This window comes from Hyperoodon ampullatus, assembly GCF_949752795.1.
Source record: "Hyperoodon ampullatus genome assembly, chromosome: 1".
Taxonomy (NCBI): domain Eukaryota; kingdom Metazoa; phylum Chordata; class Mammalia; order Artiodactyla; family Ziphiidae; genus Hyperoodon; species Hyperoodon ampullatus.
The window spans coordinates 33659472-33731560 of record NC_136914.1 but is presented as its reverse complement, the minus strand read 5'-3'; the positions used below and the strand labels follow the sequence as shown (position 1 = coordinate 33731560).

The 72089-nt window shown below is 41.6% G+C and overlaps 1 protein-coding gene across 1 annotated transcript; it reads left to right on the top strand.

The window, feature by feature from the left end:
- Positions 1–12247: 12247 nt before the first annotated feature.
- GUCY1B1 (guanylate cyclase 1 soluble subunit beta 1) lies at positions 12248–57460 on the top strand (the record flags this gene model as incomplete). Its single annotated transcript, XM_079698825.1, has 13 exons — positions 12248–12315; positions 25077–25177; positions 26700–26818; positions 39453–39650; positions 42566–42796; positions 44068–44184; positions 45151–45284; positions 49655–49852; positions 52988–53225; positions 54204–54344; positions 55741–55895; positions 56194–56320; positions 57437–57460. The coding sequence occupies exons 3-13, from the start codon at positions 26726–26728 to the stop codon at positions 57458–57460; spliced, it is 1656 nt and encodes a 551-aa protein (XP_079554951.1). The 5' UTR covers positions 12248–12315; positions 25077–25177; positions 26700–26725.
- Between the last annotated feature and the right edge of the window lie 14629 nt (positions 57461–72089).

The window sequence follows — 72089 nt, the reverse complement described above, 5'->3', positions numbered from 1 at the left end:
CCCTGCAGGGTGGCCTAATAGCTGCTTGGAGTCCTGTTGACAGTACCTGGAATTAAATGCTGTATGAGGCAAATTGAACACATTTGGGTGCAGATCTTTCAATCAGATTAATCCAAGTGCTGTACTGGTAAACTTCCCCAGATGCCACGACGATGTAGAATTAGGGGTAGATGTCATTGCGAGACAGCTCTCCACGGGCCCCTCATACGTGTGCACATCTTATGACCAGAGGCTCTGACTGCCTTTGGTCCACACTGTCTTTCCAAGGGTGTGTGTATAGCCAAGTGCCTTGGAAATGGAGACAGTATCTCCCTCTAGAGCGGAGGGAGGGATGCTTACCATCCAGTACACAGGATTCAACTCCCTAAGCCCAGGGCTGCTATCCTGGAAGAAAGCCCACTGCACGCACAGCTGTCCTCTGGCCCTCTTTGTGTCTCCCTGTGGGAACTGGGACTTGGGAAACTGACCTCTCTGGCTACTGCCGGGGCTGTGAGGGATACAGTGCTCACCACCATTCTAGGACTGTCGTGTCTTCTGCCAGCATCCTTGAAACAGCATTAGGCTAACGTGCTGGCTTGCAAGTGGGATGTGGTTAGGACATGGTGCCAACATTTTAAAATGAGACCATTTTGCACAGAAGCCTAGATCACAGATCTCACTCGGGAATCTCAGTACATTTGGCATCACCGTCCTATCAAGGAATATCTGTCCCTGAATCGCAGCAGCCGCATTTGGGCTGGTAAGGTTTCAGCAGCCTGCTGCAGTCTCCAACACTCCCTGCTATCTGAAACTTGTGCTAGGGAAGAACAAACTCCACCTTGGAGCAGCTTCTTTTACTCTAACCGTTGTATCCCTTTGCTCTTGCTACAAGTTAAGAATGTTGCCTACATCCTGAAATATACAAGGTAGGCTCTTCTCAAGGCTCTAGCCTAGGTGTAACACTTTACATTCAAATAGAGATAAAAAGTTGCAGAACAGAGCATAACAGCTGCAAGAACAAAGGATTCCGACACCAGCAAGTTTGCAACAACTAGCCACACCCCCTCCCCTTTTAGTGTAAAAGCAGCCTGAATGCTAACTTGGGGAAGATGGTGCTTTGGGACAGTCCACCATCTGCTCAGCCTGCTGGCCCGCCCAGTAACAGCGTTATTCCTCGTGCCAACAGTTCGGCTCTCGATTTGTTGGCCTGTCCAGCGGTGTGTCCAGCGGTGAACCGTAGGAGCTTGGACTGGGGAACAGACCTGCCCACACTGCCCCATCAGCTTCCATTCCCTGCAGCCCCGTGGGCTTCAGAGCCATGGTCCGTGTATACCTCCTTAGTAGAGCAAAACCTGCTCTGTGAGAATTATGATAAAAAGGACTGTTCACCACGTCAACAGCCCTCCTCTGTCGACTCCCATAGTTCATATTAGGGTTGCCTTAAACTTCTCCCCTTGGCGTGACTAAACGTGACCTGATTCATGGTCTTGAGAACTGTGTGTGTTGTCAAGAATACAGGTTCTGTACAGTGAGGTTTGCTCTAACACACGTTCTGCCGTAGTACTGGCAGGAGACAGCCGTGTGTGTCTCTTTTGTAGATGCCACAGTGGTGGTCGGTTTGCATCCCGGAACTGGCCATAGAACAGGATTTAACAGCCCTGGGTTCCGTCCTCAGAGGGTCCACTGATCGCTTGCTGTGACACATCCCAAGCCCTCTGCCTGAGGACTCTGACTGAGATCAAAGTCCCAGCTCACACCTGTGCTTCCTGCTTACGGAAAGAGTAGCCGTCTTGACTGCAATCTGGATCCCTAATGTGAGGGCACGTCACAGGCCCACCCGAGTCTGGACGGACAAAGCCTGGGGGAAACAATTTCTTCAGCTTCCTGCCCCCGGGGAGGCTGTGTGTGGTACAGAAAACAGCAGCATCCCTAGGGTAAGCAATCTTCCCTTTGCAAGGCTGCCAGCCGGTACCGTGTTCATTAAGACAGGCGGATCCTCAAACAGACCCCCGTGGTCTGGCGCCCACAGGAGCCATTTATTTCTCACATAACCAGACATTCAGGGCTTGACCGATGAAGCACTCTCCTCGGCAGTGTCCCCCGGGCACAGACACCCACCCCGTCGGGCAGATGGGAAAGAAAATGGGCAAGTCCCTGTGGAGGGTTATGTCCAGGGCTGGAGGCGAACATGCCCCTCCGTTGGCTAGAACCCTAGGGCGTGGCCAGCCTCCCTGGAAGGGGCGCCAGGAAGTAGGCTCCCTTGGCTGGTCAGCCTGACCTCTGGCACAGACGTTTACCCGGGTCCCACTCGGTGCCACACGATACTGGAAGTTTCCAGAGAACAAGGAGATGAGTGATGTGGGCCAGACCGGGCCCGTCGTCAGTGCTGCCAGAAGCAGTGTAACCCGCAAAGTAGGTGACAGAGAGAGAGAATCGCAACGTGGCAAAATCCACCCGCTCCTCCACGGAGGGACTTGGATGCCCCCGCTCTTCTCCCGTGTCAGGAGGCCGTGGACGCTGCACGCTGAGGGAAGCGTCTTCCCAGGATGAGTGTCACACAAAGAGCAGCGTCCCTGCCAAGCGACTGCTATGCTAACAGAAGCTCATTGCTGCCAGGGCTGGACGCTGTTTGCACAGAACTTTCTGGTCACCGATACGCCCTGCTTGAGAACCTCTTGTAGTTTTCCAGGGGGAGTTTCTGCCGTTCGTTTTCCAACCTTGGCATCAAGGGAGAGAAGCCAGGAGAACTGAGCATGAGACGTACCCTGGGGACCGGACAGGGGACCTCTAAATGTGGACCATCTGCTTTAGAATCACTGGAGGAACGGGGTGCTTGGTAAAGTTGCAGATTTGCACAAACAACCACAGACCCGTCAATTAGAATGGCAGGGTCGGGGCCCCAGAATCTGCATTTTAACCAAACGCCTCAAGAGATCTTTTTAATCAGAGTTTTCAATTCCAGGAGCCCCCTGCAGACCTCCTCAAAGGGCTGGGTAACTCTGCCAGTGTTTACCCACCGATGGCAGGGTCTGCTAACCACAAATACCTCTCCAGCCATGTGGATTTTGCTATGTAAGCACTGTAACCCGCAGTTCCCTGCTTCCTGGGTCATAGCCACAGTCACGGAGGTGGAGGGACCTCAAGCTTTCTGGGCTTCTCTCCCCGGCTCAGTAGGTTACAGGGATGATCCGCCTGGTCCATTACCCCGAGTCTAGAGCAGAAGAGATAGACCATCCATGCTGGACCACACACCATCAGGAAGACAAAATGACAGTCAGTAAGAACCTGTGCCACGGGGTGGTCACTAAGCCACAGATCAAAGATGAAACAGTAGAACTAGGATCTAGAAATGCCAACCACTGGGTCCACAGGGGTTTTTTTCCTGCATTTTTTTGTTCTCCATTGTACAATCAGTATCTTCAACACAATCCGTGATAAATCAGTTTTTGGTTTGTATTCCCAAGCTCATCCCTGAAACGTGACTCATTTCCTCTGGGTTTTTTCTCTGCCCCCAAGATGAAGAGTTTCATCTGCTGCTCCCCCACTCTTTTCCCAGCCTTCGAGCTTCACTGCTGGCTCTTTCTCAAATCACATTCTCAACTCTCCGGATGAGCCATCTCCCATTACATATTCCTGATGTTCAAATGTGATTAAAAAAAAAAAAGTGTTTGGAAACAGACCAAGGATTTTGATGGTGAAAAGACAGGCAGGAAAATACTTTAGACCCTGTAATGCACCTACCAGCACAAAGAACTCCCCAAACCAAAAACTATTAAATAACGCTATATCCTTGTAAAAAAGTCACACACCCCCGCAATCCACATACTTATGTAATACATGCAACACAACTGACTCTTTGGGGTCACCTTTCAAGGAGAAAATGAGTAGAATTACACATAATTTACGTTTTCCCCACTATTTTCGTAATCTTCCTCATGATTCTCATTATTCCTAAGTTTCTTTTACATTTAAGTCAGCCAAAGATTCTGTTGCTTGCAATACAGAACTCTGACTGATGGAGAGACCAAATTCCATGACAATTAATCCTGGGGAAACATCCTTCTTTCAGAGAAGGCTGTGGCTATCCATTCCAGGGTGGGTGTCCTACACCATATATAAGGTACATCACTGAGATGTACGTCTGAATCACAGCACAGCCAACAGGGGAAAAGAGACAGATGCACATAGTGACAGGACATGTGCAACAAGTGGGAGACCTTCCACTGCCATCCACACCTCTGACCTCGGCTTCTACCATCACATCCTCCCTGGCTTTGACACCCCTTACTCTCTATTATACGGACTTTTGTGATGACACTGGACCTGCTCAGAAAATCCTGGGTACTCTCTCCATATCAATACTCCTTTTTTTTTTTTTTTAACATCTTTATTGGAGTATAATTGCTTTACAATGGTGTGTTAGTTTCTGCTGTATAACAAAGTGAATCAGCTATATGTATACATATATACCCATATCTCCTCCCTCTTGCGTCTCCCTCCCACCCTCCCTATCCCACCCCTCTAGGTGGTCACAAAGCACCGAGCTGATCTCCCTGTGCTACGCGGCTGCTTCCCACTAGCTATCTATTTTACATTTGGGAGTGTATATATGTCCATGACACTCTCTCACTTCGCCCCAGCTTACCCTTCCCCCTCCCCGTGTCCTCAAGTCCATTCCTTATGTCTACGTCTTTATTCCTGTCCTGCCCTTAGGTTCTTCAGAACCATTTTCCTTTTTTTATTAGATTCCATGTATATGGGTTAGCATACGGTATTTGTTTTTCTCTTTCTGACTTACTTCACTCTGTATGACAGACTCGAGGTCCATCCACCTCACTATAAATAACTCAATTTAGTTTCTTTTTATGGATGAGTAATATTCCATTGTATATATGTGCCACATCTTCTTCATCCATTCATCTGTCGATGGATACTTAGGTTGCTTCCATGTCCTGGCTATTGTAAATAGAGCTGCAATGAACATTTTGGTACATGACTCTTTTTGAATTATGGTTTTCTCAGGGTATATGCCCAGGAGTCGGATTGCTGGGTCGTATGGTAGTTCTATTTTTAGTTTTTTAAGGAACCTCCATACTGTTCTCCATAGTGGCTGTATCAATTTACATTCCAACCAACTGTGCAAGAGGGTTCCCTTTTCTCCACACTCTCTCCAGCATTTATTGTTTGTAGGTTTTTTGATGATGGCCATTCTGACTGGTGTGAGATGATACCTCATTGTAGTTTTGATTTGCATTTCTCTAATGATTAGTGATGTTGAGCATCCTTTCATGTGTTTGTTGGCAACCTGTATATCTTCTTTGGAGAAATGTCTATTTAGGTCTCTGCCCATTTTTAGGTTTGATGTTCTTTGTCATGTGAAGGAAGATCTGGCAAAATACATTCTAAATGCCATTATAATAAATACATATGTTTGATAAACATACTAATGGGTACATTCAACGCAGTTATTTTGCTTCAAATGTCATTGAAATTGAGGAAGATTTTTATCACGTCAGCAGAGGATAAGTTTCAATTTTTTACATTGCTAATAAAGCACCCATTCCGGAAAAAAAGCTCGTGCTCTATATGAATGGATTAATGGATAATTTGCTTCCTCTTCACTATTTTTAACTGATGTTTGTTAGAAAATTCATAATATTATTGTATCTTTTAGTTAGCTTTGGATTTAATTTTTAACACAAGAGAAAAGGACAATTCAGGAGATGACAGGTAGACGCAGCCGAGAGATCGTCAGATTGTCCCTTGTCACCCACCACTTCCGACATGAGTCCTTGGCTCACTCACTTATGAACTCCAGTCAGTAAGGGACAGAGTGGGCAGCTCTTTACAGTTTGTGAGACACTTTCACACAGGTCTCCTTTGATCCCCCTGGCACCTTAGCTGAGGAAAGTGGGCCAGGCACTTTGGTCATGGTTATAAAACGGGGGATTGCAGACCCCGCTAACTCACCAAGCAGGAAACCAGCAGGGCTGATCCAGATCCTCAAACCGCCAGGTGTCAGCTCTTTTCACTGCGCATCTGGTGCCAGTGGACACATGACATTTCTATAAGGTGGACACTTTGAGTTTCGCCACAGTAGCGGTTGATTCTAGAAAGAGCAATATCAGCAACAGCCAATGTCAAAAGCACTTCCAGCAAACAGCTTCTGAGTACTTCAGACCTGCCTTTCACTGCTCAGGAATCACACTTGCATTAAGCCATTTGCTGTTCACAATAAACCTGTGAGGCGGGTAATATTTTTAATCTTCTCAACACTGGAGTGTATTGATCTGTTACTTTCCCCATTTGATAAGAGAGAAAACGGTGGTTCAAAAAATAAAGTGACTTGTTCAGTGTCAGTCCTCTACTAAATGGTGAAAAACAAGCAGTCTGACTAAAGAATCTGTGCAATTAACTACTACACTATATTTTGTCCCCATAGCTGACTGTTCTTTTCTTTTTCAATTAAGAAAAGATAAAAAGTAAGGTATTCAAACAGTTGAATTTGTGGCTCTCATTCTCCCCTATTTCCTTTTGTATCAGTAATGCTCAGTTGTAACTGAACACAGACTAGAAAGTTTAATGCAGTATCTAGAGGCTTCTTAATGCTGTGGACTCTTTTGAAAAAGACACACAGAACTTAAGTGCTAGATTCCAACCACTAGTGGATGAGAAAAGAGGAAAGTATATTTAGCTCTGGCTTCATGGGAATCTTAAAATCCTCCAGGGCTTCTGAGGACAATAATTCATTACTTTACTAATTATTACTTCTTAAATAAATGGCTGACATTTAAAATTTTCATTGTTCCCTGACAAAGTGAAGTGCATAGAGCTTTCCCGATATAGAGAAAGAAGGTTTTTACTAAATGGCCTTTAAAATAACTTTCCGAGCTCAAAGTAGATGAATCTTTGACATGTTCGTGGTAGATCTATTTTTATTTAAAAAAGTCTGTAAGTATGGACTGTGGCCAAGGTAAGCTCAGTGAGTTTTATTTTAATCAATTTGACTGCAGAAGCATATGAGAGCTGAATCTGGTTTTCATAAGCTTTTCTCAGAAATAAAATATATTTTATTTAATTACATATATTTCAGTATAAATATAGGTGACGAGTTGACTTACCTTTACGCTTCTAATTATTACAACATCAATACGAAGCATCATTTTAAATTCTCTTTAAATCTCTTTCCATTTATTTACAGAGTTTGAGCATTTTATGTGTATATATATATTCATGTATATATATACATATACTTGTATATATGTATATGTGTGTGACTGCATTTTTTGTTTGTTTATAAATTCTGATAGCACGATAAACATTGAAAGGAATTTGGTACAGAAGAGTAACTTCAGAAAGTGCTTCTTTTAATATTCAATAATACCATTTTCATGTGACTAAACTTACAGTTAATTTGCAAATTAAAAGGCAATCTGAACATCACCTCTTTAGGAATCTGAATTATTGAATCTCCTTTTTTCCGTTGGTCCAGAACCCCATCACATAACATGTCATCCAGAACTTAATTTTCTCTTTGCTCATAAGCATTCTGAATTCTCTGCTGTAAGTACTGAAGTGGCTTTATTAGTGAAAATCACAGGAGGGGTGATTACTCTGTGCTTACCCAGCACTAAGCAGCAGAAGCTTCACGGAGGAAAAAAAAATAATCGGGCTCTGAGCCATACAGATGAAAGAAGCATATGAATATCAAGCAAAACATTGTATAAGGAATTGTTGAAATTAAAGCACACGATGCTCTACGACATGATCCAAAAATAGAAGCCCTAATACCCTGGTAGGAAAAAATCTGGCAAAACACCAAACCATTGAAAAACAACGCACAGACCCAAAAACAGCCCCGGAAGTTTTCCTCTTTATCCCCAACCTAAGGTTTGTTATCTTCCCATCACTGGAAAAGCCTTGAGAACAATGCTTACAATACTCTTAATGTTTAACTTACCCAACACATTTATTTTTATTAGCTGAAAATGTGAGTCATTTCAGCTGACATTTTGGAAAGCCACATATTGCCTTTTTACTTATTTATTTTTCATGCATTAGACTGATCTTCAAGTAGTTTGCGTTGACTCCGGGGGAGGGGGTGGGCAGGCTAAGCTGTTCCCCAAGCACCTCCTTTTCCTCTGTAGCTGGTTCTCCTCAGTTTGGCCATCCAGAAGGGAGCCCAGTAACAGATTGTTTCCGAGAACACAGCACAATCTACTTGTGACCTGGTTGCTCCGCTCCTATGGCAGCCGTGGCGACAGGGGGTAGGGCGCTGGCAGAAGCCTAGCGACCCGCTTTGGGGCTCTCATGGCTGTCAGGGTCCCTTCTCTCCCTAAATGTCACATCCTCTGTAGTATCCGTGGGCCAAAGGAACATCGGCAAAGTTTCCTTTACACTCAGGTGACTGTGAGATAATTAGAAATGCAAACAGTATAATATACTGACAAATGCAAATGGTTGTTGGACAAAAAGGGCCATGTGGGCGGAAGTGTGAACTTCAGAGAGGGAAAACAGTTGGCAGGGATGCTCATCCCTCACTTCCTCTCCCATCTTTCTCCAGGTGGACTTTCCTCATTTTCCACCACGACAGAGCAATGTTCTCTCCCTTTTACTTGCAGAGTCTAAGGTGCAGGACACTGCAGCACACTCTGGACTGAGACACAACACAACTGTTGTTCAGAGGAAGACAGGTTGAGATATAACAACAGGTCTTTTTAACACGTTACAAAAATATTGCATCTGCATACTTTGATGATGGCTATTCTGACTGGTGTAAGGTGATACCTCATTGTAGTTTTGATTTGCATTTCTCTAATAATTAGTGATGTTGAGCATCTTTTCATGGGCCTGTTGTCCATCTGTATGTTTTCTTTGGAGAAATGTCTATTTAGATCTTCCACCCGTTTTTTGATGGGGCTGTTTGTTTTTCTGATATTGAGCTGCATGAGCTGTTTGTATATTTTGGAGATTAATTCCTTGTCGGTTGCTATGTTTGCAAATATTTTCTCCAATTCTGAGGGTTGTCTTTTCATTTTGTTTATGGTTTCTTTTCTCTGCAAAAGCTTTTTAAGTTTAATTGGGTCTCATTTGTTTATTTTTGTTTTAATTTTCATTACTCTAGGAGGTGGATCAAAAAAGATGTTGCTGCAATTTATGTCAGAGAGTGTTCTGCCTATGTTTTCCTCAAGAGTTTTACAGTATCTAGCCTTACATTTAGGTCGTTAATCCATTTTGGGTTTATTTTTGTGTATGGTGTTAGGGAGTGTTCTAATTTCATTCTTTTACATTAGCTGTCCAGTTTTCCAAGCACCACTATTGAAGAGACTGTCTTTTCTCATAATTCAAAAAGACACATGCACCCCAATGTTCACTGCAGCACTATTGCCCATAGCCAGGACATGGAAGCAACCTAAATGTCCATCAGCAGAGGAATGGATAAAGAAGATGTGGTACATATATACAATGGAATATTACCCAGCCATAAAAAAGAACGAAATAATGCCATTTGCAGCAACATGGATGGACCTAGAGATTGTCATACTGAGTGAAGTAAGTCAGACAGAGAAAGACAAATACCATATGATATCGCTTATATGTGGAATATAAAAAAAGGGTACTAATGAACTTATCTACGAAACATAAAGAGAGTTACAGATGTAGAAAATAAACTTATGGGTACCGGGGGTAAGGGAAGGGGAGGGATAAATTGGGAGATTGGGATTGACATATACACACTACTATATATAAAACAGATAACTAATAAGAACCTACTGTATAACACAGGGAGCTCTACTCAATACCCTGTAATGGCCTGTATGGGAAAATAATCTAAAAAAGAGTGGATATATGTATATGTATAACTGATTCCCTTTGCTGTACACCTGAAACTAACAAAACACTGTAAATCAACTATACTCCAAACATTTTTTTTAAATAAAATATTATATCTGCATAGAAAAAAATAAAAAGGTACAGAAGGTCATGATACAAAAAGTAAAAATCTTGGTTCCTCCAGCCACTGGTTCTAATTACAGACAATAGTCACCTCAAAGCTTTCCTAGGCATCTTCCCAGAAGGTTATGTTTATAGCAATGTGTGTGTTCTTATTATCCAAATAGCACCTTTCTCTATACAATGATTTTATATATAAAAAAATTGAAGGTGATTACATACATGTGCCATGTGTTTATTCAACAATGCATCTTTCTGTATCATTATGTATCTAGCTTTTTTATGATTGCATAGAGTAATGGGCTATTTTAATGGTTAAAAATTTGTAGTTAACATTAAATAACAGTTTAATATTTTAATAATTATATAAGGTATGAAAGCCTCTAACTTATTAAAAAATCCACCATTAGTGATAGAAATTAGTACTTTTATAGGTTGTTGTCTTATTTGTCTGCTATATAGCATTTCTGTACCAATTACGTTTCAACATCCGTCTCTGGGTACAGAAGCCAGTACAATTTTTATTGCTTTGACATTTTTCTCTATTCTCATCATAGAATCTCATCCTGGCTTCTTGGCTCCACTGAGGCTGGTGCCTGGAAGCACGGCTTGTATTTCCTTCCTCACTCTTGACCTAACACAAGTCAACCGTGTCCATGCACCTCGGGCACAGAGTGTTAACCAGCAGACAGTTCCTGCTCGGTCATCTTCTCCCCGCGGTGGAGCTCGGGGCAGTAACTAACCTAAGTGCCTGGTAGAACGGAGACCGGAAGTAGATTAATTAAAAGTCTTCTTGTTTGGTACCCGGCCTTTTCCAGTTCAGCAGTTCCCTCGGAGAAAGAGCAACAGAGGCCAAATTGTGGCCAGCTGCGGACTCCCTGGAGTCGTGGCTCCTGGCTGTGGTGCGGGGTCAGGTGTCCCACCCGGATGGAGTCCAGCGCCCCCTGGACTTGGCAGGGCAGTTGAGTAACGGGCAGATCTGGTTGACACGATGCTCATCCAAACTATGTTACTGAAAATTTTAGCTCTCTCAACTAGTCTCATTGACGAAAAGTGGAACGTGATGAGCGCAGTCTTATGAGCTTTCAGTTTGCCATAAACGATGTTGAGGGAACAAGCCACAGAGGAAATGTTTATCTGCAGCACTACACTATACAGGAGGATGCTGACCACGAGGGCGTATTCCTTTCAAGGCGTGTGCGTTACAAGATAGACACACACACACACACACACACACACCCTCCTTGGTCTGCACACACACACACCCTTAGTCTGCACACGCACACCCTCCTTAGTCTGCCCACACACACGCACGCACACACACACCCCTCAGTCTGCACACGCACACGCACTCGCACACCCTCCTTAGTCTGCACACACACGCACACCCACACACCCACACCCACACACACCCCTCCTTATTAGTCGGTGCTCCCCCCCGGGGCAGACCTCTGCATAAGAATACGTTTGATGGGAGGACGCAGCAGCTGCATCTCCCCGCCCCAGAATTGGTGCGCGGAGCCGCTGCGGCTGCTCCGCCGTCCCTGCCGCGGCCTCAAACGAAAGCTCGTCAGCGGGCGGGGCAGCACCGCAGCCACCGAATTCCCTGCGCTGCGCGGCCGCGGATTGGTCGGGAGGCGGGGGGCGGCGGCAGCCGGGGGCTCGGCGCGCGGGCGCTGCGCGGGGGGGCATCGGGGCGCGCCGGGCCGGGCGCCGCCGCCTGGGTCGCTCGGCCGAGCGGGCGCGGACATCATGGTGAGTGCTCTCGGCGCCGGGCTGCGCGTCCCGCCGGCCGGTGGGGCCTGGCCGCCGAGGGGACCGGCCGAGCGCCGCGGACGCGCGGGGGCCCGGGGCAGCCTGGCGGCTCGCTGGCGTCCGGAGCCGGCAGACCGGAACGGCCGGGGTCGCGGCGGGGGCGGCCGGTGCCCGGCTTCCCGGAGTCCGCACCGCGCGCGGCCTCCGGAGCTCGGGCAGGGGGCGCTCGGCCGAGGCGGGGGGCGCCCGTCTCAGGCGGGGGGCGCCCGTCTCAGGCGGCCGGCGGCCGGGGAGGGGGCGGGCTCGCGTCCCCTCCGGAGGCCCAGCCCGTCTCGGCGGCCTGGGGGTGGGGAGCACGGTGACCGAAGGGCTCTGCGCGCGGCCGGCGCCAGGGCCGCCTCTCCCCCGCTGCCGCGCCCCCCGGCCGAGCGGCCGCGTAGGAGGCAGAAGCTGGGGGCGGGGTAGCGGGCGCGGGTGCGGCGGCGGCCGCCGGGCCCCCAGGCGCCTTGCCCCGCAGCCGGTCCCTGACGCTCGGCTCTCCCTGGCCCCGCAGTACGGGTTCGTGAATCACGCGCTGGAGCTGCTGGTGATCCGCAACTACGGCCCGGAGGTGTGGGAGGACATCAAGTAAGTGCGCGCCCGCCGCCCCGCTTCCTGCCCGGGGCCGCCGCGCTCCCACGCTCGGAGCCGGCCGTGAGGGGCGGGCGGGAAGGAGCCCGGGGTCGCGCGGCCTCCGCCCCGGCGGGCGTGGGAACGCGCTGCCCCCGCCCCGGCGGCTCCCACGCGGAGGGGCCCCGGGGACGGCGGGGCCTCGCAAGCGGACCGAGACCGTCTCGCGGGCCCTTTGCACACATTGCAGGCACGCGCGGCAGGGACGCCTTTCCGGGCTGCGGACACTCCCTTCTGAGCAGCTGTGAGCGGAGCGCGTTTTTCCCCCTGAAACGAAGGGACACCTCTCCCGCCCCCCGCCCCTCCCGTTCCCCCCGTCTTTTACGTCTGGTTTCTGCTGTGGTGAAGGCTGTCCGCGGTAGGAGGGCACCCTAGTTTCTGTCCAGAGCTGTGAGCCCAGTGCTCTGCACGTGCGCGGAAATACCGCAGCCACTGGGAGTTTAGACCTGCTGCAGCGACCGGGGCATCGTCCCTGTGGACCCCTGAGCGTTGCAGTCCAGCAGCGCTCTCTCCTTTTCTTCCTCTCACTCTGGTGAAATTTGCGTGTAACGTGTATGGATGACCGCAGCCAAGTCGCCACACCGACACCCAGTACTATCTGGATTTGCAGCCTGGGACAGCAGTGCGACTGCCACAGGCAACCAGAGGGAGAGAGGGTGTTTTCCTCGGTGGGCAGAGAACACCTTGCTGTTATTCACTCTCATTGCCTGTGCTCACGGATTTCCTTCTGTTACGTTAAGCAGGTGATGCTTTATGCTGTTTGCTCCTAAATGTATTACAGTTAGTGGCAGTGAATGCCAACAGGCTCTATCATGCAGTTCCGCGATAGTGATTTCTTCTACAGATCTGTTCCCGTGGAAATGCCCAGGGTTAAATATTAAGCAGTAGAATGCAACTTTTCCTCCCCTCGGGTCTGTACCCTTGAGCATTGTTTCAGGTTCCATAAGCCACTTACGTTGCCCACGGAGCACATCTACTTACTATAAAGAGAAGTGGGGATTTGAGAGTTACGTGGTTCAATCAAATGAGAATCTAGGCACTAAAGCTTACTTTGGGATTTGAACTTTCTATCCACCTTATTAATACCTTCATAATTTTTATGTTTCTTGGTAGACAGAGTTATAGAGAAGGCAGGCATCAAGAGTAAGATGTTAAACAGTGTAACCTCATTGTAGGATTGTTTTTAAGCCGCTTTCTCTGTGAATGTATGAAAACACCATATGTATCTCCCACGTGGTAATGTCTCATCCGTAAGCTAGAAATCCCCAAATTTCCTGGTGGATGTGCGATGGCAATGAATATGTTTAGAATTTTGAGAGCACAGGATGGCTGTTGTGGTGAAACAGTCTTACGTATGTTTATTGGCTTAGAACGTGTGTCTTACCCATTATCAGTTTCAATCACTGTCAAATACAGAAATGAAAAATAATACCTCATAGGGAAATGTGTCGGAAATTTAAACATTAAAGTATCGAATGATTTGTTTATGTTGGCCGTATTTTCCACAGAGAAGGTCAAAAATATCTAAAAATTTACAAGTCCCCTCGATGTGAGAACTTAACTCTACCAAATCACGTTAAGAATGTTGTTTCATTTTCCTTTAAAAAAAGTATTAATTTTTAATTAAACATCAATATCGTCTAACTCATGAATTTATTTTTAAGTAGCATCAAGCAGTATCCTTCATCTGTTTTAAGTGCTAATAATTTAAATCATACAAAACATTTTTTTTTCTGGTAAAGTGAAGCAAATCATATGTATCTTTTTCCTACAGAATGACCTCAAGGATTGTGTGCCCCTGCAAGAGAAATGCTATTAGTTATACTAGTGTTGGCAATCCAGGTGTTAAGTTTGATTCTCTCTTGTCTCAGCATCCCTCTTGGTGGAGCCCATCTTGTCTTGGATATGGTTTAGTATCTGGACGAGAGAACCTTGCTGAGCATTCTGCATGGAGGACCTTAGAACAGCTCACTGTCAGGACCCCTGAGGGATCCCTGTGTGCTCCCTGGAAGAGTATTTACTTAGATCCACAGAGATTCTCACTGCCTGGGGGCAGGACAGGAGAGGTTGGCAGGGTTTAAGTTTAAAATGCTCCCTGGGAGATTCTGAGTCCTCCTCTGACCTCACCGTCTGCTCCAGGGAGGGTTGCTGCAGTCACTGGTCCAAGATACTTTCAGGTTTACCTTTTTATGGAAATTGAATATATGAAAAAAAACTTTTTTGTCTCAGTAAATTCCAGACTCCTCTAGCTTCCTTTTTGCTCTGTGAGAAACTGTCTAAATTGATGTTTATAAAATTTCATATAATACTTTTTTGGTTTAGGAGGAAGTGGCCATCCATCCTTCTTCAGAAAGTATGCCAGATATTTAAGGACAAGTAAAATCCTAAGTAACAGATTCCAGACAGAAAATTCTAAGTGGGTTAGAGCCAGAAATGCTTCATTGTAAACTCTGTATCCACTTACACTATTACCAACAATATAACCATTTCACAACAGTTTTAAATTCCTCTTTGTAAGAAAATGAAAAATTGTCAGGACTGAGGGTCAGCAAACTTTCCCTTAAAGGGCAGAATAGTAAATATTTTAGGTGCTGCAGGCCACGAGTCAATAGTGATGATATTATGCGTACCTGTATAACCATTGAAGTGTAACCACTTAAAAAATGTAAAAGCCATTCTTAGATCCCCAAAGAGCAGAAATCAGTGTTGGCTGAGATTTGACCCAGAGACTGTAGTTTGCCCCTCTGATCTAGATCATAAATATATGTAAAAAAAGTCAAAGAGACCTCTGAATCTACCTCATATCTTGTTTTGTTGGCGTCCTTTCAGTTTTGAGATGGCCCTTTCTGGAAGCCGTGGGTCCTAAGGGATGAGAAATATCAATCGCCATTTCAGGAAAAACATCAAGTCAGGATATACATATTAGAAAAGCACCTAAATACTTGATTTAATGACCATGTCTGTCACCCTGCCATCGGCCCTGGCTGCGCTAACATTGCATCAAATTACTGGGTCCAAAATCTTGGTATGTGATTTGGAAGTGAAGTAATGACACTGTTAGTTGATAAATATTGGAGTATGTTCCTTTAGAAGGCCGCCAGGAAGATGATTATTTCCCTGTGTAAAGAACTCAGACATGTTTGGTATGTGTTGTGAGATTTATCTATAGCAGGGCAGCGTACTTCTTCATTCAGTGACTCAGACCTGCTTTCATTCTCTAGTTAAGCTTATTTTTAAGGAGCACAGTCTAGTGTTCGGGCATTGAGGATGGAAAAATGTTTGACATAATCCTTGCTTTCAAATAGAGTCTAGAGATATCAGGATATTTCTAATCTTATTATATCTTGATTTTTCTGCCTGTAACTCAAACATGGAAGCATTTGGCTGTTGGATAGCATATTCTGATCTTCCAGTTTTGAAATTAATGCATCTACTTGAATTTGCTAATCACGAATTAATCATTATAGTTCATATAAGCAAATGCGTGGCTGTAAGCTAGTTATGCGACTTTCCCAGTTGCCTAAACTTTCCAAGACTCAACGCTATAAGGAAACAGATAATAACTACTTCATAGGGTTGTCATATGTTGAATGATGCCTGTAAAGTGCTCAACACAGTTCTCGATAAATAACTGTTTAATAAATGGTAGCTGTTAACGATTTTCACTCTAGAGCCAGAGTTTTTCAGCTCGTCCCTTCCCCAGCTCCGCCTACATAAGAGTAATCCGTTGAATCCACATGCCACATCCCTCTAAGCGTGCTGTTATTTGAAGATGCAGCATATGCTCTTTTTAAAAATCATTAATTAGTTTGTTTCATTTTTTAGATCCCATATATAAGTGATAACATACAGTATTTGTCTTTCATTTTCTGTAGTGAATTATTTCACTAAGCATAATACCCGCCAGGTCCATCCATGTTGTTGCAAATGGCATTATTCCGTTCTTTTTCATGGCTGAGTAATATTCCATTGTGTATATCTACCATATCTTCTTTATCCGTTCCTCTGTTAATGGACACTTAGGTTGCTTCCATATGCTCTTAATATTCATTTTGTCAAAACAAATTAAAACCAAATAGTGGGCCACATTTTGCCACGTTTTCATCAGATTTTCCTATTCCTGAGGCAATATAATTAAATTTCTATACCTTCCTATGTTCTTGCTCAAGTAGGTTTAAAAATATTAACAGTACTTTTTATTATAAAGCTGTTTAAAATTTCCAAAGTCCTTTCCTGTCTAATTTCACGAGTGCCACAATACCCATTTGAAATAAGAAAGGCCTTTTCTACCTCAGTTTTTTTCCAGCTTTATTGAGATGTAATTGGCCCATAACATTGTGTAAGTTTAAGGTGTATGATGTATGGATTAGATATGCTTGTAAATTGCAGAATGATTTGTTCCTCTATTGAAAGTCTTTGTGGTCAGTCTTCAGATCACCCAAACGTGGGACCTTTCAGTCCACACGGCCCACTTACTCTCAGCACCCTCATGGGCCGGGGGTCAGTTCCTCAGCCAGGCTGGCCTTTCCCGTCCAAGAGGGAGGACACCTGTGCTCAGTAGGGTTTCTCTCCGCACGCCCTACTCCGTCCTGCAAATGGAAATACTTTCCAGCTTTGAGATGGCAAGACAAATCTTACTTCTTAAGGGAAGACTTCTTTCACCTCCACAGCTGTACTTTTCTTTTCCTTCATAGCACATGCACAAGTTTATAATTACTTATTTGTAGTATTATTTGATGAACAGCTGTCTTATCTCACTAAAGTCTAGCATCTATAACTAGCAGAAGCCTTCTTTCTCTCTGTATCTATCTATCTATAATATGTATATGAATTATCTTTCATTTTTTAATTTCCAGAGAATAGAGCACGTGTATATTCATCACACTTAATTTTTTTTTCTGTAACCGGGATTTATTATGTCAGAACGGTGACATCTTCAACTACTATTTAATAAAATATAAGCTCCGTTGAAATGGGCATTTCTGATATTAACAAAGGCAGAAGATGTATCAGTAAATTATAACGTCTCTTTTTGGGAGGGTCAGCGTTCACACGTGGATATAATAAAAGGATTAAGAACACTGCTGTTGGATTACCAATTTCATAAACCCCAAGACACTTACTGGGTTGGATTCAGGGCAAGATTGAGTCCTTTAGCAAGTGTCTCAAAGGTGCTGTTTAAGGTCAGTATCATAGACTGTAAGTAGACGTTTGTGATGCTGAAATTAAATTTAAAAACCAGATGAGAATGCTCACCAGGACCTTCAGTGCTGAATGTAACAGCTCGTACATGTTGGACACTTACCATAGGTTCCGCAGTAGTGGTCCTGAAAGCTTTGTACTTGTTAACTCACCTAATCCTCACATCCACCATAGAAGATAGATGTGTTCATTATTCTTCTTTCATAAATAAGGGAACTGAGTCTTCAGGACTTTAAACGCCTGCCTCAAGCCACTCATTTGTTAATCATCAGAGCAGAGATTTGGACCCAGATAGGCTTGTAATGATCATATTATGTTCTTTTCCCCAAACAAGGACTTCACGAGCTTCTCCTTTCCGATTTTCCAAAGACCATTTAGCATGGAAATGGGCAACATATATGTGTGTTACTACTACCATCTTTGTTTTTGTTTTCCTGTACTTTTCACGTGCTTGCCAGGTGCTTGTGGCTGTTATATTTTTACAGGTGGTTTTATTCAGGAACAGGACCTCTACTAAAGAAAATCAGAGCCTCAGAAATTCTGAGCAGTTTATGTCGTTTTGGAAGCACTCTGGGCCGCTGTGCTCGTGAGCCGAGTTCAGGGTAAAGGACACACAGGGCTGAGGGACTCATTTGTTTGATGAAGCTGCTGCCGAGTGCTCCTTTGAAATGTTTGTGATTGTGTTTCCAGAACTGGGGCCGTTTACTTATGAGGCTGTCTCATGGCAAGCTGGACACAGTCAGAAAAAAAATACCATTATGTATCCAGAGTGGTACTTTGCCTAAATCCTTGTCACTTGTGAGAACGTGACTGTCATCATTTATAGGGCTTGGATGAGTGAAGACACTGGCTTGAGAGGACTGACCTTCACCAACTGGAAGGGGGTCCGAGCAGGAGGCCTCTCTCCTCCAAACCCCCTAAACTAGCCTCTCCTTTGGGGATTCAGACTTTTTGGGAATCGTCAGATTGTGCTGTTGAAAATTGAGAGGTAGTTAATACTTCACAGCCACTCCAAATAAAGGAATGTAAAATTTTAATTTTTAGGTGTCATACATCGTAATTGCCTTGTTTTATGGTGGGAGGTTTTAATTTTAATACCAGGTGGAAACAACCCAGCCTTGAACGTCCTTACCTCTCACTAAAATGGACCATCCTAGGATTTATCGTCACGACGATATCTGCGTACTGTCTTTAATACAGCATGTGCTGGGATAATGGTTTTTACAGGATCAGCATCCCTGGGAGCTGTCGTTGGTCAGGTTGATCGTTTGACGTGTGTTGATCTTTTCTGCCTGAGACCAGACCTTATTTTGAGACTCCTGTATTCAGCCCATCCCATCTAAGAATTCCCGTTTTCATACCTCGCTGGGAAGCTTCTTTACCTACTAGCCAGCAGTCTCTGTAGTATCCTAAACTTCCTTGAAAGGTGTATAATAGCAGGAGCTCAGTGTCAGAATATGAATTCAGTTTTGTACATTCACATTTTGAAGATAAGGAATATCTCCTTAGGTATGGAGTTATGAGAAATGCTGCTTGGATATTTCTGACAACTTTAAATAATAAAAAAATTCCCAAGTTTGAAAACAAGCTCTGAACTTCTGCCGGTAACGTGTGATTGTTTGATTTTTGGTAGGGAGTTTGGAAACACGTGGAGGGAAATGTATTTCATTCATTCATTCACTTCTTTTCAAACATGCACACATTCACAGAGTGCGTGCTCTAATCCAGGCATCTGGGTTAGGCACCAGTGATTAAAAAAACAAAACCATCAAACCCCACCATAATAAAAATAGCTGCGACCCTTTTGGAGAAAGGTAATTTGTGTAAATAAATGATCAGTTTAAATTCCGACGAATAGCCATCTCTAAAAGTAAGTAGGAAATGAACTGCTACTGGGAACCTTTTTTTCACGTATACAGACTCAATTTTCAAATACTTCTTATGGCTACAAATATATAGAATATAGTTATTTCTTGTTTTATTTCCAGGTGAAAGTTAGAACTTTATTTTTAAAGCTCTTGGGAGAGGTGGAATTTGTTTGGGTTTGGCTCTCCAAAGTAATAAATTCTATCAGCTAATCAACACACAGTGCAACTTTAGTTTAATTGTTTGGATGCTGAGTGGAAACCTCTCCCCGCGCCGTCCCCGCTTCTTCCGCTCTCGCCGTTTCCCCGCCTTTGTCGTCTTCAGCTACTGACTACTGTCAGTTAGATGTTCGGGACATTGAATGTGGGAGGCCTTCCCCCTAGATTCTTATGCCACCAGCACGGACCCAGGTGGCGCGGTTCTGCCTGTGATAGGTGAGCGCGCGCATCCTGAGGGCGGTGTGTGTGGGGTCCTTCCTCTCCGGCATGTGCAAGGGATGACTGTGACCTGGGATGAAACCACTTGAGCTTCTTTCCATCTGGGTTTACGTGGTGGTCAAACAAAGTGCCTTTTCATCTCACCCCACCTCACCAAGGCAAACTTAAAACTGAACCTTCTCTAAATATTTATTACTGTCTGCTGATCTCTTTCAGGGAGTAATGCACCAAGTAGAAAGATCTAATGCTTAACCCCCAAACACAGTTATTAAGTGTACAGGGAAAGATAATACAAAGTACGGTCAGTCACACTATTTGGAAACAGTGGGAGACTGTAGTTGTCTGGGTTTATCCGGGGGATTGTTACAGTCATAGTGGGAAACAACAGAGTGTAATCACACACACCAGGATATTTGGTGGTAGTGTCTCATCAGTTGCCATTTGATAGATGAACAGCGTGGAATTCATCTTAATCCAGTTCGCCTATGGCTTTATATGGTCTTTTTTGTCAGCTAAAAATTATTGGGGAAAAAAAAAAAAACATGTCCAAAGTGTTTCATTTTGGGGAAAATTTTCAATCATGTTTCTCAGAGAAGCCTGTGTTTTCCTCACATGTAAACCACATATCATTTAAATAACGGGGAATTATATATTGTGTAATGCAACATTCTAAACAAAATTGCTGCCCCAAAATATATTCTGAATAATGAATGAGTCTAGAAAATTTGGTCAAGGTGCATGGCTGAATTTGGATAATTTAAGCACAAAAGGAATTCTACATATCAAGAAAATAAATCAAATATTGTTAGAAATGCTGTACGTGTATATTTGAGTCACCCTTTACTTTGCTTTTAAGGAGGAAAAAAAACCTTGAAAGTTATGGGATGACAAAGTGAGGGGTAGAGAGGTATAAGGTGATGTTACCTGAATTATGTACGGTGTTTATGTAATCTGAATAGTAGCTTACTTCCCAAGCTTTCTTTCATTTGTGGGTCACCCTCTGTGATTTCAGGTAGCTGGTGAAAAGACATTTTCTTCCCTCAAAGAACAGGTACAACTGAGAGATTATTGTTATCACGTCTGTGCTCTCTGGAGGCCAAAACATTCGACAGCAAAGAGTCTGAACGAACCTAAGTTTACCTCAAAGTTAGAAGAAGAGCAGTGTTGACAGTTGAGAGACATTCACTCAAAAGTCGACTGACTTCAATGGCCATATTGCCAGAAATTAATTTTTTGGGTATGGCTGCTTTGGCTCTGTAAATTCTCCTGTTTAGTGTAACGGAGCAGACCAGTTGTCAGTAAAGTGTTTGCAATATCTCCAATTAGCTTTTACCCCGAAAAGGGAAGAATCTGAAGAATGGGCTGCAGAAAGACATGCGTTGGGTCCAGAGAGACGAGGTCCCAGACGAAAGTGTGGCCTCTGGACCCTTTGCTGAGAGGTAGCGTCAGGAAGCCTCTTGTGGTCACTGCTTGACCTTGCATCCTGCCCCTCCTCCTCTGCCCTCCCCTCACCCGTTTATCCTGCTCTCCTTTCTTTTGTAGCATTTATCACCTCGTAATAAATTATAAAATGTGCATATATATTATGTAAACATAATAATATATAACTATGGTAATACATGAATATAATGATACATGCTTGTTGTTTGTTTCCATCTGCTAAAATGTAAAGCTCTTTGAAGGCAGGAATCTTCATCCGTTTTGTTCATTCATATATTAAAAGTGCTCAAAAAGGGCTTGGAGCATAATAGGTGTTCAGTTATTTGTGGCAAGACTCGTTCCCCAGGGGGAAAAGGACCCAAAGGGCGACCCAGAGTTCCCAAAGATTTCTAAGACAAATGTAAATAAGGAATTCTAAGCACTTTGAATAATTTATTGGAATTCAGTGTGAGATTTTTGAGAAGACGATTATTTCCTTTCATGTACTGCTGTTTAATTTATATCTCAGCCTCCCTCCTGGGAGCATGTTGGGCTTGATTATTCCAGGAAGTAAAGCTTAAAAGATACGGGCACTTATTTTATTAAAGCAAAAGAAAGAAAAGAGGGAATGCATTGACTCATGGTTAGGGGATTTCTAGGGAAATGGCCATTTCTCTATTTTGTGCAGAAGAACTTTGTATTCTGTTTAACGGTTTTGAATTGGTGACTGTTTCTGAGAAACTGAGTTCATTACAAAAACTTACGTCATTCGATTTATCTCAGTTGGAAGAAAAAGAATAGGGCATAGTGAGAGCATGAGTTAATTTATCCTTTATTATATATTTAATTAAAATTTATTTATATTTTATTAGAATGCCCTAAATCAGAGGCTTCAAAATTCCAATCTGTAGACCAATGCTGTTTCATAATAAAATGTTAGTGACAAAATGAGAAAAATTAGACTCTCCATATCCTGCAAATCAGCAATTTCTTTTCTAGGAATTTATTCTAGAATAAATTAGAATTTAATTTAATTCTAAATCTAGAATTTTTACGTAGAAGTATAAATAATGCTACAAAGATATTCATCACAACATTTTGTTTGGACTTATGAAAAAATAAAAGGACTTTAATATCTACTAAAACTTCAGTGTGCCTAACCAATGCAATTTTATGTAGTCAAGGTATAGAAAGGTATATTTATTGACATGAAAAGATGTCCATCAAACAGTTAAGTCACTAAAGGAGGTTTTAAAGCATTATGATCTGGTGTGTGTTATATACGCAATTATTTTCAAGCATAAGGAACCTGAATATAATACCAGCGGTGGTTGTCCCAGGATAGTGGAGGATTGTTTTAAGTTTTTCATTTCATATACTTTATATTTTTATACAGTTAGAAATTAGAATGTGTAAGTTACACAATAGCATTTATCAAAAGGTAAGTAAGTGTTTTTACATTCTATTTTCATAATTTGGGGATATTTCACTGACTTTTGGTATTAAAAAGACTTGAAGTTTTGAAGATGTGTTCCTTTCATTTAACAGCAGCGTATGTTCAGCCAAAGGGAGAGTTTCACAGCTTGTATGTAGCTCTTTGATTTTTTTGAATATATAGACATGGCAAGCACTGCGGTCATCAGTTATATATATCAGTTATATACATAAAATTCTTCAGCAGCTTAGAATACACTTTTGCACTCTTCATCTCACTACAGCTGTGGAAGGTGGGTTATACTATTGCTCCCATTTTAGAAGAGAGGGTTTTAAAAAAAAATTTTATTGAAGTATAGTTGATTTACAATGTTAATTTCTGCTGTACAGCAAAGATATTCAGTTATACACATATATACATTCTTTTTCATATTCTTTTCCATGACGGTTTATCACAGGGTACTGAATATAGTTCCCTGCGCTCTACAGTAGGACCTTGTTGTTTATTCATTCCGTATATAATAGTTTGCATCTGCTAATCCCAAACTCCCAATCCTTCTGTCCCCCAAGAGAGAGGGGTTTTAATGCTCACATGCTTTATGTGACTTGTCCAAGTTCATTCGACTAGGAAATCCTGGGCTCTGAAATTCATGTCCTCGTGCCCACTAAAATCATGCCTTTCCCCCCATGTGCACTGTTACATGTAACTGCAGGCAAATAAATGGACTGCTTTGAAGAGCACAGCGGTGTTTGAAGAAATGTCCATCCTCCCCGGGCCCAAGCTGTGCTACCATTTGGAGCAGACACTGGTGTCACAGGCACGGGCAGCCACTGTGACAGCCCCACTTCTGAGGGAGAGAAGGCAGGAGGCTGCCAGGCCATGAGGCGCTCTCCCCACCCCTGTGGTGAAACTTCACCCAGTTATGTTCTCCCCGAGCTGCCTGTTTTTGTGCATCTCACGTGGACAAGGTGTCTGGGACCTCGGCTGTGCTCTTCCAGGGCAGGCAGTGTTTTGAACAGTGGATTTCTCCTCCCGTTTAGACACTAGTTTGAGAAAAACAAGCTAAATCCCATCAGAATGAATATATAACCATGACAACTATTTAACTGATAACTATGATTTCCTGTCACTAATCCTGCGTGTATTTTGAGTTACTGCACTTAATATGCTGAGGATGTGTTGGAAGATGTTACCTGTCCACCGGGCACCTCAAACTTCACGTGTTTAATACAGAGCTCTGGGCCTTACCCCTTGGTCCACGGCCAACCGGCTGTCCCAGTTCAGCCTCTGGTGACAGCATCCTTCCAGCTGCTCCAGCCAAAACCTCAGTGTCATCCTTGTGTCCTTCCCTTCTCTCAACGTCCTGCGTCCATTTCATCAGTGAGCCATGTGGAACCTTCATGTACACCGGGATCTGGGCCACTTCCCTCCCTCCCCTGCTTTCACCCTGACTCAGGTCACGGGCCTTTCTCGCCTGAATGTCCTGGTGGCCTCTAACCTGGTCTCCTTGCTGTGGCCTTGCTTTGTCCTTGCTATGACCTTTTTGTCTTTGCTCTGACCTTGCTATGACTTTGCTGTGACCTCTCTTTGTCCTTGCTCTGATGTTGCTTTATTCTTGCTATGACCTTGCTCCGTCCTATGTGCCTTCCATCCACGCTCAGTGCAGCCCCAGGATCCGTCCCCTCACTGAAGCTCCTGCTGCTCCTCCAAGGCCCTGGGCTGCCCCCGCCAGTGCTTTCACCTACTCTTCCCCGGGCCGGGGCTCCCAGGCTGCTCAGGGCTCCCTGCAGAGATGCTTCGCGCTTGACTGCATGGCCAGCTTCTCAGTGATGCTTCCGGCTGTCGTACTTGAGCCCCTTACCCCCTTGCCCAGCTTTATTTTTCTCCAGACTACTTGCCATTATTATGTGTGTGTGTGTGTGTGTGTGTGTGTGTATCTTAGTTACATCTTAGTTCTATGCCTAGAGTACATTTGTTCCAAGAGGTTGGTACTCTCTCCTACTAAAGGCTGTATCCCTAGTGCCTCTAACTGTGCCTGGCACATAGAGGGACTCAACACATATTTGCTGCCCATTAATTTAACCAAAAGTTATTTCATGATTATATTTAATATCAGGTATAGTATTGAGCATTAGAGTGCTATACAAATGTTAATCTTGTTAAAACATACTTAAATGTATCATTTTTAATCTGGGGAGGGGGGATGTGAAATAAGATCTTTGTAATCACTAGACTTTGAGGTACCTGTCACTGATTTAACCAAATTTGCCAAAAGTAAATTCTGTTCCAGATACGCAGCCATTTCTTATATGATCATTGTAGCTGTTCTTTTATCTGTCTGTCTTGTTTTTGTTTTCTAGAAGAGAGGCACAGTTAGATGAAGAAGGGCAGTTTCTTGTCCGAATAATATACGAAGATTCTAAAACATATGATCTGGTTGCTGCCGCAAGCAAAGTCCTCAGTAAGTTAAATGTGACTCTCCTTCTTTGGCTAAAGCCACCATAGACATCCAAAGGCATGCGTGGCCCAAGGTCGCGGTGTGAGCTGCATAGGACATGTGCCGCCCAGCCCCGGCCTGGGGCACAGTCACGTGTAATGTTAGCCTCAGGCCACACTGAGTCCCACTGCTCTTTTTACAGACTCTTTAGAGCAGAGAGGAGCTCTCTGCCCCTCCCCACAAAAAGCCATGTGTTGAGGAAGGAAAAAAAGTATTGATACTTAATGTAATAAGTTAATAACGCAATAATAATTTAATGTTGCCATGTCAACAGCACAGTCATTACAAAAGTGTAGAATGCAGAAAATATGATCTCCACATCTCTTTTGTAATCACAGGTTTTGTTAGGTATTGGTAAAAGAAACAAGAAACTGAGGTCTGCATCAGACAAAACTCATGCAAGGAGGGCAAAGTCCAAAAAAAAAAAACTTCATGGGAAAAATGTTGTTCTCAAAGTAGTATCTCACATCCTAATAGCACTTAATTTACAGCTAGGCTACAGGTTGGATAGACTAGATGGATGCTTTTTGGCTTTGTCAAATATAGCTAGAAGAGCAAGTGCTACCTTTTGCAGGATACAAGAATTACCAAAAAAAGGTATGGTAAATTGTTAATAATAATAAGAAAAATATCTTGCCTCATTGGTAATCAAAACTGACACAAATGTGAAATATTTTTTATACAAATTTGGCAATTAAAAAAAAGTAGTGTAGTCAAGGGTAGAGTTAAAGAGGAAATTGTGCACATTTAAAATCTGTTGGTAAGATAAGGGATTTTTTAGAGAATAATTTTGCGTCATCAGTCAAAATCTTTTAAAAAATGTTCAAATCCTTTAGAAATTTTTCTTAAAGAAGTGATTAGATTTATTAACATTAAAAGTTATGGGTGTTTTCATTTCAGAGTTACTTATGAAAAATTGGAAAAGCCTACATTTCGAGCAAGCGGGCATTGGTGAAATAAATTGTTGCATATGTGTTGGATAAAATAGTGATTAAAATTGGTATTAAGAAAAAATTTTAAATTTTAGGCAATATTAATAATTGAATATTAAGAAAAACACAGGGTCTTAGGGTACATACTATATGCAACCGAGTTATTAAATATGCATATTTATATAAAGAAAAATAATTTTGCACCACAATATTATCATGTGCATTCTTGATGATTTTCAAGATCCTTCTGTATTTTTTGGAAAAAGTAGGTTATACCTTAAGTATAAGTTTTAAAAAGCTCAAAATTTTGTCATGCAAACTGAGAAACTGCTTTGCTTTAAGTACAAACTTACCCTGTTAACACGTCAATATGCTGTCTTCTCAGATTTCATTGTATTTTCCTGGCCAGATGTTTTTCCTGTGATCTGTTCACTCTGCACAGAAATTCAGGATATCTAACATTTTTTATTATGCACTTGTCTTCATTCCTCCCACTAACAATTTTCCATCTCTAATATATTTTCTTTCTGTTGCCTCTCAAATCCATAAACTAGATCTCAATGCTGGAGAAATCCTCCAAATGTTTGGGAAGATGTTTTTCGTCTTTTGTCAAGAATCTGGTTATGACACAATCCTGCGTGTGCTGGGATCTAATGTCAGAGAATTTCTGCAGGTGAGCAGTTTGAGGTTCTGGAGCTAAAAGTTCTGACTTTTTGATTTTCCAATGTAGTCTCTAGAATCCTGTTGTTCAGCCAGCTGGATGAGTGTCTAGCTGCTGAAATGGAATCATAGTGACATTTTTCCTAATTCACGTAAAATAATAATTATTGGATGGTCTTGAATACATTTTAGCATTTTTCCTTTATATTTTTTCTTTAATTTTTGGTACTGATGCTGAATACTCAAGTTGTAAAGTAGTGGTCTCTGAAAGACTCAACATGTGATCTGTGCAGCTCCCTTTTAAAAAATTATTCTTTGTGCTAGTAGCTGTGGTTTTATGTATATAACATGGGTTTATTTTCTACTTGTAAGTCACTCCAAGTTTGCATAGCATAATTAAATAGTGTATCAGTATCTGTGATGTTCTACCTGAAGCTCGCTGTTTCGGAGAAAGCGCCTGCCACCAAAACAAATTTGAGAATCATTGCTCCCGGTTACATATTAGTTAATCTACTCTGGAGAGGAAAATAGGAAATCTTCCAAAGTCAGTCTCAGGTGAATTCAAAGATAAATAATGTCGTCAAAGGCCTTTGTCTTCTTGTTAAGATTACCTTATTTATTTATTTATTTTATTATACTAGCAAATGACACAGTAGGTGGGAGACTATTTTGGGATTGACTGTCCTATTTTCAGCACAGGCATTTGTGAGACCCTCTTCTTGAAATGTGTTAACATTGAATGTTATGTGGTTGTTTGTAAAGGATATTTCTAAACTGGCTGCTGAAAGCAGCCAGATCTTGCTGGAAAATGATGTCAGTGCAATAATACTAGCTGAACCGGAGCCCAGTTTGGGGGGAATGTAAACTACTTGCAATCCAGCTGCATTATTGATTTAACAGCCAAAATAAGAACTGTAGTGTTTAATCAAAATGTTGGTGGTTTACATAGTGACATTTTTCTTATAAACTAAAAACAGCATTAAATCAAGATGGAAACTGGTTTGTGGTCCCTGCCATGGATTTACGGAAACTACTGGTGTCCAGAAAAGCTGCCACTTCCAAATGAAGTAGCTGCCAGGAGATATTTAAATTAACCTTTAACAGGTTGTATTTAAATGGATTACTTTACATGGATTAAAGTTTGAGATGTAAAAGTATTTTGGGATCTGGGGGTTTTGAATACATTTCCATTTTTAATACTTCTGTTGACTGCTGTCACCTCAGCTAAGTTTCAGTTGCAGTTCCTCTCGCTTAATTTTAACATTGTCAGTGGCCACATCTGTGTCAACAAACCGTTTACTTTTTTTTTTTACCCTTTACTCATTGTGACCGACTGCTAGGTGTGTAGTGGGACAGCAGAGGATGGCCAGCTCCGGAGGTTTCTCCTGTTCTGTAGAGCTGCCCTGCCCGGCAGGATGGTCTCCACGTGAATGCTCAGCCTGTGAAACGTGCTCTGGGTAAAACACACACCAGGCTTCAAAAAGAACGCAAATAGCTTATACCTAGTTTATGTTGATTACATGGTGAAATGATAAAATTTTGGAAATACTGAGTTATATAAAAATGTATCATTTACATTAATTTCACTTGGCTCTTTTTCCTTTTTTAAACATGGCTACTAGAAAATTTAACATTACATGAAGACTAATATTTGTGACTCGCCTTAATGGCTGTTAATGCCTTTTATTTTCCCTGGGCAGCGTTATTTTAAATAGTCCTGAGTCTGTTTTCCTCAAAGTCAATAGGCAGTTTTTAGTTAATATACCTTTAAATTACATACGATTTTATTTTATTTTTTTCTTTCGGTGCAAGTGTGAACAATGAGGAAACTGGAAAGTTAGAATACTGTAAAGTTTTCATCAGTATTGTCTATTTTTGATTGAATTGGTTTTTTTCCTGGTTTTGAAATTAATATCTTAATGGCAAATTGGCTACATTAACATACTGCTTTTCTTAAAAGTAGATATTTGTGTTATGAGTAGGCTAATTACAAACAAATTAAATGGACCGTTTTTCTGTAAAACTGACTATGAAATAAAGCAACTAATTTTCTTAAATTGTTTTAAGATCCTAGCTTGCATTTAAAAATTGACATTCTTCATTATATAAAATAATAAAACATTCTTCATGGTAGACTTTAAAGAGTTAGATAAACTGGGCCTTATTCTAAGGATAGTTAAAAGATTTTTTTTGTCTTTCACCACCTGACTTTAACCAATCACTAAATCCTTAGACTCTATGTCATAAGTACTGAATTTTCAGAATCCTACCACTTTTCTTCATTTCCCTACCCTTCCGTGGGACAGTCTACCATTATATACAGGACGGATCGGTTTCCCCATCTCTCTGCATGACCCCTCCATCTCCTCTCCATTCTATAACTAGTGACTTTTCTGAAATGCAGATATATCTCCTCCCATTAGTTACTTGCTTAAACCCTTCAGTGATTCCCAGTTGCTCATTGGAAATGTAAAAAGCAATTAAAATAATTGAAACTACTCACATCCCCGTCTATCTCTCCTCTTACGCTCCCCTAGCCCAGCCAAACAGGACTTCTTCCAGAACTGTTTCGTTTTTTTTCTTTTAAACTTGCTCTCTCCATCCTCTGAGCTTTTGCACCTACTCTTCCCTTTGTCTGGAACACTGTTCCTGCTCCTTTTCAGCTGGACCTGTCCTCTTCATCCTGCTGGTCAAATTACTTCTTCCAGGAAGGCTCCACTCCCCTCTCCTGGCTCTACCCTATTTGAATCAGGGAACTGACATTTCTTATGTTTTGACAGTACATCTATTTCCTCACCCATAGGAGGTCTCACACCATAGATCATTTCCTGTTTGGGGCTGGAATGTAAATGCCATGAGGCCGGAGGTCATGTATAGTCTCTTTTTTCTTTTTTGCGGTACGCGGGCCTCTCACTGTTGTGGCCTCTCCCGTTGCGGAGCACAGGCTCCAGACGCGCAGGCTCAGCGGCCATGGCTTACGGGCCCAGCCGCTCCGCGGCGTGTGGGATCTTCCCGGACTGTGGCATGAACCCGTGTCCCATGCATCGGCAGGCGGACTCTCAACCACTGTGCTACCAGGGAAGCCCTATGTGTATACTTTTTATTTGACCCAGGCTGTATTATCCAGATAATACCTCTGTTCCTTTATACACATTTTATACTCAAGGAGATGCTGTATAGATAGTATCTGTAATTTAGTTCCAGAAAAAATGTTTGTTTCTCTCATGGATTTTGTCATTTCGTTTGATTAGTGAACTTAAACAATTTAACAATTTACCAGCTTGAATAATGGACAGTTCTCCTTTGAAAGGCTTTGCTGCCAATAGCAAATTCCCGGCTCTGCTTATACACTCTCCCTTGCATTTTCAAAGTCATTTTAAGAATTTTTACATCATGCCTATTTTTAGTCTACCTCAAGACTTTCACGAAAAGAGCTACACATCTTAAATGGATAATGTAATAAAATGTAGGTTTTAGAGGAAACTTTTTAGAAACATTATTCTTCCAAAGACATCACACAATTTGGAATTGATTTTTGCTAAATGTCCTATGAAACCATCAGTTTGTGGACTATTGATAAAAGTAGATAGTCCTTGCAATTAATTATTATCCTTTTGCTGATTTAGTAACCAAAAACATGATTTATCAAAAAGAGTTAAACAAGGGACTTCCCTGGCAGTCCAGTGGTTAAGACTGTATGCTCCCAATGCTGGGGGTATGGGTTCGATCCCTGGTCAGGGAACTAAGACCCCATATGTGGTGTGGCCAATAAAATAAAATAAAATAAAATAAAATAATAAGTAGAGAAGAAAAAAAGATAAACAAGAATAGGAAGACATTTTGATTTAGATTTTTGGATTTTACACATTTTATCTGGATTTATTAAAGGTAAGACTATATTTCAGCAAGAATTTTTTCTCTATTCTGCCACTTTCTTATTCTTAACTTAGGAATAAAGTGTGGTTTCATGCTGCTGCTGTAGTAAATTTCTATCTGAAGCTTCTAGTGTATTGATGAAAAGAATGCACAGAACAGATAGGATTTGAAAGCTCCATAAAACGTACAGCTGGTAAGGAATGTCCAATCTGATGGTATTCCCAGCCTAATCCACGCTCCCCTTTACCTTCTGATGCCCTATTGCATTACTGCAGATTGTGTTTTCCTCAAATAGCCACACTAATGTCTCCCATCTCACACACTCTGCTGCAGTGTGATTGTGCCTCTCCCCCATGAAAGGGTGGAGTCCCCTTCCCATGGATCTGGGTTGGCTTTAGTGATTATTTGGCCAGTAGAATACGGCAGAAGTAACATTCTGATACTTCCTAGGCTAGTTCATAAGAACTCTTGAAGTTCCCATCTGAGTATCTGGGAGCATTTGCTCTTGGGAAGTTCCCTGTAGGAACCCAGCCCGTGACACGAGACGCCCAAGCCACAGGAGGGGCCTGTGCAGGCCCTCGGACAGCGCTGCTGGCTGCGCTCTCAGCTGTTACGATGAGTCCGCCCTAGCCTCTGTCTCACTCCAACCCGAGGACTTCCCACCTGAGTCCAGACAGCCCACAAAACCATGAGAAATAATATTAGCGTGTTAAGCCAATAAGTTTGGGGTGCTTTGATATGCAGTGGTGGATAATTGGAACAGCACTCTGTGTCAACTTGTTTTTCCTTTTATGTTTTGTGTCTGTGTTTGTGTGTGTGTACATGTGTACATATATTTACGGATGGATGAGTAGAGCTTTGAGTTGTCCATGTTTGAAGAGATAAGATGGTATACGACCTCTGGGTTTGGAACCCAAGTCAGTCAACAGCAGGGCTACTGATTCATTTCCAGTGGTGTCTTGTTATTTATTATGCTATATATTTTTTACTTCCCCAATAATTTTACAGAGGTAAAATGAAACCTAAATGAGCGTGGAAAGCTGACTATTGAAAAATAAAGGAACAATTTGCAATCTTAGAGACCAGTCAGGATTTAAACTATGAGCCTGCTTAAATATGCATAGGAATCTCAGTGGAATAAGCAAACAGATATTCCGTCATCCTTCACTGGAAACACTGGCTTCTTCCACTACTTTGGGTTTGGTGACATTTTCACTTACTTTCCCAGTTCATAGACCTAAGAGTCTTCTGCCAGGGCCTTTGTTCAGCCTGCAATGGGATTTTCTTCAATCCGTGTCGGCTCCAGGGTTTGGCTTCTAAAAGACTACCCTGTAATTTGGCCAGCCCGCTAGGAGCAATCTGGGGTTGATGGCTGATCTGAAAGTCTTAAATGTTTGTGCAAAGTGTTATTTCGGGAAATAGGATTTTTCCTGAACAGCTGTGAAATTCTAGTATTTCCCTAAATTATTTATAATGTTTCTTAGAAAAAAATGCACCATTCATTTTATTTTTAACTTTTGAATTTCAAAAAGAGCTTTTCTCAAAATCCCAAACACCAGTTTCTATAACCTGTGTCTACCTGAAAAAAAACCACACAATGTAAGAGCCATGAGTTGAGTTGATTCAGTGTCTTGCTGAGGACCGTAGGCAGGGACACAGCCTCTCAGGTGACTCTGAGAAACCGTGGCACAGATGGAAGGGGCAGGTCAGTGTGTATGTGGTGTTGGTGAAGGGCTATGTGCAGTCAGGCGCACGTCTCGGTACCAGACGTCTGCTGGCCACCAGGAGCAGGGATCTTAGTTAATGGCTTTAGTGCTTTTCTGAGTGGCGGAAGATGCAAGAATCCAGGCTCATCAGAATTTCCTAACTACCTGAGGGCCTGTTCTAACATGTTTTTCATCCCTGATTTTCACCCTGAATTCTTCCCTGGGTGTATTGAAGGTCAGTAACTGCAGGGGCTCAATGACTAAATTCTTGTAGAACCAGGTGAGGAGTGGCATCCCTTATTTGGCATCTGCAATTTTAAAGTTGACATGCTAGAACTCTTGAAGGAAGATAATATTTTAGAATTGTAAGAACTTTTTCTTTGAATAACTCATATGTATTTTCACAGTTTTACAAAATATTGTCAGAAGTTGTATATGAACGAGATTTTTTTAAACATGAATTTAAAGGCAGTATTATAATAAGTGAAATAGCTTACACAGGTACTTCTATGACTCTTTGCCTTTTTTTTTTTAATTAAATTTTCTCTTGAGAGGATGGTAATGATAACTATAAGTAGTTTTTAAAATATCACCATTTAAATATTTTTAGTGACTCTGGTACAATTTCTTTTTAAATAAGGCCTTACATTTCTTTTAAAAAAGAGTCCCTGTAGCTTTTCGGTTGGAAGGCTATTTCTCAAGGAACAGCTTTAAGTAGAAAAGGCACAAAAGTATCATTAAACATTGACCCTTACTTGCTGTGAGCTCATGCTACTCATGCCCGGACTTGGTGCTTCCCATTATGTAGGGGTGACTTTTCCACTTTATCAGCGTCTTGCTTGTTTCAGTTTTTCACATTCAAATACTAACGTAACATCTTTCTTAGAAAACTTAAAATGCTTTTCAAATTGCATGACTCTCACAAGTAAATATTGATGTTGGTCTTGCTTTTCAGAAGTGTGAGGGATAAAAAGAAAGGAAATGCTGTCCCTCATCCTCTTTCCTTAAAAAAAGGGAGGTTTGCAGTGACTGATTTTTAAGATTCTTTCCAGCTCTAGACTGCAATAATACTCTCAAGTAACACACTCAACTCCCTTCTCCCCATCCCCTAGAATAAGGATTCTTTTTTTCTTTTAATTAGTTAATTGATTTTTTTGGCCGTGCTATTCTGGCTCTGTTTGCGGGGTCTCAGCTCCCCGACCACGGATTGAACCCAGGCCACGGCAGTGAAAGCCCGGAATCCTAACCACCAGGCCGCCAGGGACCTCCCTAGAATAAGGATTCTTGAACGCTGAAAAATCTCTCTCTCTCTCTCTCAACACTTTCAAGGCAGGGTCTTACGACACCCATTTATGTGCATCATTTAGGAATTTTTAATTAGATGCCCTGGAAACAGGGGAATGAGGTAGTTAACTCCCGGAAACTTTGCCTCTGTAAGTATGTATAAGCTTATTTGTGCCATGCATATTACAAAGAGAAATTTTGCATTTATTTTGAAGCATTCCAAGATGTTTAAAAATATGGAACTTCAAAGTAATATTTCTCAAAGGATTAATAAATTCTCTTTTGGTCCTAAATCTGTGGGGTGTACTAAATCCCAGGACACCAGCACTAGTTTTTTCTTCTGTAAATGATAAAGGCTGGAGGACTTACAAGTAGCAGAATTCCTGAGAAGCAGTACATTCATCTTGCTTGTAGGAAAAAGCAGTAAAATGATACCAGGACATTCAGAGAAATGAAATGAAAACCTCAGACCAACCTTTTGGCATCTTGAGGCAAAATAGATGAATGAACCTGCTCTCTGTTCCTTTGCTGTTTCCTAGTGTCATAAAGCTAAGGAGAATGACGTGAAAGCATATTTGAGGTTTGCTTTACTGTTTCCTGGGAATCTACTTGTGCTGAAATACATGCGTTGACATTTTTTTCTTTCTCTTATTTGTGTACTTCTTTGTAACTAGCCATTCAGCTCTTTTCTTTGTATAGCCACCTCCACGGGTATATTTAGAAATAAAACAAAACCAGTTTTAATTGAAACTCTTGTTTTCCAAAATATATTGCTACAACCATGTGGACGAATAATCAGCTTTGTATAGATGGTGTTATAAAATGTAGACAGACAAGGTTTTTCTCTTGGCTATTTTGAGTATCTTTGTTGTGGCCTTTGAGGTTCCTGCAAACAATTATAGTCTGTGAAGAAAGTACATTTTTAGCAGTACAGATGTACTCAGTTGAAAATAATTTAATATATAATCATGAATTCCATTTCTCATAATAGGCAGGCAATGGTAATCACTTCAGTTTTGAGAGAGTAAGACCCAGTAAGGGAAGCTGTAACTAAAGAAATCCCAGGAGTACTTTTTATGGTTAGATACTACCTAAAGAAAATCAATATTACATTAAGTGGTGTTAAATCTTTTATGCTCCAGGAAAGCACTTTAGTTGTCTAATTAATAGCAAACTCGACAAAACAGTCAGTCCCTGGAGAGTTGGTTACCACAGAGACTTATTAAAAGATTGACATGACCTCATGTGTCTTGATTTCCCACTTGCTTTGGATTGATAAATTTAAGCAACATTTTATTATTAATACTTTAGTATTAACAATACCTTTAAGGCAAATATTAAATTAAGATGGCGTTATTTAATTATTTAAATTAAAATGTCCCCACATATAGGGAGCAGTGCCTGTCCCTGTGTGACTCCTGGCTCATCTCTCGCTTTCTTTAGCATCAAAGATGCAGAGAAGGTGAATGGTACCATCGGTACCGCTTCCTGCCATCTGCTTACCTGTGTATAGAAATGTGCTCATATAATATGACACAAGATGAAAACAGATGAGTGTGAAAGTAATCTAGGCATATTGACTTAAGATGTACTGTATGTGAACATTTTATAGAAGAGAAATTGAAAAAAAAATAATCTACATATTTCAAGTTACTGTTTGACTCATTTTAAAATTTTTTCATGAAAATGAGCCACAACACAGTACCCGGGCCTGACTACATTAGGAAATTATTTTAGGAACAAGAACAGAAATTTAATTTAGCAGCAACAGGCTGAATTTTGGCTTTGCAGGGAACACATACAAAACTCTCTTGATGATCTTTTTTCTCACCAGCTTTTCTATGACAGCGTTTTTGCAGCATCAGCAGACGTGTAAGGGGTCTGGCAGGGTTATGAGGGGCAGTCTTCATGTCTCCCTTCCCAGGAGAGGGTTCCCGTGGGAAGACCTCATCATAGGAAAACCCTCTGTGTGACTTAGCAAGTGAAGTCGTCTCAGGCCTTCAGCTGCTCGAGGTTTCTGTAAACTGTCCGTCCTTAGCATCTGCTGTGTTGGGTTCCTTTTACCTGGTAACGGCAGCCTATGGAGCAATCAGGACCACTTGGTATTTGAGTTAAGAACTGGCCTGACTTGATTATAACAGGTGGAACTGGTGGGGCAGAAAACCAAATTTTAGCCCTAGGCCTGAAGGCATTTCAAAAAGAAGCCAGCTTCACCAGTTGAGGGGACTGGAGCCATATATCCCAATCAGAATGTCAGCCTTCGTGACCTCAGCTCTTACCTGCACTCTGTGTCTTTGGACCCCCATCCTTTAGTCTAACCCTAACCCTTGTAGGCACCCAAAGCCACTCTGCACATTGGTTTGTGATCTAAACCATGAACTGCTTACAGTTTGGGTCCGTGTGGTGCAGATCTGGGCCAGCCCTGTCCCCTGCCCCCGGCTGCAGCGCACAACCTGCGTGACGCGCAGTGCACGTGCTTTATACGCTGCACAGACAGCGCACGGATGAGCGTTTGGCGACGCAGGGCCGCACGTGCCCTCACGGAGCTGCCTCCTGCCATACTCGCGCCGTGTCCTAACTGACGTCTTACTGGATCCTTGTTTCCGTAAACTGGCCTCTCTGAGGCATCTGGAACGAGAACCGTCCTTCCGTTTTGGCCCCTTTCCACACCTCCTTTTCAGATGTGCTCCTTGAGGCCCAGGGCATCCTGAGACCGTTTTGCTTTTCCCATTCTCTTTAGCAAAATCACCAGTTATTGACAGGTTCCTATTTGGTGAATTAGCTGTTTTACTGCTACCATGACAAATGCCCACAACCATAAGTGCTTAAAACAACACACATTATTATCCTGCACTTGCGTATGTTGGGAGGCCATAGGGGTCTCCCTGGACCATGGTCAGGGGGCCAGCAGGGCTGCGGATGGGGATGGAGGATGGGGAAGGTTTCCTCGCTCGATCGGGTGTAGGCAGAATTCAGCCCCCGGGGCCAGACATAGGGCTGTGGACCAGTTTCCTTACCGGCCATCGTGGGGGCTCGTAAGGCCCTAGGCTCTCCCCAGGCCCTGCGTGCGGTGTCCTGTTCCTCAGACCCTGGTTCCTCCTCAGTTCCCACATCCCTCCCTGCAACCAGGAAAGGTTCTTGGCACCTAAGGACTCAGTCGCTCATGGGATTAGGCTGGGGCCCAACCATAATCTTCCCAAGCAAGGTCCATAACCTTAATGCCATTTGCAAAATCTCTCTTGCCATGTGAGGTAACATGTTCAAAGGGACTAGGTCTGGAACCTTGGGGACACCATTATTTTGCCTACTACATCTGGGGTGGGCTCATGCTTTATATACATCATTTTAGTTATTTCCATTTTATCAGAAGAAATCAAGCCTTAGAAAGGTTGGGTAGGTTGGCTACATTATCATAAAATGACAATGTCATGATTTAAATCCAAGTCTGCTTGATTATTTTTATTATTATTATTTAGTTATTTTTTAAATAGTTGAATTGTTTTTTCATTTTTCTTTTTTTTTGGACACACCATTCAGCTTGCGGGATCTTAGTTCCCCAACCAGGGATCTAACCTGGGCCCTCAGCAGTGAAAGTACGGAGTCCTAACCACTGGACCACCAGCGAATTCCCAAAGTTGGCTTGATTTTTTTTTTTAATAAGTGATTAATTTTATATTGGGTTTTTTAAAAAACATCTTTATTGGAGTATAACTGCTTTACAATGGTGTGTTAGTTTCTGCTGTATAACAAAGTGAATCAGCTATATGTATACATATATACCCATATCCCCTCCCTCTTGCCTCTCCCTCCCACCCTCCCTATCCCACCCCTCTAGGTGGTCACAAAGCACCGAGCTGATCTCCCTGTGCTGTGCAGCTGCTTCCCACTAGCTATCTATTTTACATTTGGTAGTGTACATATGTCAGTGCTACTCTCTCACTTGGTCCAAGCTTCCCCATACCCGCCGTGTCTTCAAGTCCGTTCTCTACATCTCCGTCTTTATTCCTTCTAAAGCCACCTTGCTCTTAATTCCTGTACCATGCTATGCTATGTGTGTGAGCTACTATATTTGTGCAACACACACACACACAACACGCATTATGAATTAAGTGTTGGAAAGCCATGTTGCACCCAGTCAGTAGTATAGCTCGCACCATTTCTTCTGATCTTTAAACAAATCTTTTTTTTTTTTAATATTAGAGAGTAATACAAGAAAGTGGGGAATTTGATACATTCTAAATTAATCACAAGGCTATCAGAACAGAAAATATTTATTTGCAAATTTATTAGTTTTCCAAGACTTCAGTTCCAAAAGGTTCAATTTCACAGGTTAGCTATGAGGCTGTACCTTGCTTGGAGACTATAAATGAACATGAAGAAATTATACTGATATAATTTCCAAAATGATTTTAATTACTAAAATACTATTTCACAAAGAGTATGCTTATATTTTCATATGCTTATAACTCTGATGTAGTTTTTGAATTAATAGTCAAGTTTTAGGATTGTAGTGGAAACAAAGTGTAATATGTGATCGATCACTTTGGGCATTCCATGCTGGTTATCATAACATAAATATACAACTGCCCCAAACTCTTGTAAATATGCATACCTTTGTCTTAGCTCATAACTGTGTTTCTTTTTTCTGCTTCAGGCATCCGTTTTACACCCCCTTGTTTGTTTACCTTCCTTAAAATGTTTCCACTGTTAACAGTCACAGATATTTTTCTTTTTTTTTAATTTATGGAAATACAGTTGGTTTACAATGCTGTGTTAATTTCTGCTGTAGAGCAAAGTGATTCAGTTATCCATATATATACACATTCTTTTTCATATTCTTTTTTTAATGCAAAGGTTTATTATTTATTTAGTTTTTTTTTTAATTTTATTTATTTTTGGCTGCGTTGGGTCTTCGTTGCTGCACGCGGGCTTTCTCTAGTTGCGGCGAGCGGGGGCTGCTCTTCCTTGCGGTGCGCGGGCTTCTCATTACGGTGGCTTCTCTTGTTGTAGAGCACGGGCTCTAGGCACGCGGGCTTCAGTAGTTGTGGCACACGGGCCTAGTTGCTCTGCGGCAAGTGGGATCTTCCCGGACCAGGGCTCCAACCCAGGTCCCCTGTAGTGGCAGGCGGATTCTTAACCACTGCGCCACCAGGGAAGTCCTCATATTCTTTTCCACTATGGTTTATCACAGGATATTGAATACAGTTCCCTGTGCTATACAGTAGGACCTATCTGTCCTATACACAGTAGTTTGCATCTGCTGACCCCAAACTCCCAGTGCATTCCCCACCGCCCCGCCTTGGCAACCACAAGTCTGTCCTTTATGTCTGTAAGCCTGTTTCTCTTTCGTAGATATGTTCTTTTGTGTCATATTTTAAATTCCACATATAAGTGATGTCATATGGTATTTGTCTTTGATGTACTTCACTTTGTATGAGCATCTCTAGGTCCATCCATGTTGCTGCAAATGGCATTATTTCATGCTTTTTTATGTCTGAGTAGTATTCCATTATATATATATGTGTGTGTGTGTGTGTACCACATCTTCTTTATCCATTCACACAGATGTTCTTCTTAATTTCGTCAGCTTAGTTTCAAGTTCTCCGTGGCTCTTGCCTTACCGACATCTGGATGCAGCAGGGAAGGATGTGCCCTGTGCGTGTTCGCATGGCCCGTGGGCCCCTGAACTCAGACCCGAGTCTGCTTCCTCAGGCTCCTGTCCCGAGGGCAGCTGCCCCCTGGGAGCAGGGCTTACTCACTGCTCTGTCCACTTCCTTGCAGAACCTCGACGCCCTGCATGACCACCTCGCTACCATCTACCCGGGTATGCGGGCACCTTCCTTTAGGTGCACCGATGCAGAGAAGGGCAAAGGGCTCATCCTGCACTACTACTCAGAGAGGGAAGGCCTGCAGGACATCGTCATCGGGATCATTAAGACGGTAGCTCAGCAGATACATGACACTGAAATAGACATGAAGGTAATGGTCAGTAACTGGGGCTCTTCTGGGCACTGATGACATGCGGGGTGTTAGAAAGGTGCTCTGAACGTGGCCCTGCTCAGCGCTGCTAGTGGCGCTCAGCAGAGGTAGAGACCAGCCGTAACAGTGGCAACGCTGGCAGTCTTCTATATTTGGCTTGGAATGCATATACAGGGTGGTTTTTCCTTGTGGGAACAGATTTTTCTTTCTAATTATATATATTGCTCAAGGCAACGGGAAATTTAATTTGCACTTCCTGTGAGCTCACACTAGCTGGGAAGCAGGAGGACCTGTGTCTGGCTGAGCTGTGGCCTTCAGAATACAAAAAAAAACCCTGTAACATGGACACATTGTAAAATAATATGAAATGAAGTAGTATTTTACTGGGTTTTTTTTTTGTGTGTGTGGATTTTTTGGTTTGTCCTTGAAATGTGGTTCGAGTATTTCATTTTTGTGGGCTAAAACTTTTGCTTTTTTTTTTTTTTTTAATTAGATCACTTGGTAAAAGAAGCTGGTCTCAGAATTTAAAAAAATGTGTTGCTGTTGATAATTCACACTGTCAGTTTTGAGTGATAATTTCAAGGTATTGATAGAATAGCTGTGCAATAAAGGGAGCCATCATTTTTCCTTATTTCTAATCCAGAGAGTCACTCCCAGGGAGCTGTGTTTTGTGTGCTCAGCGTATTCAGCCCCAAGAGACATTTTTTCAGTGGCCCTAGGTTTGAGAAAAGTGGGCAGAGGGTACCCTATTTCAGTTTTCTTTCTTTATAGAAAATCTAATAGGCAGTGCTTTCTTAGATCTATAGTTACATTCTAACATGTGTGGGAAGCCCACACTTTAAGTACAGTATTACACAAATAGAAATTGTAACATTTAAATTAATTTAGAAAAGTATGCGGTATATTTAATCTAGTAATGTCACATGAGATTTCACGGGTGTTTTTTCTTTCAAGAGTTGGTGTCATTTTTTACGTGCTCCACAGGTGCATCCTTAGTTTCTCTACAACTAGAAAGTGGGAGTATGGATAACGTAACATTATCAAATCCAGAGACATTTAAAAATTAAAAACTTGGGTCAAGGATTGAAATTCACCCGTGATTAGAAATCTCACTGGAATTCAATTAAAATTGTATATGCCTTTCATTTCCAACTTTGGATCCTGACACCGAACTAACACTTCACTTATAGTACATGAGCCTGTATCAAGGGGGTTGTAAATACTGGGTCTGCTCTTGGTTTGTTCATTACATAGCCAAGCTGAGCAAGAAGTAAGGGCATAGAAACTTTAGGAAAGCAACATAAACTGGTGCACCCTTGGAAACTGCAGTTGCCATGGTTATTAGAGCCTTTGGTATGGGAGGTTGACAGCAGTAGCACTGTATAATTATGGGGTTCACTTTATACATCCCACTTATACAATGTGGGTTGTCTTGTGACCTTCATTTATTCAAGTATTCCAATATAGATGTCTGAAATATTTGCATTTGGTAATTATATTTGGTATAGTTAATGTTTTTCAAAGGCACTGTTTTAATTTCTTGAGGTATTCTTAGGTTGAATCCCTAAGTTTAATAGGTCCAGAGCTACCAGACAATTTTAACTACTTCAGGAATATTAGACCATGTCATGAAGGTGATATACGAAGGAGAGGGTAAAAATATGATCAGAAAAGCTGTTCATTTTGCTGATTTAACCAAAGCAAAAGGATATAATTGAGGAATTCATTAGTAAATTTAGGTTGCATATAATTCAGTTCTTCTAGCTGAAATGGAAACACAGCAGAACATCAAAATTTTAAGATTGTTTTGTTTTGTTTATGAGACTTTAGGGAAATCAATCTTCATGGGGCAGAATTTTCCAATCATAAATAAGGATATTAATCTTTCAGCAGTGTAGTAGATTAGTATGACAGTTTTAGTAGTAATATCCTGATTTCACCATGAAACTACATTTGGGAAAACATATACAATAGCGGACATACTAATTGAGGTTTGTTCTTAAGTGTCAGAGTTTGCTGCAGTGAACTAAGGAAAAAAGTGAAAAAGAGCAATGTTTTGCCTTCATTTAGCTGCAACTGAAGAAATACTCATTCAACTATTTCCCATTTTGATCTGGCTGCAATTTGAGATATGTTTTTTTCCCTTTATAAGAGGATGTGTTGCTTGCAGTTTCTTAAACTCGAAAGGAAAAATCTTTTTTAAAGCTTAATCATTTATTTGCCTGTGAATAATATTTAGAAATGTAGTTATTCTTTAAATTAGAGAGCTTCGCTCATGATCATGATTACTCCCATAGAATAAAGTCCTAGATTTGGAATTAAATCAAAAAAGGTAATTTGGGGAGGGGGGATTTTTATGCATTTTGTCGATCTATTCTTCAGAAAGATTAGTCAGAATACCCCCATTAGTGACATGTGACATGACTCTTCTTCTGTGTCCTACCTCATTTGATACTGTCATTTTATATACTTGCCAATTGATGGATAAAAAAATGACATGGCATATATTTTTAAATATGTATTTCTATCATTTCATTTCCCTGTTTGTGCATGTCATTTTTGATCATATTAAACATAACACTCTGTATGATGTGTAGGGTGTCTACTGTACGTGTGCCTGGCTGAGGGGTGCTGAGCCCACCAGGACAAGGGGGTGCTTTCCCCCAAATTCTACCAAAGAGGCTGCATGGACCACTAGGGGACTCGTACCAGATTGGCTATCTTTCTGTGAATTTAGTCAGTCTTCAAATTTCATAAATCAATGTCCAGAAATAGTTTTCTATATTAGGTGTGTATAGTGTTTGCATATATTAAATTTTAAAAGTTAACCTGCTAAATGCAGTTCGCATCACCAGTTTCTTAGGTATTGTAACTAAATGCAGACAATTAACACCATTTCCCCTTTTGGCATCCAGGTTATTCAGCAAAGAAACGAAGAATGTGATCATACTCAATTTTTGATTGAAGAAAAAGAGTCAAAAGAAGAGGATTTTTATGAAGATCTTGACAGATTTGAAGAAAATGGTACCCAGGAATCACGCATCAGCCCATATACCTTCTGCAAAGCTTTTCCCTTTCACATCATATTCAACCGGGATCTCGTGGTCACTCAGTGTGGCAATGCCATCTACAGAGTCCTTCCCCAGGTAAAAATATATCACACTCCCTTGGGGCCTGAGACAAAACGCCACAAAGACACTATTGTTACAGGTGACCATTCACACCTTTAACCCTTTGCTTATATATCAGGTAACATGGAGCACACTGTACGTCACAGAAGTTCTGTAACTGTAAACTAAGTATGTTTGAGCATACTGCAGCTCTGCCTAGGACAGCTACTTATTGTTTTCTGTTTTAATCACAAGGGCAGTGGGAGAATTCTGTGGGAATAGTGTACTTGTTTTAATGAGGAAGTGAGTAACTTTCCAGTAACATAATCAGTTTTCACTTAATTTATTCAACATGGAGGAAATAGTCACTGAATATCTACTGTCTGAAAATAACTTTCAAAATCAACCACTGACATTTGCAGGGAAAAGAAAGGAAGTTAAAATACACCAAAGAGGAAAGCAGTAGAGGTTACCGTGGGGTTTAGTAGAAAAAGCATCAAAAGACAGCAGTTGGGTGATGCCAGGAATCTATGTTTGACTTGTATTATTATTATTGTTATTATATTATCTTCTTCTTATTCAGACCCATTGTCAAGTCCTCTCTTCCTACTTTTTCTTTTCTCTCCTTTTCTGACTTTTGGAATTGCACGTGACATGTGTCTAGAGATACTTTTTGCTTGTAATTAAGGACACAATTCAGGATGAACTCACATGGGATCTGGCATGAACCCGTAAATCTGGAAGCAGAACGATGTGTGGACTGGGCTGTTATGCTGGCTCTGCCTCTCCTCCATTGATGACCTTGACTGTGTCACGTCCCTCTTGGCCTGCTTTCCCCTTGTTATACTGTGAGGCTAGAGGGTGGATGAAGATCACTTAGTGTAAGCAGTCACTCACTTTCCCTTTTACTGTTAATTAGCCGTTTCCTGATAAACTATGAGTGTCGTGGGTGGTTTTGCTATTTAAATTTCATTTTAAGCCATGGACATCTAACACCTCATGCTACAATTTAAAAGCTAAGTTCCATTCTTTTTTCTTCAAAAATTCTTCTCTTGTTTAGATTAGCTTATATTTGAATATTAGTCCCCTGATTCCATATTAGGTTTCATGTTCAGGCAACTACTGGATGTTCATTTAGTTGCCAAGCTGCTTAGATGATGATGTGAGTCCACAGTTGAGGTCACTTTCCTACATAATAATTACGATTTTCTATGTTGAAGTGCTGTTGAGCTGGTCTGATCTAATAACTACTATCAAATCATAAGAATTATCGACTAAGTATCCTTTTCTTTTCATCTGTATTTTAGCTCCAGCCTGGGACCTGCAACCTCCTGTCTGTCTTCTCCCTGGTCCGTCCTCATATTGATATCAGTTTCCATGGGATCCTCTCACACATCAATACGGTCTTCGTATTGAGAAGCAAGGTAATTGAGATATTATTTCAGTAAATGTGAGGAAGTAAGGTCTGTTACAGATTAGAAGTGTTCCACAGGGAGAATTAGCTGCAAAAACATTCTGTGAGATGCAGAAGGTATATATAGAGAAAAACCAGAGCCCGAAGGGAGTCCTGTTTCAAAGGCAACAGTGCTGATTTGGGGGTTGCCTGTAGGGCAGTGGGACCCTCTCCTCTGGTTAGAAGAAACGCGTGAAAGTTTGGAGAAGGCCTTGCCCAGGCTGCCCGGGTGCACACAATGAAACCAACACCTTTTACTCAATATACAGCTACAGACTCCTGTTTTAGAAATCTGGGGAACTAATAAAGATTTTTTAAACTTCACCCAAAGCCGCTGGTTTGTTGTTCCCTAAATTGTCCGTTATTCTTCAGGGCATTTTTGTGGGGGATATACAAGTGATAACATTTTCATTCAGTTGATAGTTGGTCGTGCCCAGATCTCGTAGTTTCTGTTCTTGGGGCTGTTGTAGCCCAGGTGTTCCAGAGGACGAAGCTCATCATCGTTTCCGCCCTCCACCTACAAAGGTCTTCCCCGCACCTACTTCCTGTATTTGGAACCAGCTGCTTCCAGCTGCTCTGTGCATGTAGAGGTGGGCATGGAGACACTGGGTTTGGTCTTTGCTAGAGCCTGGGATTACGTGCTGTGGCCATGGTGGAAAATCAGAAATAAGACTCACTGAAGCTTTCCATAAAGATGTGAAAGTAGCACAGCTACTGTCTTTCTGGGTTCAAAGGAAACGGTCAGTTGGCTTTTCTGCAGTGATGTAAGGCTGTCTGCTTGTTACCTGGTGGACTCTGGTGAAACGCCTCTCCTGTTCTACCTGGGCCGATGTTCTCCCTTATGGTTTGGTGGGGATGAAGTCTCTGTGTCCTTCTCGGCTGAGTCGTTAGGTAGAGACAAAGGCATGAGTGGACGGTTGTGTCTTGCCTTTTCCAGGAAGGGTTGTTGGATGTAGAGAAATCAGAGTGTGAGGATGAACTGACGGGCACTGAGATCAGCTGCTTACGGCTCAAGGGCCAGATGATCTACTTAACTGAAGCAGACAGCATACTTTTCCTGTGCTCACCAAGGTAATCACTTCAAGGTGAATTACAATAGATAGAAGTACCCATCTTGCGCTAATGAAGGAGTCCAATATCTTTTTATTCAATTGTTTCTACAAAGTATGCTTAGACTTCACAACTCTTTTTATACGCCTCTCTATAACAAGGATAACTTCATTGAACATTTGCAATAAACTCGGAAGAAGTCATGTCTTCTGTTTTATTTGCCATATCTTAGTCGATTTGCTGAGTGTTTATGCCATTAGATCAGGGGATACCTAATCTGAAGGTAGCTAACTCTGTAGCTTTGTACCTTTCAAAGACGCATGATATGTCCATAAGCAAACCTTTAAAGCATGTAATGCGATGGCAGAAATACATGGTTATATTTGGCATCAAGAAATTACTTTTCTAATGATTTCTGGATGTAAGCTATTTTATATTAAAACTATTTCACTACTTTAACTGAGATACACTATTCAAAATATAGTTTTAAGTTGACATTTATGTAAATAACGTTATTTATAATAAACATCAGGACTTCCCTGGTGGCGCAGTGGTTAAGAATCTGTCTGCCAATGCAGGGGACACAGGTTCGAGCCCTGGTCCGGGAAGATCCCACATGCCGCAGAGCAGCTAAGCCCGTGTGTCACTACTGCTGAGCCTGCGCTCTAGAGCCTGTGAGCCACAGCTACTGAGCCCACGTGCCACAACTACTGAAGCCCACATGCCTAGAGCCTGTGCTCCACAACAAGAGAAGCCACCACAATGAGAAGCCCGTGCACTGCAACGAAGAGCAGCCCCGCTTGCCACAACTAGAGAAAGCCCACGCACAGCAACAAAGACCCAATGCAGCCAAAACCAAATTAATCAATTAATTAATTTTAAAAATAAATATAATAAACAGTAGAGGGAAGTAAAACTGTAGGTTGGTATTTTCCCAGTGTGACAAGCATTCTACTAAAAGATGCATGGGAATTTAGAATAAGAAACATATATCTAAATTTACTTGAGAGCAGTATACATAGATAACTACAGAACTTGTTAGCTGATATTTTGTGTATTTATAACTTTGTGCAGACAAAATGTATGCACATTATTTAGTATCACTCAAGAAAGGATGTTTTGGTGGGCTATTGATTAAAAATTTAATTTAAAGTCCAACTGATCACTTTTCATTTAAAGATATTGTCTTAAAATTTCTGAAAAATCAAATGAATTTTGTAACACCTTCCTTGGAAATTATTAATATGGTATTAAAGACTCTATAAGACTAATGATGGGTTTTTCCCCTGAGCATATATATTATGAAAATAAAAGAGACAAAATTAGGGAATATGAACTCTTTATATTTTTTATTAATAACCTCCATTGATCTAACTATATCTTCAACTGCTACAAATAAGTGGTCTTCCTTCTGCCTCTTTCCAAGTTGAGCATCGGTAGAATGACAGCTTCTCAATAGGGACAGTTTCTATTCATGGAGAGAAGGGTTTCTTTGGAAATAGAAGCAGGAAATTTAGAGTCTACTTGCTAATCACCATATGCAGAAATTGGCTATATAGTGACACACTCACCGATTGTCATATGGGACCTGCTCATGTGTATAGAGAAACCAGTACTCACACGAAATGAGATCAACTGAAAGCAGCTTTACTTACAAAATAAATAACCCCAAGAGGAAAAAAGTTACTGGCACAAAAACAGAAATATAGATCAATGGAACAAGATAGAAAGCCCAGAGATAAACCCACGCATGTATGGTCACCTTATCTTTGATAAAGGAGGCAGGAGTATACAGTGGAGAAAAAACAGCCTCTTCAATAACTGGTGCTGGGAAAACTGGACAGCTACATGTAAAAGAATGAAATTAGAACACTTCCTAACACCATACACAGAAGTAAACTCCAAATGGATTAGAGACCTAAATGTAGGACCAGACAGTATAAAACTCTGAGAGGAAAACATATGCAGAACACTCTATGACATAAATCACAGCAAGATCCTTTTTGATCTTAGAGAAATGGAAATGGAGACAAAAATAAACAAATGGGACCTAATGAAACTTAAAAGCATTTGTACAGCAAAGGAAACCATAAACAAGATGAAAAGACAACCCTCAGAATGGGAGAAAATATTTGCAAATGAAGCGACTGACAAGGGATTAATCTCCAAAATATACAAGCAGCTCATGCAGCTCAATATCAAAAAAACAACCCAATCCAAAAATGGGCAGAGACCTAAATAGACATTTCTCCAAAGAAGATACACAGATCGCCAACAAACACATGAAAGGATGCTCAACATCACTAATCATTAGAGAAATGCAAATCAAAACTACAATGAGGTATATAACCTCACACCAGTCAGAATGGCCATCATCAAAAAATCTACAAACAAACGCTGGAGAGGGTGTGGAGAAAAGGGAACCCTCCTGCACTGTTGGTGGGAGTGTAAATTGATACAGCCACTATGGAGAACAGTATGGAGGTTCCTTAAAAAACTAAAAATAGGACTACCATATGACCCAGCAATCCCACTGCTGGGCATATACCCTGAGAAAACCATAATTCAAAGAGTCATGTACCACAATGTTCATTGCAGCTCTGTTTACAATAGCCAGGACATGGAAGCAACCTAAGTGTCCATCGACAGACAAATGGATAAAGAAGATGTGGCACATGTATACAATGGAATATTACTCAGCCATAAAAAGAAGCGAAATTGAGTTATTTTTAGTGAGGTGGATGGACCTAGAGTCTGTCATACAGAGTGAAGTAAGTCAGAAAGAGAAAAACAAATACCGTATGCTAACATATATATGGAATCTAAAAAAACAAAACAAAAAACAAATGGTTCTGGAAAACCTAGGGGCAGGACAGGAATAAAGACGCAGATGTAGAGAATGGACTTGAGGACACAGGGAAGGGGAAGGGTAAGCTGGGACGAAGTGAGAGAGCGGCATGGACATATATACACTACCAAATGTAAAATAGATAGCTAGTGGGAAGCAGCCACATAGCACAAGGAGATGAGCTCAGTGCTTTGTGACCACCTAGAGGGGTGGGGTAGGGAGGGTAGGAGGGAGATGTAAGAGGGAAGGGATATGGGGATATAAGTATACATATAGCTGATTCACTTTGTTATACAGCAGAAACTAACACACCATTGTAAAACAATTATATTCCCATAAAGATGTTAAGAAAAAAACGGGAAAAAAAAGTTAATAGCTCATTAAAATAATAATAAATAAGTTTTGAGAACAATGAGACATAATTTGATTAAGTTTTCTCACTCAATAGGAGCATTTTAACCCTTCATTTTCATTTTAGAGTTATAGTCATTTTTCCTCTGCTCACTGGAAGGTCTTGTAAACCATTTGGTGGATGATCTGGCCTCTTTCCTGAAGGGTGTGTGTCAATAGTAAACTGATCATTTTATTTTTCTTTATTAGCATGCTAATTTTTGCTTTGATTTATGGACATTTCTGCTGAGAATATATTGCAGGGAGGCATTTTATTAATCCCAATTTCTTTAGTAAAGTCACAACACAGTTATGTCATTTTAGAGAAATTATTATTATGTACGACTGGAAATAATTACTTTGCATTTAAAGAATTCAAACCAAGAATGTAACCTTCAGACATTTTAACCAAATACTAAATTTTTTAAAAGTCAACTTTTTACTTACCATATCTTCACCGAATCAATAAATATTACATTGTTCTAAGAATGACTTAAGTTACAAAGATGCATCAAATTCAGCAAGAGCAAATACTGTTTCAAATAAATGAGAAAATTTGTCAAAGAAAATAACAGTAGTAGAAGAAATTAGAGCCAGAAATAAGAGTAGAATAGAAAGTGCATGTTAGAAAGTCATGAGTACAGAAAAGTCATGTTGAAGATGGGTCATAAATCAGGTTGTAAACCTTTCATCATCGTCTGTGAAAGAGAAGACACCTAGTTACGTCATAGAACCCCTAAGGCAACAATGAACTAGCTTCTCAGAAGAAACACTGTTATCCTTGTTAAAGAGAGTAAAGATAACTTTTTTTTCATCTCTTCATAATGAGGAAAAACTGTGGCAATAATAAGTAACAGGCTTGTGTTAAAAACCCGAGTGGGTTTCGTAGGGCAGTTTTTCACATTATCTTTTAATTTAGGCTGATGGCGTTAGAAAGTGCCATTTGGCAAAAGTGCATGTCAAGTTCACTGCTCTTTTGATAGATGTTTAAATATTGAGAAGAATGAAGCATATTCCTCTCGCTTTTCTCCAGATTTTCTTCTGCCTGACCTGCTGAATGGCAGGCGGCAGGATTAGACTCCTGGACAGGAGCCAGGGCAGTGTTACCGTGGGAACCCTGGGGACTGACAGTGCCTCCTTCTCCCTGTGACAGTGTCATGAACCTGGACGACCTGACCCGGCGAGGGTTGTACCTGAGCGACATCCCCCTGCACGATGCCACGCGGGACCTCGTGCTGCTGGGGGAGCAGTTCCGAGAGGAGTACAAGCTGACCCAGGAGCTGGAAATCCTCACGGACAGGCTGCAGCTCACATTGCGTGCCCTGGAAGATGAAAAGAAGAAGACAGATACGTAAGCACGTGCCCTGTGCTTAAAGAGGGCGGGCAGGGCTGGCAGGGCTGGCCTGCGTGGTAGCCGGGGGCTCTGCTGTAGTTAAGACTGACCGTCAGGCTGCTCGCTGCGCAGCAGGCCAGTAAATCCAGACACAAGTTGCTGGGGCAAGGAACAGCGATCGTAGTCGGAAAGACGGCAGACCCAGAAGATGGCAGGCTCATATCCCAAACGACCATCTGGCCTGAGTTAGAATTCGGGCTCCTTTTATACTAAAAGGGGCGGAACCAGCCAAAGAGGGGTGGGACCAGCCCAAGGGGCGGGGCTAAAGCCAAAGGGGTGGGACCAGCCAAAGGGGCGGGGCTAAAGCTAAGCACTTCCTGGTTCCCGGCAGCGTCTGGGGCTGGGAGGTGTGAATGTCTTCCTTCCTGCGGCCGCTCCCTGGTGAGCCTAGTCAGGCTGTTTCCTGGGAGCTAAACAAAGGTATTTAGCTTAAGGCTCATGACCTGGGGAGCAGGGTTCCCACAGATGGGCCATTGTGTACAATTTAATCTGATAAGCAACACCCCGTTAGTGATTAGCTTGTAATAGAACACAAAGGTTCTTCCCTATAACAAGACTCTGAGGCGTGGGACCCGCCGTAGGTCTGGAGTCCTAGGTAAACTCTTAACACATCACTTAAATAGAAGTTATGCACACAGAAATCAATCAGTCCTAACAGTAATTTTACAAACCAAGCTGGAAGAATATACGCTAAAGCATGTCTCTGGAAATCATTAGAAGAATAATTCAAGTGCATATTTCAAGTCCAACTACCCGTTCATCCAGTTCTTCACACAAGAGGTGTACCGAGCATCTTCTAGGTGCCAGGGCTGCCCAGGTACTGGGGGACACTGAACACTGAACTTAGATTTGGCCATTATATTTTAAAAGCGTTCTGTTCTTGGACTCCAAATTATTTTTGGGTTCGGCAGGTGTGAGTCTGACAGACTGTAGTGTCATCTGTGATGACAACAATTGCATCTGTAATTTGATACATGAACAAAGGGATCAAAACACAAAACTATTATTTTTCTACGAATGGTGGATTAAATTAAGAACTATTGGGCAAGTAACATTTAAGATAATATTTTGTTTTCAAATAATTCATTTAAACAAATACACATCGTGCATACTGCTTGGCCTTGCTTGAGTATATTAATTAAAATTAATTAAAAGCATGAAATCACTGACTTTCGTAAGAGAATTTTACCGGTGGTCTTGCGTGTTCATGTTTAACGTTTGTATAGTAGGAAGCTATCTTGGAGAATTGACCTGATCTTCCTTCGTGTAAGAACTATGTCACTCTACTTGACACCATAGGGTTGGTAACAGCACCACTTCCTGTCCTTTTCTTGCATTGATGTGTGTGTGTTGCCTATGGATGGATGCTGTGCCCACAGGTAAACACATCAATTAACTGTTTATTGGCAGCTTAGATGGATAGAGAATCCATGTAAATGTCTGTCTTCATCCCTAGCTTCTTCCTGCCCTTCTACTTCGTATAATGAAGCTGAAAACTGTAGTTTCTTCAACACCCCTTTACTTTCCTCACGTCCCTGAAGGGAACCCCTTAAGCGTTCCAGGTATTTGGCAAATTTCCAAAAGTATGTGGGATGAGGTGGGCCAATCAAATTCCTCCTACTGCTTGAGAAACAACTCAAAATGTATATTTATCAGTCTGTGGTACAACTTCCACCATGAAAAATAACACATTTTATGGAGCTTGTAAGATAATACTTAGGACCAAGGTTCACAGTCACCTGTATTTGTAAGTCTGAATTACTCGGATCCTGCTCTGGCTGTTATATTAGAAAACCACCAAGGTTTCCATCTTCGTTGGTATTTGGTGTTCAAGGTGATTTAATTATAAACATTTACTATGAATTTTTGTTGAAATGAAGTAGTTGTAGTGGTCACATTTAATATTCAAATACAGCTTTAAAATATTGTATAAAATGTTCTCTGTTTGAAAATGAAAAGTGAAACACTGAATAAATTCCACTAAAGGTAGTGAAAAAAGGAGACCTCAGCTCCATTCTGCACCTTAAACTTGGCACCGGTGCCGTCTGGCTTAGGGGAGAAAGAGGCTCGGAGGTGGTGTCTGCTCCTCTGCGCCGTCACGTCAAGGAACCGCAGGTCTGCCTGCTTCCACTTCTCTGCTCAGCTCTCACCCCTCCCGTGTGCTCCCCACTCTCCCCGCTCCCCAGGGCCCCTGGTCCCATCAGCGTGGTCTCAGGATTGTCAATGGAAATAAGCTCTTTTCTTGTCTAGACCAATTTCTACCTGCTTTATCCGTTTCTTCCATGAAGGAGTGAGGCAGGAATGAAACAGAAAAATCTGCCCTTTCTTTCTTTCTTTCTTCCTTTCCTTTCCCTTTCTTTCTTCCTTCCTTCCTTTCCTTCCCCTTTCTTTCTTCCTTCCTTTCCTTTCCCTTTCTTCCTTCCTTCCTTTCCTTTCCCTTTCTTTCTTTCTTCCTTCCTTTCTTTCTTTCATTGAAGTATAGTTGATTTATAATGTTGTGTTAGTTTCAGGTGCACAGCAAAGTGAATCAGTTATATATACATATATACATATTCTTTTTCAGATTCTTTTCTGTTATAGGTTTTTACAGGATATTGAGTAGAGTTCCCTGAGCTGTACAGTAGGTCCTTGTTGGGGAAATCTGCTTTTCATGTCAGATGACAAACGTTGAGGCAGATGGCTTATCCCTGAGAGGTGAATGTGTCCCTGGTTTTGTGGGATCCATACAGTGCTAAGTGCTTGAATGGCTTCTTTCATCCTGTGAATGTCACAGCAGGAGCATCGACACACAAGACCACGCAAGAGAACTTCGACTTCCCAGTGTCAGTCCTCTGTTTTGTCTGTCTGTTTTGTTTGGCTTATTTTGATTTGCTTTGAATTGGTTTGGATTTGGGGATGTTCTGTGGGATTAAAACAAACCAATTATTTATATTTTCTCAACTTGACTTACAAAGATGGCTAATAGTGGGTGTCCTGTCAGAACCCAAGCCTGCACAGTGCACATGGCATTGAAGTCTACGAAGTGGGCCGTAGAGTCACTGAAGCTGCTCTCAGCATCTCTCACTGTGGCTTTGTCCTCACCCCTCTGGACAGGTTGCTGTACTCTGTCCTTCCTCCGTCCGTGGCCAACGAGCTGAGGCACAAGCGTCCGGTGCCTGCGAAGAGGTACGACAACGTGACCATCCTCTTCAGCGGCATCGTGGGCTTCAACACCTTCTGCAGCAAGCATGCGTCTGGGGAAGGGGCCATGAAGATTGTCAACCTCCTCAACGACCTCTATACCAGATTCGACACTCTGACAGATTCCCGGAAAAATCCATTTGTTTATAAGGCAAGTCCAGGTCCTGTCCTAATGCAGTGCCATTCATGATTCTGAAGTTTCAAGCCGTGGCTTCCAGAGGCGCTGCAGTCACCATTCCCTGACTGTAGCCCAGCAGGCTTGGTACGGGCAGCTCTCATGCATTCGTTATTTACCATTTTCTTAAATAATTACCTCTCGTTCTAAAACATTCTCTTCCTTGTAACTGAAATGAATGGAACAGACGATTCCCTAGTTAAAATAAAATGTTAAATCCATGCAGGTGGTTTATCACACGTAATATAAACATGGCATTCGTGTCTGTGGTCTGCAAGCGACATTTTTACTGAAAGGTAAAAGTGATTTGCACAGTAAAGAAATCATGGAGCATAAGAAGGGGACTCAGACCTGCTTTTAGATAACATCAGCTTGAAGGGAAACATTTATAAGGCATTTCTGCCCTTGGTTTCAATTAGTAACAAATATGAAATTGGAAAAATGACGTCAGTGGAATATTGCTTCGTAAAGGCAAGAATGTGAACTAAACCACCCCCAGGCATCTGGATTCATAGAAGTGCCACAGGGACTATTTATTTTATAGTCTTTTTCCGAGCAACAGTGTAACACTTGGTGAGCACATCATAAAAATCAGTGGTTGATGACCAGGATAAATCACTGAACTGGGGGCAGTGGAGCTTTGGCCCATCCAACCATCAGTGTTTTAAGGGGAAATAGGGTAGTAAATTGTTCTACTGGGTAGTAAGCATATCTGAGCTGAGAAACCGGGACTTAACTAGAGGAAAACTAATGCCTGTAATCAGACTCCCAAGTGCCAGACGTGTACCTTTCCAATAATGACGTTTCTTCTTGTTGGAGTTGAAGGTATCAGAATTTTAAGAGATTCAGGGGAGGAAAGTTGAAAGTTATTGATAGCAATTGGAAGCACGTGTTTTGTGTAAGGGTAGCAAGTGAAACAGTCATGTTTGTACTGACCAATCTGTGCCCTGCTAGGTGGAAACGGTCGGTGATAAGTACATGACGGTGAGTGGGTTACCAGAGCCCTGCATCCACCACGCACGTTCCATTTGCCACCTGGCTTTGGACATGATGGAAATTGCTGGCCAGGTCCAGGTAGATGGTGAATCTGTTCAGGTTAGTAGATAAAACAGATATTATAATGGTAGTAATAGACCTTTTGGACAACCGATTTATATTCTTGACCAGCTAATCATTATTTACAAGGAATAATATCTTGACAACAAAGACTAAGATTTTTAATTTTTTTTTAATTGAAGTATAGTTAATTTACAATGTTGTGTTTCTACTGTACAGAAAAGTGGTTCAGTTATACATATATAATGTGTATACTTTTTAATGTTCTTTTCCATTATGGTTTAATACAGGATATTGAATATAGTTCCCTGTACTATACTATAGATCCTTGTTGGTTATTTTATATAGAGTTGTGTGTATATGTTAATCCCAAACTCCTCCTGATTTATCCTCCCTCTTCCTTTCCCCTTGGGTAACCATATATCTGTTCTCTATGTCTGTGAATCTGTGTTTCGTAGATATGTTCATCTGTGTCATATTTTAGATTCCACATAATAGGTGATATCACATGATATTTGTCTTTCTCTGTCTGACTTCCTTCACTGAGTATGATAATCTCTAGGTCCATCCATGTTGCTGCAGATGGCATTATTTCATTCTTTTTTATGGCTGAGTAATATTCCATTGTATATATGCACCACATCTTCTTTATCCATCCTTCAGTGGACACTTAGGTTGCTTCCATGTCTTGGCTATTGTAAATAGTGCTGCAGTGAACATTGGGGTGCATGTATCTTTTCAAATTATAGTTTTCTCCAGGTATATGCCCAGGAGTGGGATTGCTGGATCATATGGCGGCTCTATTTTTAATTTTTTTAAGGAAGCTCCATACTGTTCTCCATGTTGGCTGCACCCGTTTACATTTCCACCACCAGTGTTGGAGGGTTCCCTCTTCTCCACACCCTCTCTGGCATTTGTTATTTGTAGACTTTTTAATGATGGCTGTTCTGACTGGTGTGAGGTGATGCCTCGTTGTAATCTTGATTTGCATTTCTCTAATAACTAGCGATGTTGAGCATCTTTTCTTGTGCCTTTTGGCCATCTGTATAAACAAAGACTAATATTTTATTGAACCCATTGTACTACATTCTTCCATAGAAATGGGAAACCTGTCCACCTGTTTGAAATCTTCTTTATTCCATGTACTGAAAGTCATGAGGATGAGATAAAACCCCCTGTCCCTTCTGGTTTATTTTTTAAAATCTCTTTCCTGTGTCTCATGTAAGTTGCCAGATTCACATCTTTGAAAGCTTCAAACTTGACAAAAAGAATGTTTCTCTTGAAAGATTTTTGTGAGGGTTTTTGTCTGTAATATGCTTGGAGTTCTAGAGAATTCTTATGATTTTTATATGATGACTCTATGTTATTCTTTAATATAGAGTAAGCAATAATTCAGATTATTGAATTTATTAAAGCAGAGCTTTGATTTCTGCAGATAACCATAGGGATTCACACAGGGGAGGTAGTCACTGGTGTCATAGGACAGAGGATGCCTCGCTATTGTCTTTTTGGAAATACTGTCAACCTCACAAGCCGAACAGAAACCACTGGACAAAAAGGAAAAATAAATGTGTCTGAATATACATACAGGTAAGAGACACATCTAGGTATTTACTGATTTGAAAAATGTCTCTTTGCATGTGTTTTAATTCCCTGGGTGCTTTTATTACCTTTAACATTTATCACCTCTGCTCTTAGGATTATTTATTATTTATTTGAGAAGATGGTATCATTATTTACATTTTAAGTGATTCTTCACCATCTTAGGAGTTTCTGCTATGATCATTGTTACTAAAACCTTGAGGTATCTTTAAATAACTTTGGTGTGTGTCACTTTCTCTGTGCAACCATACTCCACGCTTCTCTCCCTGTTCCCCATCCCCTTTAGATGTCTCATGACACCAGAAAATTCAGACCCACAATTCCATTTGGAGCACAGAGGCCCAGTGTCCATGAAGGGGAAAAAAGAGCCAATGCAAGTTTGGTTTCTATCCAGAAAAATTACAGGAACAGAGGTATGACTCATCAGAGTGTAATTCCTTTTTTAAGACAGACTATAAACATGGGAGCTAAATCGTAATCACCGAAAACACATTTCATTTGCAAAGAATTCTTGCTTATGTGAACTCTTCAGTAAAGCAGCAGAAATCCTGAACCATTAGTGAGCTGGTTAGAACAATACAGACTTCTTAGGGGAGACTTTATGGTTGCTGGTTTTGTCCTCTAATGAATTTAAAACCAAAGTACTAGACAGAGGAAACCTGGTTTTGGTTGTTCCTCCCTAATCTGGCTCAGACCCAGCTGGGGAGTGGGCGGTGAGGGGCATCCCCGGGCCCTCCCCAGCGCCCTCAGCTGTTGTGAGGTCGCCACCAGGGCCAAGACGGGGCCTCCTTCACGAGAGATTTCCTAACCATGATGCTCCAGATCCTTGTAAGGGCCACGCTGTCACCTCGGGGAATGTTTGGGCATCTTTGGACATCCTAGTCCCTCGTGTGTGTTTCCTGGAGAGAAGAGTGATTTATACTTTTCCAGAATCTAAATGATTCCGCAGGGAAGCTATAGGTGCATGCTCGTGCCCTGGGTGTACTCCAGCCTGAACCCAGGTGCTGGGGGGCCTCAGAACTCTGGGGTTCGCTCGGGGGTCCTGTGACCCAGGGTGGCTCATGACACCGAGGTCCTGCCAGCTTTGCCCCCTCCCAGTGGGTTTCATCAGAACAAGTCTGATGCTTTGTTCCCCGCTGATGCACTGGTTCTTTAGAGGGGGTGAGACTCCTTGACTACATGTCTTTTCCTGAATGTACATATTCCTTATAAATGCTTTTAGAGTAGAAGTCCTAAAAGGAATGGAACGCCAAGTTCTGAAATATTTATCTTCATCTTCTCTTCACTGTTTTTACTTCTGGTGCTAGCTTGCTTCTGATGTTCTTCTGATAAATTAGCGTCCCTCCAGCACTGCTCATTTTACTTGGGTGCTTCTGTCTCATCCAGCGTGATGGTGGGAATGACTTAGAAAAACGGTGGATGTGAATGCAGATCAAATTTTATTTAAAAAAAGAAAGAAAACCTTTTGGGAGTCCTACAAGCTTTATTATCACTGAAAATTAATACCCTATTTTTTCCACTTTGTAAAGGAAACAAAGCAGGATGACAACTGAATCTTGGACCTTGAGGTGAAGAGGACGGGGTGAGGCCCAGTCTTCCCCTAACTCATGCCAGGCCTGGGAGCAGTCACTCCCTCGGTCCTTTTCCATTTCCCCAAGCCTTTGTCCTAGTTATCTCTTTCCTTATTCATTATTCAGCTTTAGCTCTGCTTTTGAGTATTTTCAAGGTTTAGTATATTATCTGAAGTTTGGCTTCATGTGGGTGATGTGAGCTTCACGTGTCTTAAAATCTACTACAAGCATCACCTAACGTGGTGACTTGCAAGTAGTAGGCACCCAATAAATATTTGTTGAATTTAATTAAATGAAACAGAACAGTATTTGGCCATGTGTCTATATATATATTATATATATATATAAAATACACACACACACACACACACACACACACACACACACACACACACACACACACACACACACACACACACACACACACACACACACACACACCATGGTTTTCCAAATCTGTTCAGTGCTCTCTCTATATATATGCATATGTGTATTTTAATGACTATAACATATAAAAATTTTATCATGTTGGTGTATATCATTATAGAAATCATTTTCTAAAGGAGTGAATTCAGAATTTTAGGGAAAAAATGCAATTTATTTTCAGACTCCCCAAATAAGAATTAATATATCATGCTAAGAAAATACTCACTCTTTTGAATTATGCTAACTTTCCTTCAGAAATAGAGAATACACATTTCTGTTATTAAACTATTGGGTTATTCATTCAGATCACATGGCAATTATAATTCCTCTAAAATGCTGTCGTTTGCATTGTACCCCTTGTATAATTATAAATCTCACTAATCCCATGCAGCTGTTAAAGCCACACTGTTTCACAATGAGTGTGTTAGTTTGGGGTAAATGTTAGGGGTTCTGACCACATCTAGGGAAAAAGCTGGAAGCATGGCTGGGGTGTTCCTGTTCGTCAGAGCCCCTCCTGGCCCTTTATTCCCAGAAATTAGCTCCTTTTTCTTAGCTTACAAGAATATGACTATATCCAGGGCATCATGTTCAGAAAACTTACTTTAATTTCGACATAGAATGCATTCCTGTTGGACTCATTGCCTGTTGTCCTTCAATATCTCTGATAATTTATTAACATCTATCTTTATAAAATATAGTACAACTACTTTCGTGTAAAAATGTTTGTCTTTACATTTAGCATTTCCTATCAGCACATTGATATTTGTATAAAATGTTCTGTGTTCATGTGTAAGAGATCCTGCAATAAATTATTTTTTCCACTTGTCTGTAGACAGTTTTTAATTCAATAAAAATGAAATGAATAGTCTTGGTCATTTGATTGATTCGTGCCATTTTTGGAAATACATCTTATCACTTTGCCTGTTATAGGCTTTCATTTTGATTCCCTGCTGTTAGGATAAAGCTGAATGGTCCCTCTTCATCAGGCCTGTTCCCAGATGGTATTTTTCTTCAATGACAGCGGCAAGACCATCCTTGGCAGGGGTGGGGAGGATATATGCACAGATACATGTGAAGTGACACTGACGAGCTCCCGGCATTTTAGGGGTGAAAGACACGTACAAATAACTAAACCGTCTGATATTCATAGTGATGAAACATATTCAAGACACAGAATACTCAGAGCGTGAGAAACAAGAGGCCGGAAGTGGGGTGGGAAGAAGAAGGCGGGAGACCAGCTGGATTTTGTGATGGTTTTGTCTAAAGGTGAATTAATGCGTCCCTTGTGGAAGCCTACTCTCAGTGTTCAGCCCTTCTGGGTAGCACCAAAAAAATAGAACCAAATGTTGTGTAAAGGTAAGAGTTTCTCAGCTTGATTTGAGGATAATGTACATGTTTTTAAACTTTTACAGAAGAATAGCAATTTATACCCACGCACAAATATATTTCAGAACCAGTTCGTTATCTCATTTTACTTAAATCTTGATTGATTCACCAGATGACATGTTCTGTCTGTCTCTTCGTCATGGAAGGTGTGACATTGTGGTTTGTAATAAGAGATGTATGTTTGGTCTTAGTCCCCATCCCCTTTCTGGCTCCGAGCTCCTACAACTCTAGGAATTTCCTAAGTGATGAAAATGACAAAGGTGTCTTTCCTCATGTTAGTGACGTGACTCGGGGCCTGCGCTGGGTTGGGGGGAGCTTGTTGCCAGGTGAACCGACCTGGAGTTCAGAGGGTGGGAACTTTTAGTCCCACCCTGACCCGCGTCTCCTGGGAAGGGAGAGGGCCTGGAGGTTAAGCTTGCCAGCAGCCAGTGATTTCATCAAGCGGGTCTGTGTGATGACGCCTCCAGGAAAGCCCAAAGGTCGGGGAGCTTCCGGGTTGGTGGACACGGGGCGAGGCAGGGGTGGGCCTGAAGCTCTGCGTGTCTCCCATCTGGCTGTTCTGAGTCACATCCTCTTGTAATTATCCAGGCAGCTAATAAGTAAAATGGGTCCCTCAGTTTGTGTTTCTCTCTAGCAGGGAACCTTGGGTCTGCAGCCGGTTGGTCGCAAGCGCAGGTGACAACCTGGCCTTGCTTTGGTCTCCAAGTGGGTGCGTCTTGTAGGGCTGAGCCCTGAACTTGTGGAAACAGAAGCGATCTTGGCGTAGATGGTGTCAGACTGAGCTGCATTGTAGGACACCCGACCGGATTCCTGAGAGTTGCTCTGTGGTGGGGAAAACACCCCACACTGTAAATGGGTGCAGATTCTTACAGGGGAAGTAAAGAGTCACGTCTCTGCTCACCGTTAAGTAGGTTTCTCTTTGCAGCCTCGCTGCCGGCTCTTAGGACCGCTAGGGGGCAGCAGAGGGGGCCGTGCCGAATCGAAGCGGGGCGGGCGGAGCGGGGAGGGGAAGGACACGGGGCTCTCGTAGGAAGCGCTGCTCGCACGTTTTGGCTCCGGACTGAAGGCCTCTCCCTGCGTGCAATCTGGAATTCATCCCTCCCACTGTCCCCTACGGTCAAAGGAACGTCATGAAAATAATTATTTTTATGCCATTATGACCGTTTGTGTAGCAGGAAATCTACTCCCATGCATCATGTTCAGAAATTTCACCCACATTTTTCCTGCTGATTCTGTAGGAAGGTGTGTAAACGTGTCAAAACAGGCCATTTGTACTAGAAGCTATAATTTCGTCCAGAATCATTATAGGCAAGCTAAGTTGCATGTAGCTCATGTTAAAATCTATCAAATACAAATAAAAGTATTGTTTATTGACGAGAAAATTGGAAACCCCCTTATTTTGCATTAAAAAATGCATTTAAATGATTCTTTCTTGCTTCTACCATATTGGAGAGAGGAAATAGTATAGGGTAGATGTAAAAAAACAAACAAAAGCAAAAACCACTGTCCGGAGAGTCAAGAACCTGAGTCCAGTTCTGTCAAGGCCACAACCCTGTGGTCTTGGCATGTTCTTTAACTCCTTAGATTCCTAATCTGTGAAAGGAGCTGGACAAGATGATGTCTATAGTTAATTCTTGCTCCAAAATTCCAACGTTTCTGTGGTAAAAATTTTAGGGCAGGGATGCTGTGACTTTGGCCTGGCCCTCTGGGGAATTCTTAGAAAGACAATCCAGTCTTAACTCTTTTTTTTTTTTTTTTTTTTTTTTTTTTTTTTTTTGTGGTATGCGGGCCTCTCACTGTTGTGGCCTCTCCCGTTGCGGAGCACAGGCTCCGGATGCGCAGGCTCAGCAGCCATGGCTCACGGGCCCAGCCGCTCCGCGGCATATGGGATCCTCCCAGACTGGGGCACGAACCCGTATCCCCTGCATCGGCAGGCGGACTCTCAACCACTGCGCCACCAGGGAGGCCCCAGTCTTAACTCTTTTTAAGTCAAGGAACAACTTAGCATTTAGCAACTTAGCATTTTCAGATGATAAAGGACCTTCCTTCTTCACGTGACGATTCTTTTGCAATGTTTTTGCATAAGAAGCAATTATGAAGCACCATTATCTTTTGACAAAGCTAAGACTCTTTATAAAGATTTAGTTCATCACTCAGGTACCACCCACACTCCATTCTCCTGTTCATTTGTATTCCTGTTAAAGATTGTTCTTTCCCTGTCGACCCAACCTGCTATTTTTGCATTTGACAGGACTATTACCCAGGTATTAACTAAAAATTAATCATGCAAAAGGCAGCTGCTAGAAGTTTTGCACATGTATATACATGAACAGTTTTTACTTTGCTTGTGCTCAACAAAATGTCCCAGAACTGTAGGGACTTTTCAGAGTTTAGTGGGAGCAAATGTGCCTACCACACTGACCACAAGCTCTTCTATGTGATTTTACCAAAAAGTTGTTCCTGATGTATGTATTTTTGAGATTCATAACTCTTTAAATACAGCTCTTTGCATTCCTTAACAGGTAAATCCCTTTTAAAAAGAGTTCTTGTAAAAATAGTGTTAACACTATAATAAAAGTTACAAGCTCCTTTATAAAATGTGCATTTCTTTAAGTGTTGTCCGTATTGCAACTGCTAATTGAACTTCGAAGACAAGAACAAGCTAAGGGGTGATCAGAGACCCTGCTGTCCCTGAAGCTTAGGACAAAGCCTACATCACCAGGTGGCAATCAGGGGGGCAATACTACAGTCACTACAGAATGCCCTTGTCCCCAACATTGTTTGGAACATTTTGCGTGTGTTGAATCCTTGTAGCAAGCCATTGAGTAAATATCCTTATTATCACCTCCATTTTACTTAGAAGGAAACTCGGGCACATAAAGTTTGGGTTCCTCACCTAAGGTCAGACAACAGTGAGTCAAGAACCAGTAATTATACACAGTAACCAGATACAGAGCCCATGCTTCCAACCAGTGGTCTCTGAGACCTCTGAGACCTCTGCTCACCTGAGGTGAGCAGAGCAGAGGTGAGCAGAGCAGCTGGCAAGTGATGAACTTCCAGTGTGTGTCTAAACATTAGAAGATTGTCGGTCAGGTAATAAAGTTCCAGTTGGACAGGTGGACAAAGAGCGTGAGGGAGATATGACAGGTGGTTTTGGTCCCACATCTGATGACTAACACTAAGAACAGGATTTGGAGGCATGAGGCACAAGTAAGGGACCAACGCAGGTCTAGAGAAGGGACACAAGGCAGCAATCACAGGATAGTACAAGAGAACCCATATGGTGTGCACTAGGAGAGATATCCTGTTAGTTATTTGCCCCATTGTGCCTGAAGACCAGATTGGCCTTAGAGTTTTCAGGCTGTGAGACCGACTAATTCAAGAGGGGGCTCTGCTGGGCTGGAGGGGGAGTAGAGAAAGAACATCATTGGCTGAGTCCTTCCATGAAGGCAGCTGCTCAGAGTGAAGACTGCTAGCTCCCTGGATGTAGAGGAAGTCCTCCAGAGGGTGGCAACCTCACCGTCCTGCACCTGCCCCCATCACTAGCATTTTCTATTTATCTGTGAGGGCTGCTGACCAAGGGAACGTTTGCTGACTTTCTTTTCTAAGGCTTCAAACAAGGTCTCTCAGAAATATACAAGACATTTCCTTTATTTCCCATCTTCTGTTGTACCTGGATGTAATCCATTTCCATTCTTCTATTTGTTCTAATGTTGATGACTAAAAACAGATATCTCTGTGACAGTGAAATATAAAATCTTTATTCATTCTTCTGGTGTTATATCAGTTTCCAAGAAAAGGAGGGACCTGACTTCTTCAGTGTTTCTTAATATCAATCTTATTTGAGCAATAAAATAAATAATGATAATATTGGATTGTAACCAAAGTATTAAAAAAAAAACCTTTCTGAATCCATGCTGATTTAAATAAGTGAATGGAAAAATTTTAAATAAAAGAGGGAGATAGGACAACTCTTCCTTATGGAGTAATTCCAATAGAAATAATTACGAATGAATCAGCTACTTGGGGATAAAAGGGAAAAATCTGGAGAGTCTGAGTAATAGATCTAAAATGAAATCAAATTAATTAATAGGTACCTGGAGCTAACCTATTCCATATTTTTGGCTAGGAGTTTCACTTCACTGTAAAAAGTAGTTGGAGTACTTAAAAATAACTCACTGTGTTACACTCTACTTAGCATAATAGAAAATTTCATTTTTCTCAAAATATGTTCAGGGAACAACACTATACATGTATTTATAGTATATCCCCCCTTTCATATTTATATATTTTGTTGTATTAAAGATTACACGACGCTGTGTCTAGCACACCGTATATTCGTTCGGGAGTCTTCTTACATTACCAGATGGCAAGTCCGTGTTTTCTGTCCTCCATATTCTATATGCTTTGACAGATACTCAAGTTTGCCTTCTCATTAAGCCTTTGTATAATACAATTTCATATATTCTTTCACAAAATTTGAATATTGTATACACTATTTAAGTCTTTCAGAATTTTCCCGTATCATTTTAAAAAAGTCATTAATTCAATTTAACAAAATTTTAATATTAAGTTTATTTCCACTTTTTAACCATTACAAATAATGCTGCAATGAGTCTCATAAATTTTTGTGCTTTTTTCTTATTATTTTCAGAGGATACACTCAAGAAGAGCAATTTCTTGATAATAATTAATGCTTCTTAATGTATTTCTAAATTACCCTTCAGACAGACAGTGAGTGCTTTAGGACAGTGTTCATTTTCCTGTCAACACGACAGAGTACTATTAGTATTTTTATATTCATTAAATGTTTCAAGCCCTGATTTCTATCTCATTATTTTCTTGTATTTCTGTAATTATTTAGTGAGTTTTAGTATATGCATTATTTCCTGGCCATTCTCATCTCTCTCTTCCTGTGGGTATGGCATATTTGCATTCTTTGACCTCTTTATGGGTGGGATGTTTGTTTTTATGGGTGCTTTGGAACACACTATGTAATAGAGATATTAGTATTCTGTTAACATGCACAGTATTTTCCCCCTAATTTTCATTTCCTTTTGTAATGTTAGTTTTGGTTGAGCATAATATCCTGGTGGATTTCTCTTCCTTGTCTTGTAGACATTATGACAACCTCTGACCGTGTAGAGAGTCATATATCTGTGTAGCAGAAGTATTTTATGTGGAGTTTTTATGTCTCCGGAATGCCCAGATCACAGAGACTGAATGCTTTTACAGTAACCTGCATCATGCTTATAAGACCATGCATCCCTCAGTGCAGCAAAACTGTGTATCCTTTCCTTCCCTAAATCATGTTTAAAAATGAGTGCTGTAGACATCTTTAAAAGAATCATGCATGAGATGAGACTCATGCACTTCCCATGTCGTAGGGGTAGGTACCTCCTTTCCTTTCCTTCCTTCCTTCCCCTCATTCGTTCTCACTCTCTCTCTCTGGCTCTCACTCTCACTCATTGTCTCTCTCTCTCGCTCTCCCCCTCTCTCCCTCGTGCTTAAAACAAAAATAATATAGGGCTGTTTATTGTAAGAAAGCTCCTTTTTCGCCTCAAGAGGTTACGGGAATAGTTCCAAGGAGATTTTGATTTGCTCTTAATAGAGATAGAAATTTACCAGCACTTTAGAAAGATGTACTAATTTATTCAGAACATCCGAATGGTCACTGACAGAAGTCACATTTAATTGGTGATATATTGTGGTTGTTAGCATATGAAAAATTGAATGTCATTTAAAGTTGATATTTGAGTCATCTGAGCTACTCCTTCCTCTTTCCACAGGTATTTACTTATTGCAGATGTTAAGAACATGGAATAATGGATTTGCCTAAAAGATGCCAGATATTATTGTGTGGATATTAACTGATTATAAAGTAGAAATTGTTGAGCAACTTTTGCAGTAATTCATCTCCTTTCTTATTTTCTCAGAACCCCTAACTTTGGAAAACTCTGTGTCAATTGATTCTAAATTGGATTTGTAGATCTAAATCGCTTTTCGTATGACTTGTATTCCTGCCATTCCGCATTCTTTATTCTGATTTTGGATATAGGCATTCCAGTGAGATCATTTTTATTCTTGCTAAGCCCTAGAAGAAGACTTTCTATCACCTTAAATCTAAAAGTAATTACTCACATGCCAACATTCATTTTGCCTTCAGATGAAGAGTGATGCTCCAATAAGCTTTCAGAATTTTAGTAATGAGATGATTTAACAAAATAAAATCTCAGCTTCCATCATGCCTCTTAATGTCTACTGAATATTTACAGCAAAAATAAGATGCATACACATCAGATTGGACCAAAAAAACACTTAAAAGGCTCACATTTTAATCCGATGGGAAACACAGTCTGTGTGAATTAAGACAGCAAAGTCAGAGACTGACGTGGCAGTAGACAGTCAAGGTGGAAAAGCACGTTCCAGAAAAATCCCAGCAATTTCGCTTCTAATAATATAACCAAAAGGAAATGTACAGTTCCATTGCAAGATTTTTGCTATAGTAAAATACTGAAATTATGTAAATATGAATTAGTTGGGGAAAAGTCAGTAAATAAATAATGGTATATTTATTGATGTAATTTTGTGCAACAAATAAACTAGATTTCCATGTGTTAACATGAACACACAGTAAACATGTAAAATAAAAAAACTAGGTTTTAGACTGACATATATAGCACTGACTCAATCCATGTAAAATCTGAGGGAGATAGGGCAAACTATAATATTAGTTAAATATGACTAGTAGGCACGTGGCTGTTTATTATTTTCTTAAAATTTTCAATTTTTCATTATATTTAATAATCACAAAAGTGTCAATTGCATATATCTCATTTTCTATGTTAATTTCTATATAAAGTGTTCAATTATCTTATTTAACTACCGATTTATTATAACCTTTAAGTAATTTTAAAATGAGTGCTGATTAAATGTCATACAGTATTTAGACAAAAAGGAACTAAGTAGAGATTGAAGAATCTGGGAGAATGTAAACAGAGCAGGCAGAACCTTGAAGAGTGTGGGAGATTTCAGAACTTCCATGAAAAGGAAGGATATTGCTGAAAAAGAGGAGAAAATGAGGAGAGTTACTGAGGAACAAATCATCCTGGTGACTTTGTGGGACAGAGAAAGAACTGCCCTGGATTAGTGTGACCAGAAAGAAGTCAAAAACGATGCTGACTATGTAAGATGGACAGCTTGCAAGGAGCGATGGGAAATTGGAAACTGTAAAATCATTTGGGATGAGAGAGTGCCACGATAAGAGAAACATAATACCTAAGACATGTTCTCATGTACTACATTGTTGAGAGGAGGTGTTGAATTCTGGGAGACTATTTATTGTCCAGTTTCAGGAATGAAAGCCTGCCTTAAGGTAGTGGCCATGGAGCATGAGAGAAAATGAGAAAGGAGAGAACGTGTCCAAGGAGAAAGGACAGGATTTTGTGATTAGAGGTGGAACACTCGCTCTGCAGGAACCGAGCATTGTCAACAATCCAGAAACAGCAAAATTAAAACAACCAGCTCAATAAACAGTACTTAGTAAGAATTTAGTGGGCACAGAACAGCTCGAGAACCGGGAGCTTCGCAGTGGCTTCAGTGGTTTTGTCTGCTCTGGGAATCCTCAAGCTTGGTTTCCATTTTGTATTGATTTTTTTTTAAAACATCTTTATTGGAGTATAATTGCTTTACAATGGTGTGTTAGTTTCTGCTGTATAACAAAGTGAATCAGCTCTACATACACATGTCTCCCCATATCTCCTCATATATACACCAATGTAAAACAGCTAGTGGGAAGCAGCCGCATAGCACAGGGAGATCAGCTCGGTGCTTTGTGACCACCTAGAGGGGAGGGATGGGGAGGGTGGGAGGGAGGCTCAAGATGTATTGAATTTTTTTTTTTAACTTAGAGGTTTCTTTCTTTCTTTCTTTCTCTCTTTCTTTCTGGCTGTGTTGGGTCTTTGTTTCTGTGCGAAGGCTTTCTCTAGTTGCGGCGAGCAGGGGCCACTTTTCATCACGGTGCACGGGCCTCTCACTATCGCGGCCTCTCTTATTGTGGAGCACAGGCTCCAGACGTGCAGGCTCAGTAATTGTGGCTCACGGGCCTAGTTGCTCCGCAGCATGTGGGATGTTCCCAGACCAGGGCTCGAACCCGTGTCCCCTGAATTGGCAGGCAGGTTCTCAACCACTGAGCCACCAGGGAAGCCCCGGTGTATTGAATTTTAACCGAGTTCATGCTCACAGCATTGAAGAGGTCTCGTGACGGCAGGAAGAGTTTGCAGTGTGCCCCAGACACTGTGCACTCGGGACGTGCACCGTCGTGCAAGCCGGCGCTGGGCCCTCAGCCCTGCGGCTTCTCCAGTTTCTACTTGTCACCGGTCGTGAGGGTTTCTCAGGGTGTGTGGCAGTGCTTGGATCCCGCGCAGCTCAATGAACAACCCCAAATACAGCCGCAGGTGCTTCCCATGACCCACAGTCCTTGGCCGAATGCTCAATTATCTTGGATCTGAGCCAAGTTTACTTCCATAAACTCCCTGAGTTTCAAGGTAATTCCTCCTTGCAGTTGGAGGGGAGGCCACAGAAGCAAGACTTCATCCTCAGCCCCGTCTCCCCAGGTACTGCCTCTAATTCTCACTGCCGCAATTTCTACAATATTTGACCCATAGAGACAGACCCACTAAAACATCGACAACAATCAGGACTTGTAGCTTCCAGTGAAGGGTGGGAATTTCCTCTCCAAAACATGCTAAAGATGACAAGTCTCACAAGTTTTCTGATAGTCCTTAACCACTTGGATGACTCAATTCCCTCCTTAATCCATTATTTTTTTCACCTTTTAGTAGAGTTTGATAGAGGAATTCAACTCCATACGTTACTTTTCCAAACTTAAATTTACTTTTTCCTCTGGCCAATCAATCTCATGAGTTATGAGGTCAATGGGGAGTTTTAGGTTAACTCCTGAAAACATACCTTTATCCTGAGATTATAGTTTACTCAAGTTTCATTTATATTTACGTTTATAAGTACAACTGTGAATCTTTTATTATGACATATAGCAGCTGTGGAGAGCTTAAAAATATACTTTACATAACACATCTCAGTTAATATTACTTCTCAAACTTTCCCCCAAAGATCTCTTTCTATCTGAAATGCACTACCAGTTAGCACAGGACTCACTGGAGGCCAGTGGTCACTAAACTTCAGGCCCATCTGGGTTGGTGGAGCATCCCGTACCCTAAACTTTAAGAAACAAATTTGCAGCAACACAGGATTCCAGGGATTATTTTGAAGCACTGACATTCTACCTCCCGACCCACTCACTGTCCTATGGGGAAAGTTGTTTGTTAATTCATGGCACTCTGGCCAGAAAAAAACAATGATACATAAGTGTTCTTATTTACCAGAAACAGATTGTCACATTTCAGCCTGTATATAGTGTTCCTACAAATGCATCCCTCTGTTCTGAGTCTTCATTGGCCCTCACCACTGCCCTTTAAACAAAAAGAATTAATACACTTTATTTGTTCTAGCAATTTTAGGTTGACAGAAAAACTGAGTGGAAACTACAGAATTCCCATATACTCTTTACCCCACCACCCCCTAGATTCCCCTATTATTGATGTTTTGCGTTAATACGCACGTATTAACTGATGTCCCAATAATGATATATTATAATTAGCTAAAGTCCATAGTTTACATTAGGGCTCACTCTCTGTTTCATACACTCTACAGATTTTGACAGATGTCTAATAGCATGTGTCCACCACTACAGTACCATGCAGAAAATTTTCACTGCCACCCAAATCTCCTGTGTATTACCTGCTTATCCCTCCCTTCCCTGAGTCCTGTAAACCATTGATTTTTCTTCCTTCTGTTTCTGTAGTTTTGCCTTTTTCCAGAATCCCACATAGTTAGAATCATACAATATGCTGTCTTTTCAGACTGGCTTCTTTCCCTTAGCAGCATGCATTTAAGGTCCTGCCATGTCTTCTTCATGGCTTGATAGCTCCTTTCTTTTTATGCCATTGCACTTTTAACACAATAGATTTTATTACAATCAAGATATTAGTAAATCCGCCCTGATGGAAGATATAAATGCTTTTCCGGAATGGTTGGCAAGTCTGATGCCCCGTCAGTTTGCAAATACAACAATGCATCGTGTCTACACATTACCCTTCTGGGCAGCCTCCAACAATGCCAGGACCACTTGGTTCAATGCCCCAAGTCCCGTTTCCCAGGTACCGACTCTCTCACAACGTTGAGACCAATACTATTTAAGCCTAAGTGTAGTAGCCACTGTGTACTTGTTATATTTTATGCACGTTCATGAATAGCGCCCCCCAGAGATCATGAGTTCAAATATTCAGCTTCGGGGTGTGCCTCTTCCTGAAGATTCTTTGGGTGACTCATCAGTAACATATGGGCATACAAAAGTATGAATATGATAGGAATAACTTGAGAAACAAAACCCAATGATGATTTCAACCTGCTCTTCGTTCAGGCAGGTCCTCAAGGGATGCTGACTGATACCTTTTCTGCAGTGACCTCAAGTAGTTACTTGGGTTAACTTTATAGTCTGGCTTCAGGTCACTTTTCCATCTTAGAGGAAAAGCAAATCCAGGGGTCTTCTCGGCATGGATCATGACCTGCAGCCACTCCTGAGAGAATTAAGAGGATGAACTCTCTCATGACAAAGTCCTCTCTCAGGAAAAGCACGACTGCATCCTCTCCCGATGTTATTTATATTCACGTGCTCCTCCCCACCTTCCCAGCCTCTCCCTGTCCACTGTTCACCTGTCTCAACTCAGACTTGGCCTTTCAGATTCAGCCATCCTACCCACTAACAGACAAGTATCAGAAATCGCCTTCCTGGAATGTCCCCTATTGTCCATTCCCGAGAAGAAGCATCTTCCAAAGGCAAAGGCTCTGGGAACATCGTGGCCATGGGCAGAGGCCAGGTCTTCTGGTCAGTCCTAGGTCAGCCACGTAATGTGCAACCTCAGTCAGCCCATCTGTTCCCTAGGAATATTTACACTTTCAGATGAATTGACATCGTGGTGTCAATCGTTCGCATGGTGATTCTCCCCTTTTTCGGGACACACAGATGTAACCCTCGACCTGGGACAACTGGATCCATGAAAACGAGAAACGTGGTTTTGGGATGAGAAAGTTAGTGCGTGATTGCAGTGTCCTCCAGACTTCATTCTCATCCCATCTCCTTTCTTTGGAAAGGACTCTTTTCAAAGATGTTCCTCCTCTACCATTCCTCATAGAGTCAGATCAGCTCTTCATAACTTGATCACAGTCCCTCCATCTTTTAGGAAAAGCATTTTGAGTCCAGCTCGAAGGTGGTAGGAGACATACTAAGACCAGACAACATTAAACTGCTCACCATTTTGGTACATTGACAGCAGTGACCTGTCACCTTGGTCCATGAAATGTAGTTGGTAGAATCAAACAAACACAATCTGTTGCTTCAAGCCCTTAAAGGGACTGGATTCAGCCAAAGGGTAATAAAGCCCAGAGTAGAAATCATGCCTATTCCAGTCAGAACCACTTTGAAGCCACTGGGGTTACTGGAAAGGTTTCTAACAACTTACCTGCTGACCCTTGTTCTTGAGAACCTTACCCAGAGCCTTTTAAGGCAGTCCCTTTTCTCTCAGCATTCACAACTGTGCCTGACCACATGGGAAAGCAATACACCATCTTTCCACCCATCATTACGAGGCTTGGACACCTCTATGCTCATTTACACTCATCTACCAAGTAGCCAGCTCCGGGGCCAGAATCAGCGAGCCTCAGCCTTCACATTCCAGGTTCCTTTTGAGTCAGTGGCAGGGTCTTCAAGTGGGCATCTGATAACCCACTTCGATTCTCCTTCAGAATTCCAACACAGATTTCTAAACTTGCCTTCCCTGTAGAGAGAGATTCCTAATCATTCAGTTACTGGGGGCCCGTTTGATTGCCATGCATTAGTCTGTAAATATCCAAGCATTATTCTGGGGGTGGGAATCCGAAGCCTCAGTTTCTCGATGAGCCTTCTATTTTGCCTATGGTGTGGATTATCCTTGCCCTTCTGCAACCAAAGTTTTACCATCTAAGGGAAAAGGGTGGCTGGTTTCCAAACTGACTTACACCTTTCAGTTAGGGATTTTCTATCAGTGCATCAGGCAGCTCGCTTTGCTATAGCAGAGAGGGAATCATGACGTTTAGGCTATTTAGCAGTAGCAGCTGGCCATTGGGGGATTTTGTCACTGGCTTTAAATGGACAGCTACAACCTGCTCTTGGGTACAGCCCCTCCAGAGCTGCCATCAAATGTGCTCCCATGAGCACCATCTCCACTGCACCAGTGATTGCTGCTGAGTTGCTCTTTGTTGAAAAGTCCCTCTGACAGTGCAGTTATTGAGGGGCTTAGAGTGACGTGATATCTCAGTTTCAGGATCTGTCTTCACCAAAGGCTGGTAACACAGAAACAATTGACTCCTGAAAGAATTCTAGGTAGTTGCTGCATCTGGTGATGGACGGTCCTAAATTTCCAGTATTTTATGTCAAGATACAGTATTAGTTTCTGACAGAGATTTTAGTCTGCCAACATCCATTTGATGATACTTCCAAAACGATGTACGCTTTAGTTAAATGAGAATAGTCACTGTGGGTGGAAACTGGGCAATTCTAGAGGTTCTCAAATGAAAGTGGAATCAAAGGTGAAACCAACTTATTTAAGCCATAAGCCAATAATGGCACACCCTCTATCTCGTATAATAAATGCATCACAAGATGTCTGTTTCCTTCTGACTC